The sequence below is a fragment of the Protopterus annectens genome, chromosome 13.part0 (genome assembly GCF_019279795.1).
Source record: "Protopterus annectens isolate FY-2018-M chromosome 13.part0, PAN1.0, whole genome shotgun sequence".
In the NCBI taxonomy this organism is placed as follows: domain Eukaryota; kingdom Metazoa; phylum Chordata; order Ceratodontiformes; family Protopteridae; genus Protopterus; species Protopterus annectens.
This window is the reverse complement of record NC_056747.1, coordinates 489,892,871-489,964,959: the sequence shown is the minus strand read 5'-3', so window position 1 is coordinate 489,964,959 and position 72,089 is coordinate 489,892,871.

The following is a 72,089-nucleotide window of genomic DNA, read 5'->3' as shown; positions in this document are numbered from 1 at the left end:
ATTGTCTCATGGAAACATGAGAACCAGATGTACAGGTGCCCCTACAAGCACTCATTTATTCACTACAGGAAAACCTTTTATTATATTCAGTGTTCTTTTTTTATTTTGTTGCTCTCCCTTAAAACATGTTACTAGATCAAGATAAGGGCCTTGATCCAGTCATTCACCTATGAAAGAGTAAGAAAAAGCACAAACATTTCTTGTATCATGCACTTTTGATCATACTTCTCATTTTTTCACACTGCAGTGCCTACATGTCTTAAAACTGAAGAAAGGAAAAAAAAAGAGGCACCTATTTATTTTAGTATCCCTATTACACTCAAAAATAACTGAGCAATCTTTACTTTATAGCATTACCACAATTAACTCTTTCCCTCCTCGTCCCCTTTCCTAAATGTTCTTCCAAACATTAAATGACATGAAGTAGGGCATGTTCTTTGGAGTCCCATACAAGTTTAACAAAGTTAAAAAAAGTCCAGTATTTCCAAGTTTTCTTGTTCTATCATGTTTCACAAATATAATTAATGCTCTGTAATCCCACATCCATTTGTCATTTTCCGAGTTGCTGGTTTTCTTCCTGTTGATCCCCATTCTCAGATATCTAGTCTCTGCTGCATTTCCAGTGAACTCGTGGTTCTTCTATTCATCTCTTATGCTTTTTTCTGTCTTTTAAACAACTTCCTCTGAAACACTGAAAAAAGTTTCACTGGCACAGTCTCCTTATTGGCTTTATTACCAGAGCATGAAGCAGAATCTCCATCTGTTTCATAGCTCACGTTTTGTTGGTCAAACATTTGTATTTCCTCCTCAGCATGTTCTGCATCAAAAAATGATTTTGACCCTCCAGGAAAGGGTAATCTGAAAATAGTAGGGGCCCCTGCTCCACCTTAGTAAAACATGCCAAACCCAACCCTGCCCCCTAACTGTAATGTGCATCTTAACTTAAAAGGCCCCTCCCATAACACTTCTACTAAACAAGACAACTCAGGCACTCACCATGCATGCACGTGTGCACACGCACTCACACACAATCTGTCCTCTAACTTAACACTAAACACACACAACCACACACACTCCAATACCTTATCTAACCCTAACCCACACACATTGACACTAAACCACACACACCTAATGTATGTCCCACTTATCTTTTTTGGCAAAGCAAATATTCAACGTACTGTCCATTCAATAAACTGGATGCTTGCACAAGGCGTAAGCCGTGGTACCAGATGCACCAGTAAAGAATTTTTCTTACTGTTCTGTTTTTTGTATGCTTGCACAATCAACCCTACACTTCTGGCTGTCAAAGAAAGCAATGGTCAACCAAGCACACGACACTCATATCTATGGCTACCTACATATTTATATTTATAATATATATATATATATATATATATATATATATATATATATATATATATATACACATATATATCTAGAGACACACACACACAGTGTCTATACTGATTCATCTATAATCACTCAATTTAAATTCAATTCATCTAAACTCATTTCATAGGTTCATAGGATCATACTAGGCTATCTGCCCAAGGGCATTTATAAGCGTTTGAAGAAAACTATGCCTATTATTTTGCTGTGCCTCTGTCAGAGTCTCTGTGATGAATCTGTCCCTCCAGCATGTTCTTTAAGTCTCCATCAAATCTGGGTTTGACATGGCCTTATATGTCAGGCACAGAAGCAGTATGAGACTGAATAGAGCTGGAGTTCTTTCAGTCGGGCAGCATACCAGCTGCTGCAGGTGTCGGGTCAGATATATCTAGATGTGAATCCCTTCATGATCAGGTGGGCAATGTAGAAGGTTTTCCTTTAGCAACATGAGTGTTACTGTCAACCTGGGTCCCTAGATCCCTGATGACTTCTTCTGTGCTCAGTGGATTGCCACCTATATGGTAGCTATGGGTAACTTTGTTTTTCCGAAGGGTATGACAATGCATTTCTTGGCATTTAACTTTAGGCCTGTGAGGCCCTTCTGAAGGATATCTGTGTCAGTTTGCAGTCATCTTTGTCATGTGGGATGTTCTGTCACTTAGCCAGTTTGCAACCCATCTTGTGATGTATGGCCAAACTTTATGATCCTCTCCATGGCTTCCTAGGTTTCGATGATTTTATGTCCACCAGACTGGACGCTTGCCTTTGGTACAAAGAGTCTTAGTTTCACTGTGGTCTTTTTAGATTAGTTTATGATCTGATCTCACCAAACTCAAATAAAAAAAAAAAACTTTCTTTTCCAGAGGCCAAGCCCCCCCCCCCCTTCCCATTGTATATTCCATCTCCAAGACTGCACAACAGAGGGGAAAATGGAAAACTCCCATAACCCATTCTGACATGTAACAAAGAAAACCCACATTTCAGCATACCTACTGCTGTGCGAGTCTAACACAACATTCACTTACGATATCAAAAAAAAGTACAATAGTGTAAATAAACATACCATAACAGTAGATATTTGAATGATCACTGCTGCAGTAACCTTAGATATAAGGGTTATATCATGCCAAGGATGTAACAGCTGGACTATTTTTAAAGCTTCAGGGCACCTTCCATGCACCCAAACTGTCAGGCAACTTAAGCTGAGCTGACTAAATGAAGAGTTTGAGCACAAAGCCCTTCAGAGATTTCCTGCCAACAGAAAGAGGGAGTCTGAACCCTGAAAGTACAAAGCTAGGAACAACAAAAAAATGCACACAAAAATACAAGGGGGTGGAAGGAGGGAGTGGCTACTGCAGCAATTATAACTTGAACATCTACTGTTATGGTAAGTTTACTTACACAACTGTACTATTTTCATCATACTGATCACTACTGCAGTAGCCTTAGCTATATGGGTAAGATCACCCTAGCCAACTACATTTGGGAAATGGAGGAAAAAGAGTACAGCAGACCCTGCAAAATGGTCCTAGCAAAGCTTGATTGATCCACACCTAGAGAAGGAATCAAGCTTATAGTGCTTTGTAAAAGTATGTACAGAGAACCAAGTAGTGGCTTCTATAATACTTATAGAATACAACCTTTTACAAAAGCTGTGGATGGAGTGGGCCTGGACTCTGCCTGGAACAGTTTTATTACGGCGAGTATAACAAAATGTAACAGCGTTAAACTAGCATTTGGAAACAGTCTGTTTTGACAAAGGTTGTCCCTTTGTCTTACCTTCACAAGAAATTAATTGCTCCGAAGTTCTGAAATATTTAGTTATGTCAAGATAGCACTGGAGTTGTCTGTGGACATCAAAAGGAATGGCATATCCTTTTTTTCTTCAGTTTTTAGGTTCAGGAAAGAAAAACAGAAATAAAAACATCAGCGAGCCGTACTCACAAAAAACATACACTTAACAAAAATGTACAAGTTAGAAATAAAATGAGTGGATAACTGTTTAGCGCTTTCATCTATACATTAATCATCAGATCTGTATAAAGCTAGGGAATCCTCATATAAAAAAAAAAAGAGCTACTGACAGTGTATACACCTCTAGAATCAACCAATTGCATTGGATTTACACTACAAACCCTGCAAAGTTCTTAAAGGTCCATTTGCCAAATAAAAACAAAACGCAATGCTTACAATCCTCTAGGCAAGTACAAAAAATATAATAAAAATTCAAATTGCATAAAGTAAGCAACCATGATATAATGCATTTAAAACTTAGGATCAGGAAAGAAAACAGGGAGATGGATAGTCTGGCTTATAGTAAACTTGGCTATCACTTGAAGCATAACAGAAAGATTAGGTCTAAATGAAACCCTGTCCCTGTGGAAAATGACATAGGGTTGACTCACCATAGGAGCTTGCAACTCAGATACACTTCTTGGACAGATCAGAGCAATAAATAAACCTGTTTTCCATGTTAAACTTCATGCCAACCAGTTTAGCTGGTTCAAATGAAGCAAATGTTAGCATCTGTAACACAAAATTAGGGTCCCAAGGAAAGGCCACCAGTTTTCCTGGAGGCCTCTTATGCAAAATACCTCTCAAACTTTTCAACATGAGACTGCACTGAAAGAGGAAGATCCATGGGTAGACACGCTGAAATGGCAGATAAATGAACCTTCACAGAGGAATAAGAAAGGCCACAGGATACTAACTCACACAAATATTGTAAACCACAGAAGAACTAGCCCTGAATGGGTGCTGGTTATATTGCTGGCACCAACTAGAAAATATTTTACATTTGCTAATACAGGTTCATAGGTGTATACTTGGTTAATGACCACTAGAGTCCTTAAAAGCCTAACTGTGCAACCCAAATGTAACCCACACATTTTATTTATATTTGATTTATAGAGGAGAGTTTACGTGACCGCCTTTGTTCAGATACACGGAAGCTAAACCAGGGGTGAATTTCCAATTACCCAGTAGCATGCTTTCTTGCTTTTATTATGTACTACAAGTCTTCAGTAAATAGGTGCCTAAAGGGAATTAATGCTCTTATCATCCTGGCAGTCAATTGAAGTCGATTGATGTTGGGGTGTACAAAATACCCCTGTTCTTGTGTGAGTAGATCCTTATCCAGGATGAGGAAGCTTCTGGTAATTGCCCCTGGCCATTCCAAAAGAAGGGAGAACTAAGTTTCCTGGGCCAGAAAGGAGTCACCACACTGATCTTGGGGAATTCTTTCTGAATCTTCATAAGTACCCTGGATATTAGTGGAAAGGGTACAAAAGCATACAGAAACCTTCTTGTCCAAGAAAAAGCATCTGTCTTGCCGGCTGATTGTTCAGAGAGGCAAATGGGTCTGCTTGACGAACTCCCCACAGATGCCTTAAATCTTGGAAAACCCCCAATCTAGTTTCCATTCATGAGAGTCTGCACTACACCTGCTCAGATTGTCTAACAATTTTCCTCTGACAGAATTTAGGATACTTGTACAGTGAAACTGTATTGTGAAGCTATATCCCTAGCTAACACGGCTAGTCTGCAAAGGGGTAAAACATGGTTCCCCTTTGCTTGTTGATGTACCCCAACTTTGGTATTGTCTGTAACTACTTAAAGAGGTCCCCGAGAATAAGGATAGTTCAGACAGTTAAGTGCCTTTATCAGGGCAAGCATCTCTGATATTTTTCTGTCTGTCCTTGATTTCCCACACACCCTGCACTTTTATCCCTCCTGAAATTGCTCCCCAAGCAAAGTCTGAGCAGTCTGTGGTGACTGACTGCTCTGCAGCAGAGAGGGAGAAGGGGAGACCCAGCTTTAAGGATATCTGTGGTCTCTATCAACTAATTTCTCTTCTGACAAACCCCAGTACTGGTATTTGGAAAGATAAAGGGTGTTGGTGCTGGAACCAAAGAAATTTCAGATGCCACTGTATCTTTCTCATGTGGAGTCTTGCCAGAGGTATCATGGGAATCACATATGTTATAAAACCCAAAATCCTGAGGTATGCTCCTCACAGTGACTGAATGGGAAACCTTAAAATAGGTCTATTTTTGTTATTGCTGAAGAAAAGGTCTTTGAACTGAGTTCTCTAGTTGACATCCCAGGAACACAATCCTGTGTAAAGTCAAGAAAGACTTTTGAATGCTCACTTGGAATCTCAGCTTGTGTTAGAGATCTCTCACCCAAAAAAGAGATACCTGACCACTTTGAAAAAAGACTCTGCAAAGATAAGCAAGTCTTCTAATAATGGATGGAAAATGTGGATTACCTAAGATCAGAAATCAGAGGAAAAAATATATAATCTGCCTCTGCATCTTCTTGTTCAGATTCAGAATCTTAAATCTCTTCAGGAAAACAGGTCTCTCTCTTTAACCAGAAACTACTTCACAAGAAGATTCAATAGTCTGAATTAAAACCTAAGCCAGATACAGTAAACTACTCCTATCCAAAGAAATTTGAGGAGAAATAACCACGTTTGGTTTTGTTTCATTTTGACAGGAAAAATGGGGCCCACCACATTAAATGGCAGCAGCAGTTTCCCCAGGAATGGGTACAGCATTCTAAGACAAGGAAACCTTCCCTGTTCACTTTCCAAGGACTGAGAAGAGTGGCACCCCTTGACCACTAAGGGGACCCCAACAGACGTCAAGGATGTGGCTAACCCCTGGTCCACATTGGCAGTAGGTGCTACACCAGAGGCATCCAGAGTAAAAGAAGAGTGGCCTGAGGTACAACAAATGGCCACAGCAGTGCCACCCACTTGTGGCTGAGGTGGTTTACTTAATTGTTTTTCTTTTTGTGGCTGGAAGAAAGACCAACCATGGGACTGGTAGTCTGTTCCATGTTCAAAATGAAAATGGTGCTACTTTCCCAGGGAAGACAAGTAGCAAATGCTGGTAAACACTACCAGTCTACAAAAGTCACTTTTTGACAGAAAAAAACAATAAAAGGCACTATATGTCACCCCATAAATGTAAAACACAATTTCCCTGCAGAAAAGAGTTTTCAGTTACACTGCACCACTGACATGAAAATGATTGCTCTGTTTAAAAGTACACAACAGTCTTGTGATAGGCGAACACAACACTCCTAGCTTTAAAATAAACTTTTGAAGAGGACAATGATAAAAACGGCAACAGAAAAAAGAAAACTGAAGTTTTTTTTTTCTCCAAAGGAACTTAGCCCAGCAAAGGAACAGCACAAGTAGACCAACAGATTCTCGAAAGCCTCAGAGGGGTGTACCCTTCACAGACAGCAAACCTCTAAAGGGTTTCATGACCAAACATGGCTTCTAGAATTAGGATCATAGGAGGTTAGTAGCCTAATGGCCCTGGGGCCCATACAAGCCTAGCTAAGTTCAGCCCCTGTTCCCAAGTATGTCTGGTTCAAACGGACACCAAAATCAGCACCTATTGCTCCTGTGCAGGAGGGACATAGGCAGAACCCCAGGATGAATTTCTGGTTACCCATCCATCATCATCATCCCTCTTTTTTCCATTTTTCTACATGGGGTTGGGGTATTATGTTAACTGTCGCCAACTCTCTCGATTCAGTGCCACACTCCTGCCTGACTGTCACAGATTTTCTTTCACACAATCCATCCACCTCTTTGCTGGACATCCTCGCTTCCTCTTACCTTCTTCCTGTCTGTCCCAAATCTTCACCAGATTGTCTTTTGAGGAAGATTTGGGACAGACAATGTGCTGTTCTGGTTACCCATCCAATCATCCAAATTATGCTTAAAAAGGGCCAATGAGGGTCTTTTTTTATCTTGAATAGGAAGCTTATTCCAAAGGTGGGACAACCTCTGATACAAATCCATCTCTCTAGCAAGTTCTGTTGATGTCACATACCAGGTTAAGGTCTTTTCAGCGAGTGACCAATGTGCCATTTGACTTGCAAATATGTAGCATTTCTATTAAAGCTTGGTCTGAGATTTCTTTATAATCAATGCACAGGTTGCAGTCTTTATGACACACAGTGAAGTGCCAATAACTTCAGTCTGTCCAGATAAGGCAGATCTTGAGGACTCAGAATTTTCATTGTAAGCAACCTTTGTGGTCTCTCCAATTGCTGCAGGTGTTTGTAAATGAACACACTAAAGCAAGCATTATAGTCTATTATTGGCCTGATGAGGGAAGAAAATAGGGGGGTAATAACCTCTTTTTCTGAGGGCGATGTGCTTACTTATTAGATGAGCAATATAAAATGCCATTCTTACCACTGTGGAGACATGGTGGTCTAAGTTAATGTTGCTGTCGACCTGTATACCAGATCTCTCACCAGTGATGGTGTGCTTAGGGTATTGCTGTTGATGTAGTAGTTTGCAGGAATATCACCCTTGCTGAAGAGGATGATAAACTTAATGCAAAAAAATGGATTAAGACAATGACTTTGGCACCAGTCATTAGTCTGCATATGACCTTACAGGATGGTGACATCACTAGGGGTTTCAATGATCGCTCCCAGTTTGCAGTCATCAACAAACCCGGTCAGCCATAGTCCTTTAGTTTTAGCCTATACATTTGTTAGAAAAATATGTACTTAAACATATATGAAGTGCTAGTTTAAAAGCAAATAGTATGTAATGCATTTTATTCTATTTTACAATATGGCAGTAAGAATGATCTTACATGTAATTGCTTGAAGCTTTGGAGCTGCAGTGTGATTGAACTCTGACCCTGGCAGTAGCCAGCTCAGCAAGCTTATACTTTTCACTAATGATTATCTGCTGGGTCAGGAAAAAGCATGCATCTTCCTTCCTCTGAGATAGTTGGCCTTGTGAATATTATCAGCACAGCTGCTAGAAGTTAATGTTGCAAGAAGGAACAAAGAAGTGTATTAAGAACCAAACTGACTATTGTATTCGAGCAGGACTGAAACCTTGAAAGAGCAACATTTACAGAAAGACATTATAACTGACCAGGTGCCTTGCAAGGCTGTATTATTCTCATGGGAAAACTTTTAAAAAGTATAACCTCAGCACTTTCTTATGAATAGAATATTGTAGACTATAGTGATGTAAGTGCCCTGTGACTGACCACGTCAGTAAGGTGGGCAAAGCTGATTGTAAATACTATAAAATGTTGAATACTTCCTGAATGTAATTAGTCAAAATTCTATACTTATATTGTATAGTCTTTTGCCGCCTGGTGTACACTAGTAAAACGTTTTGAATCTGAACCTCCTGTATTATTGACTGTTATTTGAGAAAAACCTAATGATTTTACAGTCTGTTTTTAATAATTTTACTGACATTTTGGTCCTTCTTAGCCGGAATTCCCTTGGTAAGCTACAGATCAGAATACAACGGTGGTAGAGAAGCTGCGCAGGAGAAGTTACCAAAGCACGGTTCTTCTTGAAGTGAAAAGACCTCCGACTAAATTGTCGTGTGTAAAGAGGCTGGCCACTTTCTGATCTGTGGCTGAAGAGCGAACTGGCCCCAAGAAGAAAAGCGTGCAGTCATAAATGGGAGGCTCAGGTAGGAAGAATTTCCCTCTTTGCTTTTGTTTTAGATCAGGGACCAGGCTACAGTATAATGTTACTAAGATTTATTTTTACAGATCAGGAACGAATTGCAGTACTGTATATTTGGTCATAGATCAGGAAAACAGAATAAAGTAGACAGTCATTCTAGACAGGACTGAACAGAGGGAAGAAGATACCACGTGGTAAGAAAAGGGTTACGTAACAGTCTTTTTTAAAGACATGGGAAATCAGTGCACTAAAAAATCGTGAGACCCGCCCCTAACTGATGACGCAAAATATATGCAATTGCAACGAGCAGATAATATAAGATACTATACAAAATGGGTTAACAAGTACGAATTTGACGGTAAATTGAACAAAATTTCGTTAGTTAAACTTTTAAAACAGTTAAAATCTGATGCAGAAGGTCAGGCAAAAAAACAACGACAGTTAGGCATTCCTCAGGCACATAGGTGGATTGAGGAAGTGAACCGAAGGGAACAGAAGATTAAAAATACAAAAGCATTATTTTTAGATAAAGAAGATAATAATACAGTAATAGCGATGGCCCCTCCGCCCCCTCCGATACCTTTTTCAGGATATGAAGCAGGAGGACAGGCCAGTCCTCCTCCACGTTATCCTGAGATTGCAGGGGCACTAAAACAACCATTTATAAGAGAACCTATTGAAACTAGATCCCGAACACGTAAAACACTTAGGGATACAGATTTATATCAAATAGGGAGAGATTCACTAGAAGAAAGTGAAGAAATCTGTCCACTAATCGAAGTACCGAACCCTCAGGCAGGACAGGAAGGACAGGACTCAACTCTCCTAGTGTATAGACCATGGACACCGGAAGATATCCGGAAAGCTACAGAGGGAATCCCTCATCCAAAAATTAATCATGAGAAGTTTATACAAGATTTACAAGGTATGAGATTAAGTTACCACTTAAATGGGGAAGAAGTAGAGAAGGTGGTTAGACAAATTATAGGTCCAGACTGGCACATGATTTGTGGCACCTGGAACGCTCATGACGGACAGCTCAAGCCACTCCTACATAGTGACGCAGAGCTAGATACCAGAGTGAAAGGTCTTACAGACCGAATCTCTGAGAAATGGAAACCTAGAGCATATTGGACTTGTATTAATCAATGCATACAACAAGATACTGAAACTGTAGATGGATACTATGGAAGATTATTGGAATGTTTTAATAACCACAGTGGTATGCCTATTCCTGAGAATCAGAAGAATGATAGTTCATATGAACAACAGTTGAAAAATGCATTTTTGAAAGGTTGTATTGCCCCTATTAGTAGCTTTATTACAAAACATATGATAGATCACCGAACGAGTAGGCTACAAGCCCTACTACAGTATGTTAGGCATGCTAAAAGACATTTTAATAGTAAAAAGAAGAAGAAAACGCAAGTCTTCACAGCTGAAGATGGAGCAGAAGTCTTTGTAGTACAGTCGAATAAAAAGGGTAAGAAAAATACTCAGGGTAATAAATACTCTGGCAAAACCTCAGAGGATTTAGAAGAAAGAAAAAGGAAAGGTGAGTGCTTTAAATGCGGCAAAAGAGGACATTTAGCAAGGGATTGCAGGTCAAATAAAAAGATGACTACCGAAGAAAAAGATAAAGGTGATGAGGATTGACTATATGATAGTGATAACAATCGGAACTCATCAGGAAAGGTTAATAGACAAAAAGAAAATGTAAATGTAGTGGAAGGGATAGAGGAATTCCAAACAGATGCAGAGGATGATGAAAGTGAAGTTTTAGACTTAGCATTATTGAGCTTGGAGCTCTATTTGGCAGACACAAAACCGGAAGTTACACTTCTAGTGGAAGGAAGGGAAGTGAAATTCTTGTGTGACTCAGGAGCGTCACGAACTTTGATACACCCTTCAAAGTTGCCAGAACACTCTGAATCACCTGACTATATATTAGTGAAAGCAGCAAATGGGCAGCTATATAGGGAACCACTTTCCCATGATATAGCAATAACTGACCCTATTTCAGGTATGACCCAGAAAAGTAAAATAGTGGTTTCTGAAATGTCCAGTAAACTTACTGGGGAGAGACCTTATGCAGATTTTTGGAATAGCAGTAGTTCCTACCATGCAGGGTATGGAGACACAGAGACAAATGGATACTTTTGTAGTGCGATCGGAGGGCGAAGCCTATTATTGGTACAGCCAGGACTTAGTTACGACTGGTCCAGGGGCAGTGACCGAAGAACTGATGAACGTAGCCATCAGTAAGGTATCCTCCCTTAACACTGATCAGCAGCATTTGTTACATTGTACTCTATACTACTGTAGCACACCAGGACCTGATAAGGAATATGAGCAAGAATTGTTCAGAAATTCGGCTAATAGATTAGTATTGCGAACCTTATATTGGGATACTGAGGGTAACAGTGTAGCAAGTTGTTCACTGCCTCAGGAATTCAAATCCAACAGACTGCCACATGTCAGTTTAACAAAACATAAAAACGTGAGGTGGGCAGATTTGGGTGAAAAAGTAACAAGATGGGAAAAACAAACTGATTTAGAATTATCAGAACAGGGTGTACAAAAACAGAAATTGAGTTGGTTAACACAAGCACGTCCAGCTGTACACTTACAACATAGTGAGGACAGCTGATTAGCATTTTTGCTAGAAGAAGAAGAAAAAGCCTTGTTTGGTGTACCAAGCATTCTTTGGTCAACAGGGAAATCAGATGTGGGACTTATTCGGACAGCAGGTCCAGTAACCATTACACCGAAATCAGCCTTTAGACCACAAAAGACAATACCCTTGAGGAAGGATGCAGAGCGGGAATTAAGCCTATAATAGCAGCATTACTCAAGGAAGGAATACTGGTAGAATCTTTGGATTCACCATGTAATACCCCTCTATTCCTTGTTAAATTAGCATTCGTGGAATGGCGGATGGTACAGGATTTACAAGCTGTAAATGATGCAATAATACCTAGAGCACCTACGGTGCCAGACCCACACACTTTATTAAACGACTTAAAGCCACAACAAAAATATTTTACTGTAGTAGATATAAGTAACGCCTTCTTTTCAATACCTATACATCCTGATAGCCAGTATTGGTTTGCCTTTACATTTCAGGGTAAAAGATATACTTATACTCGACTACCACAGGGATATTGTGAAAGTCCAACGATATTTGCACAAGAGATGGCTAGCAACCTGGCGGGATTTACTCCACCAGAGGGCAGTCAGATTCTACTTTACGTAGATGACATCCTGTTAGCAGCCCCTACCCAGCAGCAGTGTAGGGAAGATACAATCGCATTGTTGAAATTTTTAGCACAACAGGGACATAAAGTAAACAAAAACAAGTTACAACTTTGGAGAAAACAGGTTAGATACCTGGGATATGTAATATCCAAGGAAGGTAGAATACTAGATGAGGATAGAAAAACAGCAATTTTACAGGCACCCAAACCAACTACCAAGAAGGAAATGATGTCCTTCTTGGGAACGACTAATTTTTGTCGAAGTTGGATACCGAATTATGCCTTGGAATCGGCTCCATTGGCTGATTTAATATTTAAAAAAACAATGGCAGCACAAGATGTATCGCAATGGACACCTGAAGCAGAAACAGCTTTTTGTAGACTAAAACAATTGATAGCTTCATCATTAGTTTTAGGACTCCCTAATTACCACAAAAGATTTTTTCAAACTGTGGATTGCAAACAGGGATATATGACGTCAGTTTTGATGCAACAGCATGGAAGTAAGCAACGCCCCATAGCTTACTATTCATCACAGTTAGACCCAGTGGCACGGTCTTTGCCACATTGTGTACAAGCAGTAGTCGCAGCTGCAATGGCAGTACAGGCTTCAGCCTCAGTGGTGTTATTCCACCCTCTCACTTTGAGAGTGCCTCATGCAGTCGCGATAATTTTACTACAAGAAAAAATAGCATACCTGTCTCCTGCTAGGCACCTTTCTTGTATGACCATATTGCTGAGCCAACCTCATATGGCAATTGAACGTTGTACAACATTAAATCCATCAACATTACTTCCGACTCCTGTGGATGGCACACCACACAGTTGCCTGCAGAAAATTGAGCAAATAACTTTGCCTAGACAAGATCTTACTGATATACCTCTGAATGATGCTGAAGTAACATTTTATGTGGACGGCTCATGCAGAAAGGGTCCTACAGGGAAGAATCTAGTAGGGTATGCAGTAGTCACAGATACAAAAATTTTAGAAGCACAACCCCTGCAGCACAACTTGTCTGCTCAAGCAGCAGAATTGATAGCCTTGACACGAGCTTGCACTCTAGCAAGAAACAAATGTGTGAACATATATACTGATAGTCAGTATGCCTTTTCTACAGTGCATGTTTTTGCACAGCAATGGAAGAACAGGGAAATGATAACATCCACTGAAAAACCAATTAATCATGCGCAACTTATTTTGAATTTATTGGATTCCATCCAATTGCCTACCAAAGTAGCTATTTGTAAATGTGTAGCTCACACGAAACAACAGGATCCGATTTCAAAAGGTAATGCACGAGCTGATGCAGCTGCCAAGCAAGCAGCTTCAGACTCGGAAACTTTACTTTTGAACGAGGAATTACAACCATCTGAGATTTTAGATTTAGAAATGTTAAAAACAATGCAGACATTAACTACGAAAGCAGAAAAACAAAAATGGGAAAGACGAGGTGCAATCCTCGAAAACGGACTGTACATCTCCAAAGAAAAAAAGCCAATATTGCCATCTAACTTATTTAGATATGCAGCTTTGTTGAGGCATGGGCAGAGCCATGTCTCAACAGGGGGGATGGTACGGTTAGTAAATAGAATATTCCAAACATACGGGTTTACGAATTACACACAAAAATTTTGTGCAGCATGTCCCATTTGTAATAAACATCATGCACAAGGAGCATTCAAACCCAAGCAAGGGAGTTTTCCTACACCACCATATCCGTTCCATACTATTTGTATGGATTTCATAGAATTGAATAAATGTGAAGGGAAAAAATACTGTTTAGTGATTATAGATATGTTTTCAAAATGGGTGGAAGCTTTTCCAACTAGAAATCCGGATGCAGCAACAGTGGCAAAGGCCCTGGTAAAAGAAATAATTCCTAGATTTGGCATACCGGAAAGAATCTATAGTGACAATGGGACACACTTTGTCAACCAGACAATCCAACAACTTGGGAAATTCTTTGGGATCTCCTTAAAAAATCATTGTGCTTACCACTCCCAGTCTGCAGGACTGGTGGAGAGATATAATGGGATTTTGAAAAATAAGTTAAGGAAGTTGATAAGTGAGACTCAGAAGAATTGGATTTGCTGTTTGCCTTTAGCATTGCTGAGCATGAGAACAGTTCCAAATGTGAAGGGCTTGACCCCCTTTGAAATAATATTTGGAAGGGTATATTATGTGCCACAATGGAAAGCTCTCATGCCTGCGGAGCTGGAGGCTGACAGCTCATTAGCTAGTCACATGAAGAAATTGTTAACCAATAAGACTGTTTTGCAGTTGAACTCTTTTTCAGATAAAGAACAAACGAAACTGGAAGCAGTGCTGACCCCGGGGTCCTGGGTTTGGTTGAAGGTTATCAAAAAGAAAAATTGGACAAGTCCTAAGTGGGAAGGTCCATACCAGGTACTGTTGGCGACGTCTACTGCAGTAAAGATTGCTGAGAGGTTGTCCTGGGTTCACCTGACACACTGTAAACCGGTAAAGAACTTTCAGCTTGATAAACATTTTGTAGCTGATGCACCACAAAAGCAAGATGGCCAGGAGCAAAGTGTATAAGAATGCAAATCAACCCCAAAGAAATTGTTTAACTATCTTGCTAATTATACACCTATTGACTATGATTGTGGTGACTTGCCTTTTGTTGTGGTTTTTCTTGCATATAACCACACAAATGAAATTGACAAAACGTGATGAACTGTCTATAGACTGGCATCCAAACTTTAACACATACTTGGCCATGAAGCGTGTATATGTAGAGACTATGAATGTTTCGAACTGCTGGGTTTGTACTGCTATACCGACAGCATATGGAGGACTTTTGATGTCCGCTGTCCCTTTGGGGATAAATGAAACTTGGGAAAATTTACTTTTTGACACAGGTTCTGTGAGATCACAGGACAAAGTTGCATTGTATTTACCCATTACACAGAAAGGAATTGTTTGTTTCTATAAAAATGATACACTCCAAGTTGGTTGGAGTAACTGTAACATAACTGTATCTTACAAATGCTATATTAAGGCCAAAGATAAAAGTACTAGTTGTAGCACAAATTATGATTCATATTTGAGCTTAATGAAAACAACGATAAAAGATGTGCAGAAAAATCCTGAATTGCATAAACAATTATCTGTTATAGACAAGAAAATGTTTCATTCAGAGTTAACCCGCATCAGTACTAAGGTAGAAAATTGTTATTTTGTTTGTGGGAAAAAGGCATGTAAATGGTTACCTGAGAATTGGTCCGGCAGTTGTTTTTTGGGTTATCTGGTTCCAGCTATAAGGCATACTGCTGAATTACCTCTGGGTAAGATATGAAACGTAAGAGATGTAGCCCAAAGGACTGGGAATTCAGTCGGAAAACCTGCTAATCCAGTGGGTAAGATCGAGGCGGGCTGGAAAGACCATTCATCCGTGAAAGATAAAGAAAAATTGACTCATATGGACTTAAGTGACAGTGTTATATCCTGGGCTGGAATATTCCCAGCCTATGGAGCAGTCAAATCAATCTGGGAGCTGAGGAAATTGTCAAAACTTCTCGAAGTAATGAGTAATGCAACCTTTTCCGCTCTCGAACTTGTGACTGATGAACTGAATGCAATGAGAACTGTTGTGCTACAAAACCGAATGGCTCTTGACTTCACCCTAGCGGCGAGAGGTGGTAATGCGTCTTGGCTTATCAAAGAAGAATGCTGTGCGTACATACCAGATAATAAACACGAAATTAACTATCACCTAGAAGTAATACAGCAGGTATCGGCCATGACTGAACCAGGCCCAAACCCACTGACGAACTTTTTCCAGAGTCTGTTTGGTGGGTGGGGTTCAATCCTAATGAATATTTTGATCGCCATTTGTGTTGTTTTGCTCATACTAGGAGCATGTGTCTGTTGCGGGATACCCTGTATGAAAAGATTAGTTAGAGAATTTGTTGACATAACTGTAACTGAGACTATGTACCAAGACATTGAATTGGATTTATTAGTTCCAAATGAAATTCTTTCTGAAATGTAAAACAAATGACTTGCCTAGTTAAAAATCTCTGAGAGGAGAAGGCTAGGTGACGAAATGATGTTGTTTATGTTTCTGAATAGAATAAAAAGTATTAAAAGGAGGGAGAATGTTAGAAAAATATGTACTTAAACATATATGAAGTGCTAGTTTAAAAGCAAATAGTATGTAATGCATTTTATTCTATTTTACAATATGGCAGTAAGAATGATCTTACATGTAATTGCTTGAAGCTTTGGAGCTGCAGTGTGATTGAACTCTGACCCTGGCAGTAGCCAGCTCAGCAAGCTTATGTTTTTCACTAATGATTATCTGCTGGGTCAGGAAAAAGCATGTATCTTCCTTCCTCTGAGATAGTTGGCCTTGTGAATATTATCAGCACAGCTGCTAGAAGTTAATGTTGCAAGAAGGAACAAAGAAGCGTATTAAGAACCAAACTGACTATTGTATTCGAGCAGGACTGAAACCTTGAAAGAGCAACATTTACAGAAAGACATTATAACTGACCAGGTGCCTTGCAAGGCTGTATTATTCTCATGGCAAAACTTTTAAAAAGTATAACCTCAGCACTTTCTTATGAATAGAATATTGTAGACTATAGTGATGTAAGTGCCCTGTGACTGACCACGTCAGTAAGGTGGGCAAAGCTGATTGTAAATACTATAAAATGTTGAATACTTCCTGAATGTAATTAGTCAAAATTCTATACTTGTATTGTATAGTCTTTTGCCTCCTGGTGTACACTAGTAAAACGTTTTGAATCTGAACCTCCTGTATTATTGACTGTTATTTGAGAAAAACCTAATGATTTTACAGTCTGTTTTTAATAATTTTACTGACAACATTGGAGAAGTAGATTCTTAACAGTAGAAGTCTCAGATTAATCCCTGTGGAACACCACTGGTTATGGGTTTGCTGGAGGGGGTGGAGACCCCTATTTTGACTGTATGAGTTCTATCAGTGAGCAAGTTTGCAATTCACCTAACAGTATATGAGTTGATACCCAGCTGGGTGAGTTTATTAATGATGCCTGAGTGGGGGATTGTGTCAATGGCCTCTTCTAAGTCTAGGTATGTCGTATGCATACATTTGCCCTTGTCTAGAGCTTTGGTGACTGTCTTGAAGGTCACAAAGTTTAACAGGCATGCTGTCCCCTTGACAAAGCCAAACTGGGTGGGGTTGAGTGCTTGCAGATTTCCTATATCTTTAAGGTCCATAATGATTCATTCCATGGTCTTGCAGATAAAGCTGGTCAGCCTAATGGGTCTATAGTTCCCGGGGTCCGTGGATGCACCCCTTTTGTGCAAAGGGATGATGATAGCTTTTTTCTATTCTGCTGGAACACAGCAAGTACTTAGGTTGAGATTGAAAAGCATGCCCAATGGTGATGCTAATTCCTCGAGCTGCCTGAGAGTTTGGGTGTGTGGAAGGTACTCTGAAGCTTGAACGCTGGAAGGTTGTTATATCCTTGGCAGGATATAAATGATATGTCTAAGGCTACTGCAGCAGTGATCAATATGATGAAAATCTAAATCTTCATAATTAAAAAAACACATTGCTCTATGAAACAAACATCAGTGATATACTTAAAATCCAAACTTAAAGGAAATACATTTAGACAAAATGAGATTGGACCAAATTTACTTACACTAAATGAATAAACTCTAAGTTTAGACCAAATGACATTAGTTGAAATAAATGGAACCCTTCACACACCCACATATATACATACAGGGATGTCCCATACGGTAAGTCCAGGGTTTGCCTCCTGGTATGGGAAATGAACCACTCTTTTGGAGAGTAGGGATAATATAATTGTCACAGTCTCGTCACTTTGCAATCACAAGGTATAGGCTTTAATTCTGACATTTGGTTGCTGGCTAGGCTTGTACAGTCTGCATATTGCCTAGTATTTACCTATGAATCCAGGAATCTACCCATATAGATATTTAAATAAAATAATTTATCAGTGTATATGTATTTTAGTTACTTTGTGTAAAAGCAGCTTTTGTGTGGATGCTACTGCTGCACCATAAACAGCTTTCATAATTCATGTTCAGTTGAAAAGTAGTGGCTTCTGTCCATTTAGCAGACCTCTGTAGTGGTTATGATGCAGTTCCGTTAACTGTAGTACACAGAGTTGTCTCTGAACTGTGTTATTGCTGCTCATTTGTGTATTTACTTTTCACCAGTTGACAGCCTAATACACAATAACATATCTCCAACAGTGTACGAACTGTGTGTAGGCATCATCTATAATTTTTGGCACATTAGCCTTATGCAGTTCTTAAAATTCTATGCATCTCATCCATAATCCATAACAGAATAAGCTGAACCCAAACAGCTTCTACATAACTCATTATGTTACAGCTAAAATCGTCATTTCACCATCAGTAATCCCAATCGACTGGACTTTTCTTTGCAGCATCTTCCAATCAAAGCCTGATAAAAAAGCAATGTAATATTAAAAAGGAATAAATTGTACCTGGATATTTTAACTGATGAGGGTGCACTTTATTGTGACCTAATACATCAGACCCAGGAGATCAGTCAGCTTTGTTTCATTATTAATTTGTATTTGTTACCCTACAGCTGAACTATAATAAGAAGTTATGTACCTACCATAACGTTCCATGTTAGTTGTCTTCTCTCGCCTTCTTTCTTGCTTGATGGGTTCAGAGCCGATCCCTCGGCTCCGACTCGGCACTTGCTAAGCTCGAGAGTCACTTTTACCAGCTCGAGGCAGCCCCATATCCCATGATGCAAGGCGGTAAGTACCCAGATCTCGTTTGATGACAAAGGGCAACAGCACCAAGCATAAAATACTTCCAAAAGGAAGAAAGAAAACTTACAGATGGAATAAGGACCAGGTCTGAATGGTCTTCAGCATAACAGTTTCTTATAACAAGGTCTGTCCAGGCCAGGGGGAAGGAGGGAGGGTCAAGAAAGAAGGCGAGAAGACAACTAACATGGAGCGTTATGGTAGGTACATAACTTCTTAATGTTAAGTTGTCAATCTCGCCTTCATTCTTGCTTGATGGGACAGCGTCCTAGCACCTCTATCCTGGGTGGCTCAATGGAACAAACTCTTGAGGACTGTAGAGCCAAAACTGGCTCTGTCCCTGGAGGCCAAGTCCAATTTGTAATGGGAAACAAAAGTGTGAGGAGTGGCCCAAGTGGCCGCTGCACAAATAGTGTCCAAAGGAAGTCTAGCTTGAAAAGCTGTAGAAGTAGCTAAGCTCCTAGTTGAATGTGCTTTAGGTTTTGAGCACAGCTGTTTTCCCCTGAGCGTATAAATTTCAGAGATGACCGAAGAAAGCCATCTGGACAAGGTCACTTTAGAAACAGGAAGGCCTTTTTTATTATCCGCATAGGAAACAAAAAGTTGATCAGATTTTCTAATTTTTTTGTTCTGTCCAAATAATATCTAAGTTGACGGTGGACATCAAGATAATGTAGCTTTTGTTCAGCTCTATCTGAATAGTTAGGGAAAAATACAGGAGATCAATGGATTGATTCAAATTGTTCTTTGAAGCGACCTTAGGCAAAAAAGGTTGGGTTAGTTCTCAAAGATACTCTGTCTTTGTGAAAACCAAATAGGGGGTCGAACCGAAGAGCATGAAGTTCAGACACCCTCCTGGCAGATGTAATAGCCACTAGGAATAAAGTTTTCCAAGAAAGATATTTCAGGGAACAAGAAACAGCTGGCTCGAAGGGGAAGAATCAAGGATGTCAGCACTAAATTTAGATCCCACTGAGGAGGAGGATTCCTGATTGGAGGCTTTAGTAGGAAAATTCCTTTCAAGAAGGCCCTGCAGAGCCTATGGGACATAATATTATGATCTGCGACCCGACATGAAAGTTGGAGATAGCAGCCAATTGAACTCTGACTGTGGAAGAAGAAGAGCCTGCATGAAAAATCTCTGCTAAGAAGTCCAGGACTGCCTGAACAGGGGCAGTAAAAGGATCAATATTCTTGGCCTTAGCCCAATAAGAGAAACGTTTCCATTTGCTTGTATAAATCCTCCTGGTAGAGGATTTTAGTGAAGCTACTATGATGTCTCTAACTGGGTTAGAGATCAAAGGAAGCCTGGCTAAGGAAGGAAGTGGAGCAACCATGCTGTGAGGTTGAGAGAAGGGATTGACCGGTGCAGCTGACCCGATTGGTGAATCAGAAGATCTGGCACTGGGTCCAGATGCCACGGCTGCACCAAAAGGTGATGATGGAGGAGCGGAAACCAAACTTGTCGTGGCCAGTAAGGGGCAATGAGAATCAATTTGGCTCTCAAAGCGGTAGCTTTCTGGATAACCTGAGGGATCAGAGGAAATGGAGGGAAGGCATAAAGAAGTCCCTGGGGCCAATCCTGGGTCAGAGCGTCTCTGGGGATGGCCTGATGGAGGAAGAGGCAGAAGAAGTCTGGACATTTGCTGTTTTGGGAGTAGCAAAAGATCGCAGCATGGGCGACCCCATTCCAGAAAAATCTCTTCCGCTATAGATTGCTTGAGAGACCACTCGTGAGGCATGAGAATAGCTCTGCTCAATCTGTCCGCTACAATGTTGGTTTTCCCAGGGATATCGTTGCTACCAGAAACCGATGAGAGGAGATCGCCCATTGCCATAGTCTGAGCGCTTCTCGACACAAGGGGTAGGACTTGGTTCCGCCCTGTTTGTTGATATACCAAACTACAGACATGTTGTCTGTGTGGACTGCAATTGTCCCACGGGAAGAAAGTCGTTGAGGGCTTGCAACGTTAAAAGCACTGCTCTCATCTCCAGGACATTTATGTGCAGATGGTACTCAAGCGGCTGCCACGTCCCATGAACCATCCTGCCCTGATAATGACCCCCACCCGATCAGGGAGGCATCCGTGGTGACAGTGGCTATCGGGGATGGGGTACAAAGTACCTGCCTTGGTGAACCTGAGGAGATGTGATCCACCAAGCAAGATGCTCTTTGCATGTCTGTGTCACCAGAATCTGGTGACGCATTGGAAGTTGCTGGTATGACCATTGTGTGAGCAGCATCCACTGAAGAAGGCGCATGTAGAATCGAGCCAGGGGAAGAAGAGTAATGGCCGCAGCCATGAGACCTAATACCATTAGAACCATTCTGGCCTGAACTTTCTTGTTGGCCAGAATGATCCTGACATGACTCTGAATGTCTGAAACTCTTTGATCTGTAAGGGTAGCTGACATCCGAACAGTGTTTAAGTTTGTGCCTATGAAGGTAATAGACTGGCAGGGCGATAAGGATGACTTTTCGAAGTTGATTGAGATGCCCAGATGAGAACAAAGGTCTATTGTGTAATCCCTGACTTGTATAAGCTGATGCCTGGTGGTGGCTGACAGGAGCCAGTCATCGAGATACGGAAACACCTGGAATCCTTGACGTCTCAGGTGAGCCGTGACCACAGCCATGCATTTGGTGAACACTCTGGGGGCTGTAGTGAGACCAAAGGGCAGGGCTCTGAACTGGAAATGACTGGACCCCAGCCGAAAGCGGAGAAATCTCCTGGAGCGTCTGTGAATTTTGATGTGATAGTACGCATCCTGAAGATCTATTGAGCACATCCAGTTGTCCTTCTGTAAGAAGGGTAGAATTGACTGAAGAGTGACCATTCGGAATCTTGTCTTCCTGACAGACTTGTTGAGTCTGCTGAGATCCAATATTGGTCTCCAGTCTCCCGTCTTTTGGGGACCAAAAGAACCTTGAGTAGATTCGGGCTCTGAATGGTCTATTGTAACTGGCTGAATGGCTCTTTTGCAGTAGTTTTGAGACTTCTAACTCTGCAATTTCCTTAGACCGGGTGGTACATCTGGAAGGGAATTTGAGGGAAGGGACTTTCCGCGAAAGGAATTATGTAACCCTTGGATATGATCGACTGTACCCATCTGTCTTGAGTGAGGGAATGCCAGGCTTCTGGGTACAGTGATAATCTTCCCGACTGCCTCCAAGGAGGGACAGCCGGGCAACATCTCAGGGATGCTGAAAGGGCTTATCAGAGAGAGGCTCTCTGTTTCCCTGGTTTTTCGGACCCCTCTGCCTCTAGGCGGGCGTCTGTTGTTGTTACCCCTCTGCCTCTAGGGGTAAACTGACCACGTGAATCCGGCGTGACTCCTTGGGATTTACGGAACCACATCTTTCCACCTTTCTGTCCTTTAGGATAAGGTCTAGAAGGGGTGGAAAAACGGACTCCAACAGCAGAAAGAGTCTTGCCGTCCTGTTGGCACCTGGTCAAGGTTTCCTTCACCTGAGGGCCAAACAAAGCTGACCCATCAAAGGGAGAATTTGTGAAGGACGCCTTAAAGGGATCCGCAAAATCACATAGCCGCATCCAGGCTTGGCGTCTAAGAGCCACACCTGTACCTGCGGCTCTACTCGCTCCATCCGCAGCATAAGATATTAGCCGCATGGAGGAGTTTGCAATGGAATTGAGGGTTCCTAGCTGCGAAGCAATTTTTTCTTGAGCCCCTGCAGCTGTAGGATCCTGAACTACTTCACCCAGCTCCTTAAGGATATCCCTCTGGAGTCTGGTGAAGTGACATAGGTAATTCAGCGAGCATAGCAAAGGTCGCTGAGGAAAACATCCGCTTACCGTACCTATCCATGGTCCTAGAGTCCTTATTAGGAGGATGGACGGGCATGGAAGGATCTGCAAGTTCCTTTTTGGTGGCCGCAGCCACCACCATGGCATCAGCGGGACACCCTTAGTGAGGAATTGCTTGTCACACGGGCAGTGATAAATTTTGAAGGCCTCCTAGGGACTGGCTCTACAGAGTCAGGAGCTGCCCACGCCTTCGTGCAGTAACCTGCATAAGGGGGTCGAAAGGCGGAGACACCCAGGAGGTGGAGGCCGAGATCCAAACGCCTCTAGGTATACTGACTCATCCTCAGAGGGATTGTTGGTGGGCCAGTTTCCCCTCTGTTTCAGGAGTTCTAGGATGTCTGAGAAGGAGACATCCTCAGAGGGGGATCTAGGGGATCCCTCTGACTCATCAAAGTCAGTATCCGAAGTGACAGACTCGAGGGAGTCTACATGCTTCCTCTTACAAGTCCTCTTCCTAGGAGGATCTCCCGAAACATCAGGAGAATCCTCGGAAGAGGGGGAAATTCCCAATGGGGAAACCTGAGGCGGAGGATCTCTGGGTCCTGTAGCAAGAGAAGTGGCAGAGATGTCAACAGGTACTATAGAGGGAGGAGCTACGGGAACAGACTGCTGACTGATACCAGTGGCCAGCACACTCTTCATCACCTCGAATGCTCCCCTCCCAGGCAGGTCCGAGAGAACCCGTTCCGAAGAGCTAGGAACTCCAGGGACCACCGAAGGGAAGTCTCGAGGCAGATGTCGGAGCCGAGCTCACCAAGGCCGAGGCTCCAAGGGGAAGAGCGGGCTCGGACAAGGGTCCCCTCGGAGGAGACCATGGAAGCCCGACCACCGAATCCCTCTAAGGAAGGTCTCGAAGAGGAGATAAGAGTAGAGGCTGAAGGAACAGAAGGGGGTATCCGTCCTCCAGCCGTAGCAGTAACCATTCCCGAAGACTCCAACTCCAAGCTCTGGGGTAGAGTTGAAGGAGGAACTGTAACGGGGTGTGGACCAACAGTCGTCTGTTGAGACGGACTATGTAACATTTGGGCCAGTACCTGTGACTTAAGTAATCTACTGACCACTCTCTAGGTCATGATCTGACAGTCTGGATGACCTTGAAGATCGGCTCCGATGGCTCCGTTCGAAGAAGAGGTGAAGCCGGGCCGAAAGTAGCGGCACCAAGGAAGGAGACCTCGCCCTCTCCCTGGAATGAGCCATCGGACCCGATACCATAGATCCTGTCGGAGCCGACTTCTCGGAGCCGACAGGAAGCCTCGATGTATCGGCTCCAGCCGGAGCAGATACAGCCACCAAAGTAACGGTGCCGGAGCCGATCGGGCCGACACCGATGCCTGTAGCACATGGGTGTCGGAACCGATCGGAGCCGACACCGAAGTGGTCGATGCAGATCGGCACTGATAGCCATCGGTGCCGAAGGCTTTTAGCCAGAATCGGCTCCAGCGGAGCGATCTCGACTGAACGAGTCGGGCCGAGGCCGCAGGCTTAGAAACAGAAGCCTGGGCCTTGGAAGATTTAGCTGATTTTGGAGCCGACTTAGCGGAGAGCCCTCCGGCTTAAGAAGGCCCCTAAGTATCAGCTTGTTGCGTCTTTCCTGCAGGACTCTCTGGCTGAAGGAATGACAAATAGCACAGGAGTCCTGCAGGTGAAGAGGCCCCAGGCAATACAGGCAAGAAGTGTGACCGTCTGTCAGAGACATCTTCTGACAGCACGAGTCACACTTCTTAAAACCTGAGACCCTCTCCTTTGACATGGTGCTTAAAACACACACACACCAGTCAAAAATTTAAATTAAAGAAAATACCAAAAGGTATTCGTAAAACAAACACACACACACCCTAACAGGAGGGATGGGATGGGTAAAGTTTGACTAAAAATATTAAAAGAGACAGGGATTTTCTGTCAGGAAATCTAAATAATTAACTTATAACTAACAATAAAGGGTTTTTAACAAAAAGGGCTTTAATATCAATAAAGTGAATCACTTACCAGGAGCTGGTAAAGGAGGACCTCATAAGCGGCAAAGCGAGATCTGGGTACTTACCGCCTTGCATCATGGGATATGGGGCTGCCTCGAGCTGGTAAAAGTGACTCTCGAGCTTAGCAAGTGCCGAGTCGGAGCCGAGGGATCGGCTCCGAACCCATCAAGCAAGAATGAAGGCGAGATTGACAACTTAACATTATACATATTTGCAAACTTGCATCTGCACTCCTTTAGGTTATTCTGTGCATGCTAAAGTAGTGTTGGTACTACGGTTGCCAACTGTCCAGAAAATATTTCTGGACAGTCCAGAATTAAGAGACTTTCACTGACATTGAACACAGGAATATGTTTGAGCACAGTAATAATGTACGCCAATCCCCTCGAGGGGAGGTTAATGCACACTTCTCTTCTGTATGTATTTTGCTTTCATGTACATGTCCAGAATTGTTGACATGAAAAGTTGGCCTGGAACATGGACAAACTGGGCCATAGGCAGGGTAATATACTGCACTCTCAACCCCTCAAAACCATATATATTTTTGTTTTCTTACTTTTACAGTTACCACAGATTTATATTTCAAACTTGTATTTCATATTTTACAGCAAAAACATGGACAAAAAATTGCTAAAAAAAGTTTCACACTGAAAACAGACTTAGCACGAGCACCAGTAAACTTCTCTTCCCCTAAAACTCTAATTTATTGAAAATGCATCTGGCAGCCCATTAGACTAAAACAGACTTGCTGGGAATCACTGCCAAACAGCATATACTGAAGCACTAATTAGTGGCTATGTGAAGGGTGCAAAAAGATATAAGACAAACATGTAATGTATTTGTTAACAGCTTGGGCCAGCCCACTGGATGCAAGTATTCCTTTTCAGGGGCAGCCAAGGACCACTGTCTGGTGGAGTTTCTTAGCAAGAGTCGCACAGTAGACAAACGAAGGCTGGAGGAATCAAAACATGCACCAAGAATCAGCTCATAACCTTACTCATCTGAACTAAGTACCAGGCATACCTGTTGTAGCCTAGCACAGTGTATTTCACACTGGTGTGCCTAAAAAAAGAAGCTAAACTATAAATGTATTCATAGTTAATATATTAAGATTAAACCCACAGACTCTGTGCTGACTGATGATTTTATTCACAGCCAAATAATAAACACACAGTCAACAAAACAACACTAGGGATTCTACCCAAATAACATAAATCATATGATTAAGCTAATTTTACACCATAAATCCTGGGGGATCAGTGGTAGATTAAGCGTACCCTGGGGCCCAGGCTGTTTTCAAACCATGGACACCATACATTTTTAGGTCCATTTCAGAGCATTTCAGCTAAAAAAAGACCACTCATTTTGCTGTTATTATAATCCACCAATATATGTACTAAACAGTTATGGCCACTTTATTGTGTATATACACAACATATCTGATTGTGATAAAAATGGTCACAGTAAAGTAATCAAATTTGCTTTACACAAAGGCACTCTAGTACTGCAAAGATGGACTAATGACTTTTTAATGTTATCAACACAGAAGGATCAGTCATTTTTATTCAAAGACATTCCCCAAACCCAACAATTATAGCTACATTGCTGACTGCATCTTTCTCAGATGTCTGTGTAAACATTTAACAATAATGACCAACGTCACACATTTCAAATTTATTTCACACAAACACTAGCCAAAGAATTCCAACTTAGTTCACATAGACACACTGGACCTGACCTAGAAAGCTAGATTAAAGTTGGTTTAAAAATGACAAGATGATAAAAGCATAAGATACTTTTATCTACAGATAGCCTTCCATCCCACCAGTAGTTACAGTCACTTAGTTGATTGTATGTACATCCCTGATTGTAGAATAAATAAATTACATGTACTTTATTATCAGCACTGGCTGAACGATATGAAATTGTATAAAGTTCACTAGCATCATACTATAAGACTCAGCCAAGAGTAGCACACAGTTTAAACAGAAAAGTATTTATGACAGTATAAGAAATATTAACCACCTGATAACATAAGCTAAGTCAATATGCACATTCTCTGAAGTAGCAAAAGTCATTTGAATAATTCCACATGAAAAATATATGTATATTACTCACGCAGAGGTTGCTGTTGGCAAACAACTCTGAATTTCGGGGCTTCATTTACAAATGCAGCATCTTTTACCCTTGAAGAAATTGCCTATGTTACATTAAAAAAAAAACTGGTATGCTACTGATATTGCTAAAAACACTTCCTGAATTAGATCAGCTATGCAATAGGGAATGGCTAAACAAATAACAAGGTCATAGCTATTAGGCATGCAGTCTAGGAGACTTGCCTAAAATACCAATTGCTCCAGAGCCCTCACTGGTTAAGTGACTTGCTCAATATCTCACAGTGAATAAATGAAGGTAGAAAGATTCCAACCCTGCAACAGGCAGCAGACCAAGTCCTCTGTGCTAACTACCAGAGTAACACTTCTTAACTAAATGCAGAAATCATTTACAATCCGATCTTGTAGAGAAGACTGTATCATGGTAATGTGCAACAGCTACATAATGGATGCTAAAGATCAGATGGTTCCGATTACTCCAAATAATGCAGGCTATATGACCCGACAAATGTCAACTTCATAGCAGTTGCTAAAGGCTGTAAAGAAAGTAATGCAAAAATATATTCCTAAAATCCAACATGTCTAGAATATATTACACATTCATGGCTTATTAATGAATTTATCCATTCTTTAGTGAAATGAATAAAGAAAAACAGTTGAAGATAATATAAATGCTGCAGCAGCGTTTGTTCAACAACCCACACATTCAAAAATTGGAAATCTTACTGCATACATCAGACTGTCTTGTGGAGGGGTGTTACATGCTTTGAATCCCAAAGGCGAACCTCTGTGAAAACAAAAATAAAACTAGCTTTTATTGGGCGTTACATTCTTGCAAGACACCTACATCTCATTTTTGATCTCCCTATGTCTTCTCTATCATCATGAACAGCTAGTCCCTTTTACATCACTCAGTATAGATCTGACCTACTTGAAGGGCTGATATAATGCTGTACTGTTGCAGCATATACTTTCTGAATCAGAGCCATATCGTGGCTAAATGGGACTCTACGCAGGGCAAAGAATCAGGTCCCTGCCAGTGATACCAAGATCTTGTTCGCTCCCCCAAGCTACCCTAAACACTGTTCAAACCTGTCAGTGCACATACTATTTTCTTCTTTACTTTTACAGTTGTCACAGATATTTAGATTTCATTCAAAACCTTTATTCCAATTTTTACTGAAGGAAACTGACAGTCATTTTCTAAACAAAAACAAAGCACTCTCAAATAGGACAGATGTAGCATAAGAAACAGTAAACTCTTCTCTTAAAACGCATTTAGTGAAAATCTATCTGGCAACTCATTGCACTACAAGATGTGGGCTATAATTCATACTCAAATAATATACAGGGAAGTACTAATAAGTAGCTATGTGAAAGGTGTACAAATTCAAAAGACAAATGTGTAACAAATTTGCTAACAGCCTGGGATAGTCCAATAGACACAAGCATTCCTTTTCAGAACCCAGGAATACTGTAATGGTTAGTCATGAATACCACAAATGAAAGCTGAGGGACTCAAACACTATACTACAGGAAGCATCTCTTTAGCAGCTCATAGCCTAACTCATCTGCACTAAGTATAAGAGAAAGTGATGTAGCACAGAGAGTGCATTTCATACCTGTCTGTCTGCAAAAAAAAAAAAAAAAACGAAATTAAAAACGTTTTTATTTAAAAATATGTAATTGCTGTCCAATTTATTCACAGCAAAGTAATAAACACACTGCCAATATTCAGCAGAACAAGGAAACCAATGATCATACCAAAGAACACTGCTTATATGATGATGCTCCTCTTTACTAAAAACTTCCTTCCTTTACACCCTAACTAGCTTGAAGTCCAGGGGACCATTGAGGAGACTAGCCCAGATTTCCAGTTGCCCCAAAGCCCTGTCTAGTTAAATGACTTGCTCAAGTACAAGGCATAAATATGAAGGAAAAACAGAGATATTACACAGACTAGTAGTTGGTGAGTAGGAGCAAGTCTACTGCTTCCTATAGCCATGATACAGTGTTTGACTCTGTCAAGTCACTTAAGACAGGGGCAATACCCACACACACACAATCCTACTGCACCTTTCAGTAAATGACTAGTTTGCAATCCTGTTCCTTTCAAATAATAAATGTCTGCAAGCACAAGCTATTCACATTGCAATAAAAGGCAGAAAATAATACACTACCTATTGCATTCTCTTACTTCTCTTCCATTCCTGTAGTAAAAATATACATAAAAAAACAGGTTTTCTGCAGAAATGTCCAACTACTTCTCCCCAGTTCACTTCAATATAAAGGCAAAAGATACTATCAACTGCTGTAATCTGCTTCGGCTGTAAACATGCCTCATTCTCTTAAAAGAAAGAAATCTGTACAAAGCAACAGATAATGGGGGACAACGCCCCAAAAATAGGGTCGCATTTTAATTATTGCTCTTATAAACCTAGAAAGTTGATAGAACAGGAGCATTTGCATGAATTTTCTGAAGGATATAAAGTCAAACTCAAACATCTGCCATTATTTTCTGACTTTGGTCCTGAATGATTTGCCAGTGATTTACCAGAAACGAATAAAAGACCAAAAATATTTAGCAAAAATCTGGACATTCTGGGAAAATATGGACAGTTGAAAGGTGTGGTTGCAACCAAGCAGCAAAAAACAAGTTTCTCTAATTTTAGCTTCAGGGGCAATCTCACTGGTTCAGATTTTGAGACAGACTACAAGACCAGAGATTATGTTGCTCACATTTTATAGTGAGAAGCAAAGCAGCAAGTTATAAGGATAGCAGCTGCCTAGGTAGACTTGTGCTGAATCCAGCACTGCTCTAAAGAAAATAAAGTTGTGTAAGTAAACTTACCATAACAGAAAATGTTCTAACAGATCATTCTTGTAAGGATACAACTGACCCAGCCAGCTCTTCAAGCTTAAGGGTACCTTCCATGAGCTTTAACTGCCAGGAAAATGTGCAGAGTTCAATATAAAAGGTAGTTAGAGCACCATAAGGTTCAGAGCTTTCTTGTCCCAAGCAGGAAGGCAGGGGCCCTGAAAAGAAAAATACTAGGAAATGTAAAACAAGAGGAAGTATACACACAAAGTATACACAACCTCACCCTGGCAATACTACACAGCAGCTACAAAAAGGGGCTGGAGGGTAGTGATGGCTAGTGCAACAGTAATATTTTAGAACATCTACTGTTATGGCAAGCTTATTTGCACAACTATACTATGTTCAACATTAGCTTAGTCTAACAAAATAATCTATTAGGGCCGATTACCACAGCTTAGATACAAAAAAAGGAGGATGCAATTAAGAATTCAGGAACCCCTGAATAATAGTCCTATCAAAGACTAAGACCTGGAAAAGGAATAAAATTTGTTGTACTTTGTGAAGGAGTGAACAGAGGACCACACTCCTGCCTCTAGAATGCTTCCAGAGTCCACCCCTTTCCAGAAAGCCACAAAAGAAACCAAAGCCCTGGTGGAATTGGCCCTAACTCTGCCTGGAAGTAGCATGTTATGGTAAGACTAGCAAAATGAAATGGCAAGAGACAACCATTTAGAAATTGTTTGCTTTGACATAGATTGCCTTTTCCTCTTGCCTTCACAGGAGATAAACAGCTAATGGTTTTCCTGAAGGACTGAGTTCATAGGTGTTTACTAGGTCACAAGAGTCTTTTTTAAGCCATGCATCCCAAATCTCTGATAAGTTCTGGTACCCTTGATAAGTGTAAGCAGTGGCTTGGGAGAGGAGACATTTACAAGCAGGGGCATGGAGATGAACCATTTGTTTCTAATATCTGAGCTGCCTGTGGACATCCAGAGCATGAATAATTCTTTCTCCCTTGTTTCTAGGTACTTGAAAAAAGACAGGGACATTAATGGGCTGTCTCAAAGTAAATTCTGTGATTACCTTAGGCATAAAAGAAGGATTAAGTTCTCAAGTAAATCTTGCCTTTATGAAAAATGAGGTAGAGTTACTCACCATAAGATCTTGTAAATCAAATATTCTAGCAGACGCCAGAGCAATAAGTAAAATGGTCTTCCATGTTAAGATCCTCAAATCAACCAGATCAAATGGAAAAAGAGTAAGCTTGTCATACACAACATTAATTTGGATTCCCAAGGAGGAGCCACCTGTTTTCTACATGAAGGATATATAAAACTCCATTCAAGAACTGCTTGAGTTGAGAACAGAAAGAAAGGGAAGATCCCAAAAGCAGACAAGTAGAAAAGTCCTAAAGATGAATCTTCATAGGAGTATGAAAAGGCAGAGGACAAAAACTCACACAAATAATCAATGAACAGTGGAAGCCTGGTTTTAAAATGGTCCTGCTCCTTGGAATGATGCTAACTAGAACATATTTTCCGCTTAATATACCTGCTGCACCTCCTCAGTAAAAAGATGCCTAAAGGTTATCAACATTCTATCATACCGAGAATCTTTTGAAGAGATTTCAGTTGCCAGAGTCCTATCAAAAATGTATTGCATGAGTAAATCCAGTCTGTGGGGAAAGCTTGTGATAACTGCTTTGTTCAGTTTCAAAAGTAGAGGTAACCACTGTTGCCCTGGTGACAAGGGAGTTACCACCACCATCTCTGAAGAATCCTTCTGAACCTCAAGAAAAACCTTCATTGTTAGTGGAAAGGAATGGAAAAGCATGAAGGAGCATTCCCATCCATGGAAAAAAAACATCTGACCTCCAGGCCTGTTTGCAAGGAATCTTGGAGCAGAATGTCTGTCTATTCTGAGAGGCAAACAGATGATCTTAAGGTGTTCCCCACAGCTAGGCAAATTCCTGGAAGACCCCAGGAGGCAGGTTCCATTTGTGAGGATCTGGTCTGGTCTTGCTCAGCTTGTCTGCTACAACATTTTGCTCTGACAGGATGTATTAAGCCTGAAGAGTCAAACTGAGCTAAGTTGGTACCCTCTCCCAGGCTATCACAGCAAATCTGCAAAGGTTGTGGGATCTAGTATTCCCCATTTATTTCTGTACATCATCTCCGCGGTGTTACTTGTGAAAACTTGCAGAGGTCCAGGAGACCAGAGATGATTTAGGGCTAACAAAGCATTTATTACTGTCATCATCCTTTTAACATTTTATGTGCTTTTGTCTCTCCTGTTTGTTCCACAGACCTTGCACTTTCACCTCTTTGGACACAGCTCCCAATGCCAAGTCTGAAACATCCATTGGGACCTACTGAACAGGAAGTGGGAGGAAAAATGGGAGTCCTGGATTCCGAGAGAACTACTATACCCACCACAGAATATTCCTCCTTAGAAATCCCAAAATTGGGATATGAAAAGATAAAGGTTGAATATATGGATTTCAGACTAATATGAGTTACCATTTATTTTTTATCATGTGATATCTGGCCAACAGAATCATAAAAATCACTGAAGCTATATACCCCAGAATCCTGAGAAATTCCTGGCAAACATCTTTTTTTTAATTGAAAAACACTCAGGAAGAATGTTTGGAACACCTCTACTTTGTCTGGAGGAAGAATGGCTCTTCCCAGGGCAAACTGTAACAGACATCCAAGGAAAACTATTCTGCGAGAAGGGATGAGAAGATACTTGAAACCACAGACTAAGCAGAAAATTCCTTGACAACTGGACAGTCTTGCAAGTAGTGGACAAACCTCCACATACGGAAAACGTTAATGTTCTGAAGTCTGCGATAAGGAATTACTAGAGTCAGACATTTTGTAAATACCCTTGGAACAGTAGATACTCCAGTGGGTAAGAGGAGAATTAATAATGTAAGCCAGATACATAAAATATTAACTATCTGAAATGTTTACTAATGGAAATGTAATGGTAGGCATTTTATTTTTAAGTCTAGCTTTACCATGAAAGCTAGTAAAGGAACAAGAGGTAACTTGTCTCTTTTGTATTCCTTAACCATGATGTCATAGCTTTTCTCCAATTTTCTAATGTTGTAATTTTCCCCCCTCCTTTTCATTCTCTATTTCAGCTCTTTTATTGCTTCACTTAACATAGTTATTTTCATCTCACACACAGTACTTTCTCCAAGACCCTTCCACTTCTCAATTTGCTGCTTTATAGCTCTTTATTCTTCCTGCCATAAGTAACACTGTTTTTCTTTTATTTCTGTTTGTTCTTTGGTTGTTATCCAGACCAGAGTTCCCATCTCTTTTCATATGTTTTTGCTCTAGATCTCATCTCATTCTTCTACTGCTAGTTCCCATATCTTTATCAGCTCAGATTTTGACATCATGTGTACTAGTACTGCACCCTCTCAGTCTCATTTACAACACCTGATATTACCACTTTTCCATAATCTATCTGGAACAATTTGTGAAAGGTCTTCAACTGTTGATTGCAGGACAGCTATAGTATCTTTATTAATATGCCATCTTTCTTCATTCTTCACGATCACTCGTTATTCCTTGGCCACCTTTCATCTCTGTCCCAGCTCTCTGTCTCTTCCTTTCTCAGATTTTGCATTTGCTCCACCTCTTCTCTTTCTGATATGTCCTAGATTCATAGTTTAGGGCACTACATTATTGTCTGAATAATTTAAGGATGCAGACTGCCTTTCCCACACATGAATTTCCTAATAGACAGACAGATATCCTTATTTTGAAACTGGAAATGATTTCAGTAGTATGGATGGGGGTGGATAATTTATTCAATAACAGTATGAGCCTGAGAGAGATAGGAATTTGTTTTAGCTGTTCTGATTAACAGAGCTTTGGGTACCAGGTCCCTTGGTTGATTATTTGGGTGTCAGTTTACCAACTACATATGCTAGGTCATTTCCTACATCTTCACTTTAGAGGTTTATAAGCAAAACAATTTCCCCCTCAGCAATCTACAAACAATACTGAACAGACCAAGCTGTATCAAGCAAGTCTCTAATATTATGCTAGATGCTTTACATTCCTTAGTTTCTTTCTGAAACTGCTCTCTATGTGTACTAATTCAGACTGATCGTCACGTCAGTTGACAAAAAAAAAAATTCATACTTCATTATAGGCCTAACCACAGACCTACATAGTGCATAAACAGTACCAAATCTCTTGCCTCTATAACCCTAAGTAATCCCATCTGTCTCATAGCCCTTAATTTAAGAAATATTGTTATTTAAATGGCACACTGTGTCCTACAGTTATCTACAAGTCTTAAGTATCTGTAACAGTTTTGAGATATTAATTACAAAGCATAATTCTTATGTTGCTCAATTTTCCATATAACTCTACATTACTCTTTACACCATTAAATCTTAATCCAGTGCCAGCTGCCCATGTAGCAATACTCTTAATTATTCAGTTTCACAATATCCTCAGTATTTTCTTATTTTAGCTATTTTACAGTTATCTCCATAGTTTACTTTGCCTCATAATTTTGTTAAGCAGACTTCAGATGTTCTCAAGTCAGAAGCAACTAATTTAAACAAAATAAGTCCAGATATAGATCCCTGAGGCACTTTAGATGAAACGTTTGCCATGCTGATGCTGTACCTTATATTACAACCCACAGTTTCTTGCCTTTTAACTGTAATGACAGCCAGTAAACATATGGATTAACTTTTCCTTGACAGAACTGATTCAAACTTGCATTATGAGATACCATACCAAATACTTTGTAAACATCCATTTTGTTTAGTACAGGGTCAAGGTTTGCAGCATCACAGAAGCCTATCAGATGTGAAAGTTGTTCAGCCTTTAATTAATCTATATGTATGGTATCCAGATTTCGCCAATATTTATTAGATCTTAACAGGTGTTGTAGCAAACAATACTCAAAACATTTGCTAACTATTTTATGGGCCTACAGTTGGGTTTGATTCTTCCTTTAAACATTGGGACAACAAGTGATCTCTCCCAGTCATAACGAACAAACCCTTCCTGGTGGATCCCATTAAACATTAGGGTGAGGGGACTTACTATTTTACTTTTATTTATTTATTTACATTTGTTGACTGGGAGTGTTCGACTGGACATAGGTCCATTTTCACCGGAGGCCCGGGGAGAAAAGCTCCACAGTTAAAATAAACAGACAGTAGTTACATTGGATTAAATAGCAATTAACAATTTAACGTAGCAATTAATTACAAACATATTTACAGATGAAGAACATAGTACATCAGTAAATAACTAGAATCTTTATCTGCGAAGTACATAACAGACATTAACAAATGTTACAATAAGAAGTCCCTGCTGTATAATAATTACTAGGCTTATGAGCATCTGAGCTTGCTAAAATCAAGGTAGTTAGTGGGGTGCAAAGAAAGGTAGTGGTTGGATGGGGTGGGTGATATTAGAGTGGGAGTTGCAAGGGCATAACCAGCATGTTTTTAGGTGTGCTTTTAGTAAAGTTTTGAAGTGGGTGCATGATGGTACGGAGGTAATTGTGGGTGGGAGTGAGCTCCATAATTTGGCTATGGCACAAGAGAATAGTGCTGCACCAGCAGAGTTATTGGCTTTAGTGATCTGCAAGTGATTTTTGTTGCTGGATCTTAGTGGTCTGGTGGTGCGATAGGGATGGAGTAGATTCTGGAGGGATGGGACATTTAGTGGATGGTTTACTAGTTTGTGGGCAAGTGATAGTTGATACCATTGAAGGAGGTGAGGGGAGTTCAAGCCAGCCCAGTTCAGCAAGTGAGAGACAATGGTGACTACGGTAGGATGCCCCTGTGGCGAATTTGGCAATTTTGTTGTATCAGGTCTCTAGCTTGTTTAGATCTCATTGCCTTAGGTTGGTATATATTGGAGAGGCATAAAGTAGGGTGGAGATAAGGTGGGAATTTGCTACTGAAATCTTTGCAGCTTTGGTGAGAAGTTGCTTATTTCTGTATAAAGCTCCTAGTTTTTGTGGACTTTTTTATGGTCATGGATATGTGAATGTCATATTTTTGTTTAATGTCCATTTCCACTCCTAGCAATTTGGTGTGTTCAGTTGGGTATATAGTGGTGTTGTCTTTTGCGGTGATGTTAAAGTGAGAGTTGTTTAGAGTATGTTTGGTGGGTTGGAAGATGAGTAGTTTAGTTTTGTTTGGGTTGAGTATTAATTGGGCATCGAATAACCAAGTTTCAGCAGAGGAAAAGGCTTCCTGTGTGACTTTTTGCAGTTTGGGTAGGGGACTGGGCTGAGCAGATGATTGATTGAGTCATCTGCGTATTGTATGAGTGTGCCATGTTTGGTGGCAGAGGCTAGATTATTGGTGAAAACAGAGAAGAGTAGGGGTCCAAGGATGGATCCTTGGGGAAACCCTATGGAGACAGGTAGTTGGGGAGAGATGTCATTCTGCCATACAGCGGATTGTTGGCGGTGACAGGTAACTCTGAAACCAGTTGGTGACCGATTGAGAGAAGGATAGGTTATTAAGGACAGAGATAAGTTGTTTGTGTGGGACCATGTCAAATGCTTTAGACAGGTCTAGGAAAGTAGCAGAGGAGAGATAGCCATTGTTTTTATGCTGAAGGATAGTGTTAGTAAAGGAGAGTAAGGCAGTGGTGGTGCTATGGTTTGGTTGGAAGCCATGCTGAGTATTGGAAAGGTGGTTGTTAGTAAGGAAGTAATCTGAGACCTGAGAACGTATGCATCTCTCTAGTATTTTGGAGAGTGGAGAGAGAATAGCTATGGGGCGGTAATTGGTTAGTTCTGTGGAAGGGCCACCTTTGTGGAGGGGAATTATATGTGATACTTTCCACAGTGTGGGAACGTAACTTTCTGACAGAGATCGGTTAATCAAGATGGACACTGGGTAGGCCAGAGCATCAGCTGCGATTTGTAGGTATTCACTTGGGAGGTTGTCTGCTGCTAATTTGGTGGGCTTAAGTTTAGTTAAGAGTTTTTTTATGTTAGAGGTAGGTACAGGAGAAAAAGAGAAGGCAGTGGGGAGATTACTAGTTGAAGGGGTGGGTTGGAGGGGAGGGGGGTTGTGTTGTTTAGCTAGTGATAGTATGGTTTGTGTGACGTGTGTGTTGAATGAGGTAGCAATATTTTTGGAAGAGTGAGGGATGTTAGGAGGAGGGTTACTGACTTTACCTGGGTGGAGGATGGAGTTTTATGGAGTACCAGAATTGTTTGGGGCTGTGTTGGGAGGAGTCTAGGCAGACTGGTGGTATTGGAATTTGTCCTGTTTTATTAGCTTTTTAACTCCATTGCGTAGTTCTAGGAATTTCTGTCTAGTTGAGGGGTTTTTGGTTTTGTGCCAGTGCTCCCAGGCTTCATCCCTGTTTTTCATTTCTGACTTAGTGGTTTTCTGTAGCCATGGGGAGGGTTGTGCTTTCATTCTGGAAAGTTTTATGGGGGCATGGTAATTAAGGATGCTCAGGAAGGTAGTATTAAAAAGTTCAACTGCGTCATCAAGACTGAGGTACTTTAGGGGATGCCAGTTACATTCTTTGAGGGATGAGATGAATGTGAGTGACTTGACAGTAGCTTAATTAATTGACCACTAATCTCTTCAGGACCCATACATACAGTGTGTGCTTTTGTTAACATTGTGCATCAGAATAACTGGACACCGTGTGCTGATTTCAGAAGACTGTGTGAAACTGATTATTCTATCAGCCTGAATAGTGGGAGTAGTGAAGCAGTCACCAACAATCCCCATGACTAAGACATTATACAAAGGATCTTATACAGTTCCCTATAATATTAAATGGCCCATGGTATACAGCAACCTTGCAAAAACCATTAACATTATTTATAAAACATTTTATCATCAACTTTCACATTGGCTAAAGTGAATTCAAAAATTCCTTTTGGCCGCAGAAATTTCATTTAAACAGTTTTTATTTATATTTCTAGGGTTTTTTTCATATACTTTGTAAGACTTTTTTGTTTAAAGTTCTTACTTTTTATACCATCAAGACACTATGCGCCTCCCCTGTATCCTCCCTCCCCTCCCTACGACCCATTGTCTCAGGTGATAGATGGGTAACTGAAAACATTTCTATTTTCCTTGAGAAGACTCTCAAACCACTTCTACAGAAAGTGCCCACTGTATTGAAAGATACCTATCAGCTATTGGACTTCTTAGATGGCCTAGATATTGAATTTTGTAAAGGTACGCACCTTATGGTGACCTTAGATGTCCAAAATCTCTTCACCTCCATCCCGAATGATGAGGGCATCCAGGCTATACGAGAATTGCTACATTGTTTTCCAAGTATTAGCCGTAACAAAGATATTCTTATCTGTCAACTGCTGGAATTAGTATTGTCCTATAATGTATTTTCGTTTAAAGGACTGTTATATTTACAAAAGTGGGGTGTAGCCATGGGCACACCCTGCGCTAATACATATGCAAACTTGGTGGTTTACCATTGGGAAAAAGAGTTTCTTTTTACCCATGAACTGTTCAATAAGGTGCTAGTCTATAAGAGATTTGTGGACGATATCCTGGTCATTTGGGATGGAACTATAGATGAGTTTAGCTCTTTCTTATGTTATTTAGAAAGCACTACTAACTTCCTGAGGTTTACTATGGAAACCTCTTATGAGTAAGTTAATTTTTTGGATGTAACTTTATCTATTAAAAATGGTAAGATGTTTTCTACTCTCCATAGAAAATCATGTTGGAAGAATGCTATCCTCACTTATGACAGTATGCATCCCCGGCATGTTTTCCAAGGAATAGTCAGAAGCCAATTTATAAGACTCTCCAGAATTTGCAGTGATGACTCTAGTTTACTACACGAATTTGATGAAATGGAAAGATTATTCATTGAGAGAGGCTATGACAATAGATTGGTTCGAACTATTAAGATGCAACTACTAGGTAAATAACAAGTTTCCATCACATCTAAGATCTCTCATATACATGTTAATACACATGCACACTATCCACCATCTGCAGATAGGTTACGCTTTACAACAACTTATACTAATGACAGTATGGCTATTAGAAACATTATTAGTAGCAACTGGAATGTACTGACCGTTGATAATCAGACAGCTAGCATAGTGGGCCCTACTCCTAGTTTTGCATATAGGAATAACAAGAACTTGAAGAGGCTGCTATGTTTGGACTTAAGAAATGGTAATGAGCCAACTACTAGCACTTTACATAATTTGGGAACTTTTCCCTGTAAACGATGCAATTTTTGCAGTCATATCACGGTCCAACAAGATTTCATCCATCCAGTATTACATTACTCTTTTAAACCGAGGTTTTATGCTACGTGTGATACGTCAGGCTTGATATATCTAGCAACCTGTCAAGCGTATTCTGCCTACTATGTAGGCTTAACGAAAAGGAAACTTAAAAATAGAATTTATAACCATCTATATGATATAAAATGGGGAAATGAGCTTAATGCCCTGGCAAAACATGTTTCTTTATATAATGACCATACGTTTACATTCAGGGTCCTACAGATAGTTCAATGTAACCAGAGAGGGGGTAACTACATGAATTTTTTAGAACAGAGAGAGCTTCACTGGATTCTTCAGTTGAGAGCACATTACCCCCCCGGTTTGAATTCCTGTATCTCTCTCCAACCTATTTTAAAATCCAGGAAGTGAGAGAGTTCTGTTATTTATCTTTCATCTATTCATTAATGTTTTTTTTATTTATGTTATCTTGTTTCTGAGCATTATGATTTTGATTTTGAGTTTGGCAATGTTTTTAGTTATGTCTATGTATATATTTGTACAGTTGTATATATTCATATTTTATCATTTGTGTTTTTAGGCCTTGGTTTAATTAGTTTTTTTGCAGATTCCTCTCTGCTTTTTCTGACACACCTTTCTATTGGAAATGTGAGTTGGCTGCAGAGTTTGTATATGGCAAGTTGCCTATTAACTAATTGGATTTTTCTAGTAAATTGATTAATTGCATAATTGTTTGATGCATCATTTTAGATTTATTAGCTTGTGTATATAAAGCAGTTAAGTTTTGTTCTAGTTTGAGATCTGAAGAAGCATATGTTTTATATGCGAAAGCGCTCATCTTGTACTTGTCTTTTAAGGAATAAAAGTTTCGCTACTGGACTTTATTTGGTACATGCCTCCTTTTTCCGTGGTGAGCCTGTACGTGTTGTTTGTAATATATTAAATGGTCCATGGTATACAGCAACCTTGCAAAAACCATTAACATTATTTATAAAACATTTTATCATCAACTTTCACATTGGCTAAAGTGAATTCAAAAATTCCTTTTGGCCGCAGAAATTTCATTTAAACAGTTTTTATTTATATTTCTAGGGTTTCTTTCATATACTTTGTAAGACTTTTTTGTTTAAAATTCTTACTTTTTATACCATCAAGACACTATGCGCCTCCCCTGTAGTTCTAAGTCTATTAGTATAACTTAACTATTGCTTACACTTGTTTTAAGAAAATTCCATATGCAGTCAGGTATGATGTTCTAAAGCTGCTCTTCACTGACAGTAATTTCTTTCCTTAACAAGGTTACTATTATTCAATTTATTTAGATTGTATAATGATACTGGGATGGCACAGAGGTGTAGCGGTTAGCGTTGTCACCTCACAGCAAGAAGATTTCTGTTCGATTCTCAGCTGGGATGCCTTCTGTGTGGAGTTTGCATGCCCTCCCTGCATTTGTGTGGGTTTCCTCTGGGTGCTCTGGTTTCCTCCCACATTCCAAAGACCTGCAGGAGGTGGATTGGACACACTAAACTGACCCTAGATGAGTCTATGTGAATGCAAGTGTGTGGTGTTCCCTATGAGGGGCTTGGGCTTTGAGCCAGCAACTCTATCCTGTAAAACCTGTACCTGCTATGGAAATAACGAGTGCTGAATTGTGTTCGTTGCCCAATGTGCTGAATGCACAGAAGCAAATCCAGGCTCCAGGATATACTGATACTAACCTTTTGTTTGCTACAACACTACGAAATTCAAATACAGTAGAGTTATGACCTGACTTTTCCAGCAGGGGGTGGGGTGGTTAAGTTTAAGTCCCTCTGTGCTGACAAATACAAGATGGAGTATTCTCTGATCTCTAGTAGGCTTTCTTATTAGTTAAGAGTTTAATAAATTCAAGAAATATTATGCATAGTGAGCACTTATGTACCACAGTTACCAAAGTGTTCTCGGATTATAGTATGATTGTGCAGTGAAATATTTTCTAGGCATAGTAAAATGTAGTGATTCTGTCTTTGAACTTGGACTCCTGTATGACAACACAATTCTGAATGTTCTCCAAAGACAGATGTCATTTAATAATACAAGTAGCATTTCTGTATTATTTATTTTATGTATTTTATTTTTGATTTGTTTACTGGGTTTTTCCAACTGGGTTTAGTCAAAAAAAGAAAAAAGGAAAAATCTTTTCAGAGGAGGACCCAAAAGAACAGTTCCAATATTTTGCAAACATTTTAAAACAGACAGTAACATGCAAGAATTACACAGTCATTTGCAAATGAGATTATGTTCATATGAAATAAAGGCAAACTACTATAGTATACAAGACAGTTACTCATTTGCAGATGTTCAGCATTGAGCATATGAATAGGTGTATTAGTGCATTTGTCAAAAAATAATAAATTATGTGATTAGTGCTTAGAAATTCAAAGAAGTGGAGGTGAAGGAAGGAACTAGCTAGGGGAGAAAATGCTATACCATTAAGAGGTGGTGTATAAAGCAGGTTCACAGACAGCGCTCTCTCTCTCTGTGTATATATATATATATATATATATATATATATATATATATATGGGTCTACTTCATTGAAATAAAAGTAAGTTTAAACGAATTTGACTTACATGAGCTGAATCCACCGAAGCTGCATTAAAATGAATGCAGAGATTGCCGAATTCATTTCCCTGTGAAAGAAACCACTTGGCCACCATGGTAAGGAATTGAAACGATGGAAAAGTAAGCTCAAAGTGGAGGGCTTCATACCCCACACCCCCCTACTTAATTATACCAACTCCAAGACTGCACTAAATGGAAGAGAGGGCACAGTTCACCATGGTGGCCAAGTGGTTCCTTTCACAGGGAAGGGAATTTGTCGGTCTGTGCTTTTGTTGTAATGCAACTTCGGTGGATTCAGCTTGGGTAAGTCAAATTAGTTTAAACGTATTTTTGTTTAAATGAAGTAGACCCATATACACACACACACACACACACACACACATATATATATATATATATATATATATATATATATATATATATGCACACACACACACACACACACACACACACACACACACACACACACACACACACACACACACAGAACTATCATGTTACATCATAAGTGTGGAGTGAGAAACGTCACAATGTATACGGCTGGGAGATGTTAGTAAAACTATTCAAGCATTGATGACTACAGAGGCATTTATCCTGGCGATATATGGGAGCAAATGCACTGATTTAACAGGTAAAGTATTAGTTGCCTTTTAAATGAGTTTGAATTTGGAATGGATTTTTGTGGTAGTGGGATATGGTGCTACAGTTTGGCCACACTATTTGAATACAGGGGACACCTGCAGTATTAGATCATTTTGTTATAGTGATTAGTGATTTTTCTCTACGGTGCAAAATTCTATTCAGGGTGTAGTGTTGTATAGAGTTAAGGGCTGGGCAATTTTCTGGCTGATAGAAAAGTGTGTGTACTGTAGTCATCACAGAGAGCAAGGTGATGTGATGGTTCTAATCAGTTTAATTCTCCAAGGGCTAGGCAGTGGTGCATTCCATTGTTATAGTTTACTGCAAATTTGGCTATTTTAACATAACATTGCTCAGGTTTGGACAGCTCTGAGAAATGAATGAGAGTGAAGATTAGGGCATCATAGAGAAGAAATGTCAGTAAAATAATGGGCTACGCATCTTCAGTTAATGTCAGTGAGGTAGGTTTTTACTCTGTATAATGTACCTAGTTTTTGATAATTTTTTTAACCAGGTGTGATAGACGGTGATTGCACTGCAACTGGTCATGTATGATTACACCAAGTAATGTTGTATGGTTTACTTGTTCTATCATGGTATTGTTGGCAGAGATGATGGTTACTACTGTTGTTTTGGTAGATATGTGTTATGGAGATAAATAGCAGTTAATTACGCTTTTGGGGTTTAACAGCAATTGTGAATTATTTAGCCATGTTTCAGTCGATAAAAAGAATAAAGGACAAAGAAAGCTTAAATATTTGTTGCAGCCAGTGGCCTTAACTGTTGTTTAACATGCAAGTGTTAAAGGAAGGTCATGCCTATTAAATCCGGTGGACTTTTCTGAGAGGGTCACCAAAGCAATGGATGACGGCAAGACCGTGCGCACAGTTTACTTCAACCTGGCCAAGACTCTTGATACAATACCCCATTCAGGCATTACAGAGAAGCTCACCAATTTAGGTATAAACCTTTTTATCACCCACTGGATAGCCAACTAGGTCACTGATAGCCTCATCTATTTTGACCTCCTGGTTCCTATCTCCACCAAGAAGGCAGTCAGTAGTGGAGTCCCCAGGACTCAGTACTGGACCTGCTACTTTCTGGCATCTACTTCTCTGAAATGGAAGCAAATGTTTAAGGTTTATGGCTGACTAAGTTTGTAGATGATTGCAAGCTGGAGGTTATCAACTCCCCTGCACACTAGCATTCTTCAAGAAGGCCAACCTCTAACTAACAAATGGTGCCAAAGCCAAGGTCTTAAACTCAATGCTAAGAAATGCATACTTGTACCCTTCAGGAAGTCAACTATCCTGGCTAATTACCCTGTAGATAATATGTCACTAAGAGTTAACCCAGTGGTTAGGGATCTGGGTACGCATGTAGACAGTAGCCATACCTTCAACCACCACATGACCACAGTAGTGAGGAAATCCTTCTATGTTGCACAACTTATAAGTAAAGGCATGACATCTAGGTTCAAAGAGATCATTATCCCACTGTACTCTGCTCTTATCAGACCAATCAGTGTACAATGCTCACTTCTGTATGTAACTGACCAGGCATATGCAGCAACTAGAGTGACCTCAGATTTTCTTTACAAGAAGAATACAAGGTATAACAAACATGCCGTATGCAGAGCACCTTAAAGCCCTTTCCCTCTACTCAGTGTCCTATAGATTGCTGAGGGGTGATCTTTGCCTGGCTTACAAGACATCAGCAAATCCCACACTTACAAATCTGCATATTCTAAGTCAAACATTACCATACATTCATGATCTAGGGACCTGAATTTTGTCTGTGACAAACAGAACATGCTGGAGTGGCAGAGATGTGTTCCAGAGACTGCCCTGCCTATGGAACAGGCTTTCCATCCATGTGTAGCTGCGTTTGTCTACTACCCAAGTTTAAGTGCAATGTAGACCAGTGGGGGGGTAGGATATTTGCATCAGGACTGACTCATGTCCCTTATGGACAGAGGTAGCTTATAAATGCTTGGCCATCAATGTCCTCCTTGGATACAGGACATCATTATTCTATCAGGAAAACTTGGCAAGGCTTTTGAAAGGCCCCCTGGGCTGTCAGCCTAGTAATATTATGAATGCAAGTCACCAAGAGCTATTTACTCTTGTTGTTCTTTACCAATCTATTGCTGTTCTGTGCATTGCCCTTTGAAAGAATACTTATCACCTTGCTTCCCATTAACATAGATTTCCGTAGACCGAGCAGTGTTTTTCACCTTTCTACTTTTTTGTTTCTGAGGATTCATCTACTTCAAAAAGATTTTCTAGATAAACTGATTTGTCCAAGTATATATTTATAAATATATTAACAGTATGGTTTCTCTGGACTCATAATTCCATCTTTAATCTTACCCTGTGACCTAATCCTTTTTTGATTCTTAGTTCCTCTCTGTTTTCTTAATTTTGGCTACACTTTGTCAAAGTAAGACTATTTAGGCCAATTACATTATTCCGTTGCTCTGCAGAAAGCCTCCATTAGTTGTTCTACTAACTCCTCGTGATTACTATTTATGTAGTGCATAGAGTGTAAAGATTACCTACAGATTTCAGGAAAAAGATAATCTTAAGTGCTTCCTTAGTATGAGAATCTATTATAATAGTAGTTAGGGGTGCTTAATGAAAGGTTTTTAAGCACCCCTAAGCACTGTTACAATTGGGTCTTATAGTATGGACATTGCTGGCCTGAAAACAACAGTGGGAAAAGGTGAAACAGCTTTTAAAAGTTGTTAGAGCTTCATTCTACCACATGTATAAACAAAAAGTGGTGATGCATATCAGCGTGCCTAGCAGCTTTTAAAGCTCTTTGCTCTTCAGGACGATACTTAATTTCTGTTTCCTATCTCTAACATTGTCAAAGTGTTTTATCAGGTTTGAAAGGCTTTGAAATTTGGTAGAATACTTTGTCCTCTAACACTATTTTCTTTCTTTTGTAACAGGTTGCGGACAAAGTTCCCTGTACTACAAAAATTATGATTAGGTCTCTGATCATATTCAGCTGTGTTCCCAAAATGGACGCCAAGTTTCACTTCTTACAAACTTTGTTCTTGAGGCAAATTTCTTGGCATCCATGTCTTGAACACAACACTCTGGTTATTATTGCAGACCCAATCATAATCCTTTACATTAGTTATACTTTGCCCTGCTTACCTTGTTTTTCAGACATAGCTGTAGTAGTGCGTAGGCTATGTTATAAGGTCATAAAATCGACTACAGTGTTTGGTCATTATGGTCAACAAGAAACGCTGATTCCGTAATATAAGGTTCAAATTTCAATCTCTTGCCCAAGTATCAAATTTTTTTGTTTGTAAACATCTAAAGTAGTAGACTGATGAATTTTAACTGGAATATTATTTCATAATACAGCCACGTAATTTGATACAAATAAATATCATAACTTAATTTTACATAATATATTGGCAAACAGATTCAGTACTAACTTTACCCCCCCCCCAAAAGGACCAATCACAATACCAGTAGATTGCCAGGCACCCAGTATTACTGCTGCACAGGTTAAAGCAGCACTGTCCAAGAGCCAAGAATACAGCTTCTATGGGACCTGACAGTATCCCTGGCTGTGTTCTACATGAACTACAGAGTGAACTGGCACCTTACCTGTGTGCCCTGTTCAATCACAGCCTCACCTCAGGCTTTGTCCCCACTGAATGGCGCACTGCTACAGTCATCCCTCTCCACAAAGAAGGAGCGACTACAGACCTCAGGAACTATCGCCCCATTAGCCTGACAAGTGATATGTAAAGCTATGGCATGCATCATCATGGACCTAATAAACAAGGATATAGGGAATCTCCAAACTCTGGATCCTACACAGTTTGGTTTTGTGAAGGGTAGACCATGCCTGCTCAACTTGGTTGACTTCTTTGAGTCAGTCACCAGAGCTGTGGATGAAGGTAAGGTGGTTCATACAGCCTACCTTGATCTGGCCAAGGCCTTTGATACCATTCCCCACTCAGGAATCATAGAAAAACTTACTAAGCTTGGCATCAACCCCTATATCACTAGGTGGGTTGCAAACTGGCTCACAGAACCCAACGTGTAAAAGTAGCTGACTCCAAGTCAGACTGCCAACCAGTCACAAGTGGAGTCCCACAGGGTTCGGTCCTGGGTCCCTCCTGTTTGGTATCTACTTCTCTGAAGTCCAGGCCAACATGAAGGGACTCTGGCTGACAAAGTTTGCAGATGATTGCAAGTTGGGAGCTATTATTAACTCCCCAAGTGATGCTAACATCCTACAGAAAGGCCTCAATGAGACCGACTGGTGTCAGAACCATGGCCTTAAGCTCAATGCTAAAAAATCTGTCTTCGTGGTGCTGCGGTTATGTTGTCACCTCAGAGCAAGACGTTGTCCCATTCAATTCTCAGCTAGAGCGTCTTTTGTGTGGAGGCATACGTGAATGGGGTGTTGAAGGTTGTGCGTCAGGGCTGGTAACCCGGTATGTAAAAATCCACTACCAATCATTAGCGGACCGGAGTTCCGCTGTGGCGACCCCTAACCAGGAAAAGCCGAAAGACACAAACATCCCTTTGGGAAAAAACAAGTTCCCTTGAATTACCACATTGATGGCAGTCCACTGAACACAGAAGGCGTTATGAGAGATCTGGGAGCACAGGTTAACAGCAACTTCTCTTTTGACCACCACGTTGTCACTGTGGTCAGTAAGTCCTTCTATGTGGCACATCTCATTATTAAGGGTTTTGCATCCAGGAAGAAAGAGGTCATTGTCTCCCTCTACTCTTCCCTCATTAGCCCAATCATCGAGTACAATGCCCCATTTGACAGGTACCTCACTAGACACCTGCAACAACTGGAGAAGCCACAAAAGTACCTCACAAAGAGGATCCTAGGCCTTAAACACTTGTCCTATAGGGACAGACTCAAAAAAACTCAACTATTCTCTGTCTCATATTGCCTACTTAGAGGCGATCTCTGCTTTACTTACAAAGCCATGTCTGACCCAGCTCTGTTAGAAATGCTACATCTAAAGAAATCACAATCCCTCCGCACCACACGCTTCAGAGACCTCAACCTCACTACCACAATCAACAGAACATGCTGGAGGGACAGGCTCATAACACAGAGACTGCCCATGCTATGGAATAGACTTCCCATACATGTCAAGTAGAGCACCTCACTGGCCCTCTATGAGAAATCTTGAGGAGTGGATGGGAAATAGAAAATTCATCCTGGGGATACTCCAGTGGCTCTACTCAGAGGCACAAGGAACTAAGGTTGGGTAGCACGATGCCAGGGTAATCCTATGGGCTAGGCTTGTAAAGGCTCCAGGGCCATTAGCCTAGTACACACACACACACACACACACACACACACACACACACACACACACACCTATGAACCTATAAATATGTCTGAAATTTCATACTGTTATGCTGCAGAGCTTTTTCATTTTTATAAATGTCCATATTAAAAAAAATCTGTAGTACAATATCATGAAAGTTTTTATATGGTAAAATTAATTTTCCTCTTATGTACCTGTAATTTACAAAGTAAAGATTTAGGTGTTTACATCTGTTCCTGTAATTATAATCTTTTACAGCAGTTAACTTTTTTTAGTAAAAGTATGTTAAGCACCCTCAAGAACATTCATCTGGTTCTTAATATATATATAGAACATACTATTACATTCAACAGTGATTCTAATATAAATAAGTTTTAAAAAAGTAATTAAACAGTCCTTTTCGCTAGTAGTTAAATTCTTCAGTAAGTAGCCCACCACTTTCATAGCTTTTATACTAACCTAATTTGCATGAGTTTGGAATGATTATAGTGTCCACATTAAGTTCGATATCTAAGTAAGCTACGTTCCTTTATATTTTCTGATTAAAATACCCAATATTACATTTATCTAAACTAAAATTGAAACCTGTGGCAGAAGCCCAATCTCATAATGATTTCATATAGATAATTAATTCTTTGAAGTCTTTCCTTTATATAACAAATCTTATTTTGCAATCATCCGCATATTTATGAATTTTGACAAACCTCTATTTCTTTTCAAAGTTGAGGAAACTGAGATAAATAGCATTGGTCCAACACAGATCCTTGTAGAACTTCAGCATATACAGGCAAACATCCAGAAAATATATTCTGAAACTTAACACACTGCTTCCTAATCTTTAACCATTTCATTATCCATCTAGCAATGTAACAATAAGTATTCAGTATAATGAAACTTTTATGAATAATACAAAATGGTAAACAAAGGCTTTAGCTAAGCATAGGTATATCACACCAGGAACTAGACCCAAATCCAGGGCTTCTAAGATGTGATCACAAAAACTAATCAGGTTACTTAAAGCATATCTTCCCTTTACGAAGCCATGCTGTTCAATATCAGTAGCCCCACTACAGGTGTTTGTTTCACTCATTAGCTCAACCACACATCTTTCAAAGCATTTACCAGTGACTGACATGCAAATAATAGGTCTATAATGTTTTAAGTCATTTTTCTCTTTCTTTCTATATATCAAAGTAATACATGAGTTTCCATAATCTAGGAAGAGTTCCATTTCCTAAAAGTCTGATATTATGCAGTAATGGCACAATAATTGTCTTAGCATTACAGAGTAGAGACCCAGGGATCATATTCTGGCCCATAGATGTTCACCTAATTTTCTTCAAAGTTTCAATAACCATATTAGTAGTAAAATTAGGACACTGTCCACCTACCAAAATATAAATAGTAGAATCAATGTTATTACTGAAAATATTAACAAAATAATTGTTAAATGTATTAGTTATAATCTATTTTTGTACAAGTATATAACATTAAATGAATTAGCATATTTGTAAAAAGTTTTAAATGAAGAATCATTTAACAGAAAACTCATAGGTAGGTACTAGGCTATCAGCCCAAGGGCCTATGTAAGCCTAGCCAGCAAGGTTCCATAGCTTATGCCACCCAAGAAAGTTATTTTCCTATGCCACTGTCCAGCAGAGACACAGAAGTGATCCCTGGGGTGTATTTCCTATTTCCCATCCACTCATCAAGATTTTTCATGAAGAGTGCTAATGAAGAACTTTGCTTGACATAGATGGGTAGCTTGTTCCAGAGTATAGGAAGTCTCTGGGACAGGAATCTATCCCTCCAGTGTGTCTCAAAACTAACTTTAGCCTCCCTAATTTTGCTCTTAAGTTACTTGATCACACTATTAAAAATTCTTTTGTTCATACTCATAGGGCTTTCTTACAAAGATTATACCTCCTTTCAGTCTTTAAGCATTTTTGTTAATTTCTATTCCAACACATGTGGTAATGAAACCCTCCTCTCATTTCATGTTCTGTGGCTAACATATTGGTGGCAAGGTGTCTTCAAATATCTTATAACTTTAATCTAAGATGTCAAATATGATGGCCAGTTTATTTCATTTACTTTTCTGTTAAGGAACCATAATCAAGACTACTTAAACTTTCTGAATCATGTTTGTGCCTCTAACTGATGATAATTTCAGATCAAATATTAGAGAATGGTGGTCTGAACATCCAAGCAAAAGCCCGGTCTTTACATCACTTATTCTTTCAGGTATTGTGCTTAAAACTAAATCAAATATATTTCTACCTCTAGACCCTTCCAAAACCTATTGAGTCACACTTACAAATATTATATCAATAAATTCCCTTTCACATTCAGAATTTGCTAAGTGATCCTTCCATGAAATACTTGGGTAATTAAAATCACCCAGAAGTATAAAATACCTGCATCCAGATACTTTTCAAGCTCATCTAAAAAGTCTCAGTGTGCTAGACTATCCTTAGGTGCTCAATAACATACTACACCACCTAGTGTTCTACCACCAAAAGTGTCTTATCTGCATAGAAACAGTTTCTATATAATTCAGTTGCTTAATAAGTACAGAAGAAATTGTGTTATGAACCCAAAGAGGTTCAAGAGACAAAAATACTATTTGTCTTGAGATTTTCAGTCAAATTACTGTTATTTTGACCATGCTTTTCAATAATTACTACTTGGAAGGTATGTGGGCTTAAGTATAGAAACCATTAGCTCTAAATCTAATCACCTGTAGGCTGATCTGTCCCATTAAACAGCCCTTTATCATTTGCATTATTCACATTCTTATTTTCAAAGTCATAGTTTGTTTCATCCTGGTAATCAATATTTACTGACTTGATCTCATGTTATGTTAAGGAGTTTTCAGTTGTATACCATCTCCTTAGTCAATACATTAAGCCTTTTTATGCATGTATTTTTTCTGTATTCGTTCCCCTTTCTTCTTCTGAAGCATTGTGGAACTCATCAAAACAATAAAGGGAACTGTACTAAGGCATGTGTGGAGTTACTAAAAGATAAGCCATAGTATTTGCTCTTCTATTAATCTTGCTCTTACCATCCTACAGGTTAGTCCCCCTGTTCATGTTCACTCCAGTATCATTAACAGGTATCCAGTTCCACCAAATTAAATCCTTTTTAATATCACATCCATTTTCCTTTGCCTGTCTTTTTTGTACCTCTTTGTGAATGTTAGTAACAAACATCAGCAGTCAACTGATTAACTCTCTGACAAATTATCGATTTTGTGAATGTTAGCTGTCAGAACATAATCCTGACCAGAATTGTTGCATTCATATTACTGGAAGGGGTCTAAACTATCCTGATTCTCACACCTCTGTATTTCTTTGGAAATAACAGTGGCGGATCCAGGAATCAGCAAAGAGGGGGGGGGGGGGCAGTCTGGTTAGTTGACTACTGGAGTGAGATTCAGAAAGTGGGACAGGGGGTTTGACTTCTCACTCCATGAAACAGCAGAATTGTCTACTGAGTCATCCTGGTTGATTATTGTGCCCAGAACACCATCTGCAATCCCTCCTGATTCTGTTATCTGCACCAGTTCAACAGATTCTCTTAATTCATTCTCCACTGAGACAGCTAAACTCTTCTCATTTGTATCATCCACAACACAGGAATCAACACAGCATACTCCATATCGAACAAATGTTTCTCCAACTTCTTATTGTCCACCTCCAAACTCTAACTTTTCTTTCCTTCTCCATGCTGCTGCTTCCTTTAGGTATCTTCCTCGCATGCGCACACACACACACACACACACACACACACACACACACACGTATACACATGTAATAACCTCATCTGCATGGAATGTGGAAAAAGGGTACTGTGTCTATATCTCTGTATTGATCTTTCATACATGTATTTTCCATAGACAGATAGCTATAAGAAATGCTTACAGCTTCAGAATGCTTACAGCTTCAGATAGATATAAGAAATGCTTGCATCTTCAGAGCAATCAAACTGTTCTACTGCAAAATTGTCTTTTGACATAATATATGAATATCTTAACAGACATGGCTCAACACAAATCCCTGCACAGCACCACTGGCAGTCTTTCATGTAGGTCATGCTGATCCTTGGAAGACCAGCACATCCCTATGTGTATATTCACTGATATTGGTGGATTGTAATGACAGAAGTTTGAGTGGCCTTTATGGTTGAAATTTTCTAAAATTGGTAGTGTTGTCATTATTGGTTCACACTTGTTGTTTCATTGCTTACTGGAAGAATATTCAAAACTATAAATTTAAAACACATTCTGACAACTGCTGCTGTATTCTACAACTAATATAACTGAATACAATCAGAAAGGTAACTCAAAGAACACATACACATATGCATGACCCTAAAAATGTGTGCAAAGAGCCTATGTTTTGAAAACTGCCCAAATGTAAACTTAATCCTCCACTGGTCAGATGCATTTTCTTTGAATGTGGGATTTAATGCTGTTTCAATGAATGTGGGTTTTAAGGGCAGTGAATTTTACTGTTTATGCTAAGTCTGTTTTCTTTGTGTGACTGTGTTTTGTTTAGCAAATGGCTATTGATTCCTGTGCTATAAATTTTTCATTTAACACCAATTTCGAAATCTGTAATCATTGCAGAAGTAAATAAGAAAACAATATGCACACTGAAAGGTCTGAGCAGTGTTTTTTGATAACTGGAGAGAAATAGCCAAGTATCAGAGCAGTGGAATGGCTGGGGAAGGAGCTGCTGCTGCGGGGGGGGGGGGGGCTGCTTTGGGAGGACCCTTATCTAGTATTCTGCCTAGGACCCCATTTGACCATGATCTGTCTCTTGTTGTTACTGTCTGCTTGAGCAGTTGGTGAGAATGGAAAACCTGGATTCTGAGAGATCTGGTATCTCCACCACATACAGTATCTTTTCACAAAATCCTAGAATTAAAATTTGAGAGGTCAATGGATGTTGGTGCTGGGACCAAAGAGATTTCAGGTACCATTGAGACAGGAGAATACACATTGTCTTTTGTCTCTTTTTGAGAGGAATTCAAGAAGAAACAGACCCAGAACTGCCAGCAATCCCCTCCCCTAGGTTAGCTAAGAAGAAAGGGATTCCCACCCTGTCTCAATGAATAGACAAAGGTGCCTTTTCCCTGCCAAACAAGGGTAGACCAGCAGCCACAAAGAACATGTCTAAAGCCTGGCCCATGGTGGTTGTAAGGACTACACAAGTGGTACCTAAGAAAAAAAGATAAGCTGTCTGAGGAACCAGCTTTGGCAACAGCAGTCACCCCCACCCCAAATGCAGATGAGGCAATATATCACCTTGGTATTCTGGCAAAGGCTGATTCATAATATTTTTCTTTATGTGGCTGGAAGAAGGTACCATCAGGGGACTAGAAGGCTGTTCCATGGCTAAGCTAAAAAAATTGCCCGAATAGCTGATAAAATGGGTAAGTTGTAAAAAAGTAGCTTTCCCCAAAAAATACAGTAAAAAGTACTTTAAACACATACCCCAACACCAAAAAAGTAAAATTACATATGTTTCTGCATAGAAAATGTAGTTTTAAATGTGTTAACAACTTTTTACCAAAAAAATAAAGAAGTACTGCTAATGGGATTATGTTATTAAATGTTCAATTTCTTTGTCATTTTTCTCCCTATTTACAGTCAATGCTATGAATGAACAATACAAAATTTAAGATATTTTAAATTGACTTTCTCTCCACTAGAACAGTAGCTTACTGTACTGTGGTGGTTTAACTTTAAAAAAAAAAACTACTGTGGAGGTTTCACTTTCAAAAAAAAACTTTTATCCCACCATGGAAAAGCTTGCTGCAATCTCACATTCATTGATGTCATCAAGGCCAATTAATATAGGTAGTTTTCTGGCCAATTCCCTCCCCAAACTGACATCACCACGACAGTCCTAAAAATCTACCCATGCTCTCTGGTCCTTCTCTACCCATACAGAAAGTAAAGGCTAGAACAAGAAGTACATGAGTCAAGTCTCTTGCTGTGAGCTGTCAATTACAGCACTAGCTGCGGTGGTGGAGCTGCGGTAGCGTTGTCGCCTCACAGTAAGACGTTGTCCTGTTCGATTCTCAGCTATAGCGTCTCCTATGTGGAGACAAGCGTGAATGGGCGTACCTTCTTTGAAAGTTGTGCGTCAGGCCTGGCATGTCAGTACGTAAAAATCTACTGCCAATCATTAGCCGACCGGAGTTCCGCTGTGGCGACCCCTAACCAGGAAAAGCTGAAAGATACAACAACAGATCAAATTACCCTTAACACTTTGACAGCTAGTGAAGTTAGGTGTGAAGGGGGATGGTAGATGAGACGAAGTAGTACAATTCAAGATTCACAAAAGACTGCAATTTAGCCACTCTAAGAAGAAGCAGCAGTAAACAGAACTTTGAAAATCTGTTCTGTGGCATTTGTACTGTTTGTGTTTTAAGGAGTCATTACTTAAATTATGGGTCTCCAGTTTTAATTTCTTTCTCTCCACTTTTCCATATAAAATGTAATACTCCACTACACAGTTCCTTATATTTACATCCTTCATTTAACCATTTATTGAATACACATATTAAATAGTTTTTCTGCCATCTTTCTACATTTTTATACATTTCAAACCCAATACTATCGATCCTGATACTGCTTTAATAACTGTTTAAATGTTTTTTATAATTCATATAATGTGATCTCTTTTCCAAGTTATTTTTTTTCAGAAAATGTTTTGCTTCCAATTTCTTGGGTCTCTTTTTTTCACTAAACGTTTCTTCCACATAACTTACAATTTCCATAATTAGTTGCTGACTTTTCTTTTTATTACCTTCTTTATCATGCATCTCTCACATCATGGTACTATCTGCATTCACTATCTTGCTAAATAAAGTGAAACTTTCTCTTTCTTTCTCATTTGTTTATACAAATAATTATGTATTTTTTTCATAATTTTTCTTATCAATTTCTTTTTCCTTTTCATAATAGTCTCTATTATTTTCTAACTTATTCATTACATCTTCTTATATTTTAGAATATTTCTGCTTTTCTTTTATTTCTCCAAAATCTATAACCATCTTTATATTTCCTTTTAAAGGCAATCCACCATTCCAACCATCATAAAATGCTTTCATATTAATGAGATACTTCCATAATTGCTTAATACCTTTCTTTACATTTTCATTCCATTCCTTTTCATTTATTCTTTTTATATGTTTTCCTATCTTTATATACTCTTTATTGTGATACATTTCCCAAACATATTGCCAAATGATCTGAAAAGCCTGTTGCAATAGTTTCTTCTTCCATTATAACCTATTCCTTCTGATACCAAAAATTCTATTTCAGATTTTAAAGTACCTCTCCTGTAAGTCCATATTTTTTACTCCATAAAACTAATTTGTCTACTTTCATCTTTTTGTAGCTTTTCGTCTTTTCTTTTATTTCCCCTTAAGTTGCAGTTAAAATCTCTTGTAATTATTATGGACAGCGCAGTGGTGCAGCAGTAGCATTGTTGCCTCACAGCAAGAGGTTCTCCAGTTCGATTCTCTGCTGGAAAGCCTTCTGTGTGGAGTCTGCATGTCCTCCCTGCATTCATGTGGATTTCCTCTAGGTGCTCTGGTTTCCTCCCATGGACAAAGACATACATCTGGAGCATTTCTACCCGAGCCTCTGCTGAAAACTGGCTTCATTCTAAGTCGGACTTTCACGGTAAACAAATAATAAATAAAATATTAAGTCCATGTTTATAAATACATAATCCAATATTTTCTGAAATAGATTCTCCCTTTTTTTACTAGTCGAATATACATATATATATATATATATATAGTAATAATTCTATACAGTTTTTCTTACTATCTTACATCTATAATAGTTTTTCCAATTTTAACTAATATCCAGAATTTTTACTTCTCTTCTACATAGAACTGCTATTCCTAAACACTCCATTTTCAATATTATTTCCCCATTCTATAGTTTTGTTTCTGTATTCTTTCTTCACGTGTCAGAATTTCAAGTCAACATCACAATTGTTACACCATTCTAAAATTGCTATCCTTTTAGTACTATTTTCATACTAACAACATTCATAGAAGAATTTTAAATTATTCCTTTCCCTGTTTTTTAGTTTAGGGGATACCATCCTATACTAATTTCTTATAAGAAAAGCTTTATTCATTTACTTTCTTCTTTTCCTTTATATTAATGGCTTTAATTTTTCTTTTTCTAGCCTTAACTCTTCTACCAAAGGAATTATTTTCCCTGTTGCCATTTTCCAACTTGTATCTCTGATTCTATCTCTAATTCATCTCCATTATTTTTTCAGTATCTCACTTCTTTTCTAAAGTTTCCTCTGTTTATACCGAATCTTCAATCCTTTCTTGTTCTTTTTTACAATACCTAGTTCATTCTCTTTTTCTTTACAATCCATCCATAAATGTCACTTTTTTAAATTTGTAACACTCAAGTTTACACTGTTTTGCTGCATGCCAGCTGAGAATCAAACTGGGGAACCTCTTTTTGTGAGGTGACATCACCAGTAAAATCTGCTGCTTCATCACAAACTCATCTCCTTTGGAGCACCATCCCATCACTGACTCACTCGTATTAAACCCAAATGGCTTCTTTTAAATTTAAACATAGCTGAATTCTTACATGGAGCTCGGCTCTTTAAACTATTACTCTGCAAAACATTCTCCCTTCTAGCAGTCAGACTACACCTTCCTGAACATTCCCTCTCTGCTGTGACTCCTGCACTTTTGTAATCCCACCCCATGCATGAAAAATAACTTTCCTCTTATCCTAACTTCAGACTTCAACTAAAAACATCTCCTAAAGGCAGAACCATAACTAGGGTGGGTGAAGGTGGTGGCTACCCCAAAAGCAAGCTGTCATGAGGGCTTGACTGTCAGCCATATAACATTCTATCCACCATTTCATACCATACCTCTCAACCTCTTAGCACAAAAAATCTGTACAAAGAAAAATAATGGGGAAGTCAAAGACCCAAAAATGGGGACAAATTTAAAATATTGCTTATATAAACTTAGAACGCTGTTAGAATAAATGGTTTTGCATTGGCATGCATTTTCTAATGAAAATGAAGTCTGAAACTGAAATACTTGTCATTATTTTTGGACTTCAAACCACTTCATGCTTCAATGATTTGCCAAAAAACTACACATTTTATGAGGAACAAATGATATCAGTCAAAAATGTAGATATTCTGTGAAAATCTGGACAGTTGAGAGGTACGTTTCATACTAATGTTGGGGGTTGTTAATGCAATTAAAGAGGAAGTCAGGGGACACCTCCTTCTGGAGCCTTTATAAAGCTTTCAGGTTTTTTTTTTTTTGCTTCGGTTTTGCTCTGCCTTTCATCATTTACTTACTTGGAGTTTGTTCCTGCTTTACAGGACTACAAGCCACTTAAAGCCATGTACAGCAGAAGTTGGCAGCGTGCACTAGTCCCCTGCAGGATCTGAGTAGTTACCTTTTTAAATGATCGTCAAGTTCACATCTGTGGAAAAAAATAAACATACACACACACACACACACACACACACACACACACACACACACACACACACACACTGATATTTACAAAACTATCCCAAATTTAGGTCCTTTGACCCCAACTCCCAGTTGAGACAGAAAGGGGTAACCTTCAAACCAAAGCCACCATCAAGATGTCAAATCAAGTCAGCACCAGCCATGCTTGCACAAGCTAGAACTGTGCTCCTAATATGAGCAAACACTTTCTTTTTATTGATTTGCCATGTTAATAGTAAAGCAGAAAACAAACAAGAATAAGCAGCTGTTGAACATCTGTAAAGATGGGGAGTATTAAAGTATTGTGGAATAGATTGCGATTCTTATCCTCCATACAGTTGTAAAACAAATGCGTGCATAGTGTACTGTCATAATATGAATAACTAGCATAGATGAATAATAAGACAAGAGTAATCTGCTCCCATTAAACTTAGTGGGGTTTTTTTGTGCATTTGTAGTTCCACTTTTCTTCGGGAGGTTGGAGTTGGGTGAATGTAAATGTAGTTAATTCTGCCAACAGGAGTATGTCACTTTGAATTTGTATTGCTACAGAAATCAAAATGGAGGAGTAATTTTACCAGGGTATTATTCCCAAGTCCCCAGTGCAACCTACTTAAGAATTATATCGCACAAGTATACCTCAATGACAGGAACCTTAGGTTCCTGAAGTTCCACCTTGAAGCATCTGCCACACACTCAATATTATACTTTAACTGGCATCCATGATAAATAGAACTCTTTTTAACTGATCTCTATGATCTATCACCCACGGCTTTACTCAATTACACTGGACATGCGATTGGAGAAGCAGCTCAGGATCGTTGTACAGATCACCTGACTGCAACATCCAATCCCATCTCTGATGCTTTTTTTCAAAAGAAACAAAATGTTGGTAAGTTGAAATGGAAGAATGTACATTTTCCAGTTTCAACAAAATAACAGTGCAATGCATTTTTTAATGATCAGGGAGTCTTAACTTCAAAAAGGGGGAGGCGTGCACCCCTGCACCCATGCCTAAATCTGCCAGTAAATAAGACTACCTTTGCTTTAGTTTTTGTACCAGCCACCCTCCCCTCCCTCCTAACTCATCAGGACAGCAGTTTTTTTTTTTTTTAATTTCCTGCCCTGTTTTATAATCCTCTGAGTCTGTCACTTAATCTTGTAGCTTTCACCCATTCTGGTTTGGTATAGTCTTGCTCACCTCTTCTATTATCTGTACGTAGCATCTTTTTCTCTATAGCAGTCAAGTTCTCCCTCTTACTTATTCTTTCAGCTTATATTTTATTTTATTTTATTTATTTTATTTTACATTTGTTGACCGAGCTAGTCTAGCTGGATATATGTCCATTTTCAGTAGAGGCCCGGAGAGAAAACTCCAAACATTTCAAATAAAGTTCACATCTACAGAAGTACATATTTAGAATGTGAATACATTCACTGTAAAAAGAACAGAAATTTTAAGTGGTCACACATTTAAAAAGTATAAAAAAACTACAAAATATTTGACTAGACTTAGTACAATTACTAATGAAGTTGCAATTAAATGTTGAGAAAGAATAATAGATTTAAAGGTAACAGGTCCAAAATGTGCTACTGGGGTATGGCTCCAGAGTTAAAGAAAACGAAGTATATAGAAGCTGTCCACAGTACTGCCTTTATTCAAGCACAAGCGCTTTCACACATAGCTTCATCAGGTGCATACAATACAATAGAAAACACACCCTTAAATACCAACAAAGCAAAACACATGACCTTAGCTTATACGTGTTTAAAGACATAACACTCTTATTAAATACAATTCGCTATCTAGTAAAACATTTATTAAAAATACAGTAAATATTCTAATGTATACTATAATATATAAAAAATATATATAAAAAATAAAAATAAAAGCAACTAAAACTACCTATTAAAACCTCTCTTAGACAATATTGGTTTCATGGGAACAAATTAATTTAGCCCATGACCAAAATTCGCTCTCAATGACACTATCCATCTAGCCTCTACCTCTTCAGTCCTAGCTCTGATGTCTCCACCCCTAATAGTCTCATATAACCTAGACAAGACCTTAAAACAAAAATAATGTTCATTCCCCATATTACTAACATGCTTCGCTAGGGCATTGGTACCAGTGCCTTTCTTAATATGGTAGATATGCTCCCTCATTCTTTCTTTCAAGGTGCGGTCTGTCTTTCCAACGTAGAAATTATTGCAAACAACGCAGTTAGCCAAATACACCACATGGAGGCTCTCACAAGTGGCTTGCACCTTAATGTCAAATAACTTGCCAGTATCTGGGTGTTTAAAAAACAGACTATCATCTATAAACTTACAATATCCACATTTCCCACAAGGTTTTGTTACATAAGTGGTTATGCCACTAGAGGGCTCTCTCAACTTACATAGTCTCCTTTTCAAGTTCTTTTTATTCCTAAAAGTAAACTGGGGCCTTGAACCTACAATACCTGAAATAGTTGGATCTGATACTAAAATTTCCCAATGTCTGTTAATATCAGTGTAAGCCTTAACATCTCTAGAATAAGGAATACAGACTTTCAATTTATTATCACTTTTCTTAGGGGATCTAGCATTGCTCACAGAAAAATAGGGTTTAGCCTTCGTACACCTTAACTGTCTAACAATTTTTTCATTCTTAAAAATCATATTAGAATCATAACCCCTTTGAAATAGTTCAAAACCAGTCATATTCATTCTCCTTTCATATTCTACTTCCTCTGCACTCAACCTGGAAGCTCTATAGAACTGATTCTGCACCACATTATTAAAGACATAGTGAGGGTGCATGCTGTCCCTAGACAAGTTGTTAACCCTACAGTCTTTTCTATACATCTTAGTTGAAATATTCCCTACACTATCCTTGGTGACTGTCACATCAAGAAAATGAACTTCAAAATCTGTGTAACTCAAAGTAAACTTTAAAAACTGTGTGGATTTATTCTAGTCCACAAACTCTACTAACTGTGTAGAAGTACCAAATTAAAAATAAATAAATAAAAATAAAAATAAAAGCAACTAAAACTACCTATTAAAACCTCTCTTAGACAATATTGGTTTCATGGGAACAAATTCGTTTAGCCCATGACCACAATTCGCTCTCAATGACACTATCCATCTAGCCTCTACCTCCAGTTCTAGCTCTGATGTCTCCTCCTCTAATAGTCTAAGAGAGGTTTTAATAAGTAGTTTTAGTTCTTTTATTTTTATTTTGTATATATATTTTTTATATATTATAGTATACATTAGAATATTTACTGTATTTTTAATAAATGTTTTACTAGATAGCGAATTGTATTTAATAAGAGTGTTATGTCTTTATACACGTATAAGCTAAGGTCATGTGTTTTGCTTTGTTGGTATTTAAGGGTGTGTTTTCTATTGTATTGTATGCACGTGATGAAGCTATGTGTGAAAGCGCTTGTGCTTGAATAAAGGCAGTACTGTGGAGAGCTTCTATATACTTCGTTTTCTTTGACTCTGGAGCCATACCCCAGTAGCACATTTTGGACCTGTTTGTCGTTTGCTTTTTTCTGCTGGGGTGTCTGCAGTTTGATGGGTTTTGCTTTTGAATTTATTGACTTTTGTATTTCACCCATGAACGCTGACTCTATGGCTGATAATATAGAGCAAGTTGAAGAGGTTGAGTTGGATTATACACCACAGGTGAATACAATTCCATCACTTAATGGCAATGGCCATGTAGACTCTTTTCTGGCGAAAGTAAGTGAGAACACTAACCCTTTGTTGGAGAAGGACTTTGCTGTTAATGCAGATGATGGTATAGACTTGGACTATTCAACGTTAAGATCAGATTTATTGTTGCTGGAAAGGGATATGTGTAAACTAGCGTGCACTCAGTATGAGAAGTTCCATCTAAAGGTATGCTTGGCAGAAAAGTTAATACCGAGAGGTTTGAGAATTTTGAAGATGCCGGCACAAACAGACTGTGAACTGGAGTTACTGAGTGAATGGCAAAAATTGAATATTGCTACAAGTTTGAACTATTTAAAATTGCTATTATCTGCAGCAGAGAGAAGAGCATTGGCATTGACATCCGTTATCAAAGATAAGTATATCAAGTTGTGTTGTGTTTACAATGGACAGACTTTTTCTAAAGTTTTGGCTGACACTATTGATAATGTTGCTGCATACAAACGCAAACTGTTGCAGATTAAGTTAAAGAAGCTTAAAAGAGACCGCAATGATTTTTCATTGGGTCAAGTCTTCTCTTGGCCACGTGATAACTTAGATACTGAGGCTAATGATGCAGTACGTAGTTCTATTCAACATGAAGACGTGACGCCAGGAGTACTTTCACAAGTTCCTAGTACTTGTCTGCGATGTGATACCAAGATGCAAGAGAGTCTCTTTTGATTAATACAGGCACGCAAAAAGATACTGAAGAGCTGGCCGTCCCTTTAGAGAGAGCGAATGACATTTCTACTACACCTTTTCAAGTGGTTTGGATACAGGGGCGAGGAGGAAAGTTATTTCAACTACTGCTCAAGTCCATAGAGCCGACGAAACAAATTCGATAGTGACATTACCTAATGTGGGCAATGGAATTAATTCAGGACTTGAATATGGTTTAAATTTTCCTTTACCCGTAGGGGACCCCTCTGTGAATCCGACAGAGAGACAGAGGTATGTGAATCAAACCAGAGGCAGAGGCAGGAGCACTACCAGATACAAAAGGAAGCATGAAGAGGACATCAGCAATGTTTATACCATAAAGAAAGCTTTCCAGAAAGTAAATCATTAGTTTTTAATTTATCTGAACGTTCTTTATCTGATGTAGAGATGAATGTTTTAATGAGAGGGTTGTCTTTCATACCATCCACTGATATGTGTTTGACTGATGTGATTTTTGACTTGAAAATGTTCACCAGAAATTTAACGCTTATGTATATGTTTCATGGTATGCAAAATGAAAGTACTTTTTCTTTTAGGAAACCAAGTAATTTTGTTCCCAAACACAATGCACTGGTTAATGCTTTTGAACAAGTTTGTATTTCAGATATGTATGATACATTTAATAATAGGAAGTACAGAAATAAATGGTACAACCTCAGTAAAGATGAGAATAAAGCGCTACAAAATTTAGAAAATGATGAGAGTATAGTTATAAGACCAGCGGACAAGGGTGGTCAATTAGTAGCAATGGATAGATGTCAATATGTAACATTAATGTATGAAATGTTGAGGGATGGAGAGTTTTATGAGAAAATCACCAATGGGTGCGTTGACTTTATGATTAAATCTATACATGAACAGATTGTAGGTTTGCAGACATCAGGCCTCATTGATGAAGATTTGAAGAGATATTTTTTGGTATCTAAACCATTGATACCGATCATTCAAGGGTTGCCGAAATTGCACAAGAACTCTAATAGACCGCCCATGAGACCTATAGTCGCAGGTAAAGGGTGGTGTACTGAGTCAATTTCTGTTTTCCTTGAGAAAAAATTGAGACCCATGATAGATATGTTCAAACATGTACTGAGAGATACAGAACATTTTTTACCTGATCTGTTTGTCTTTGTGGAAGAAACAGGAATACATGAGTGTGTGACATTAGTCACCCTAGACGTTGTTTCTCTGTTTACAGTGATCCCTAATGATAAAGGGATAGATTTTTTGAGAGAACTACTTGTCAAAGTAGGTCTTTATAAAGCAGATGAAATATCTACCTTGCAGATGTTAATGAGGCTTGTACTATATAATAGTGTATTTTTATTCGATGGCCACATTTTTTGGCAGAAAAATGGTATAGCAATGGGGAGCTCATGCTCCAATAGCTATGCCAATGCAGTGATGTTGGTTTGGGAGAATAAATACTTATTAAATGGACCTTATAGTGTCCATATATCCTTCTATAGAAGGTTTGTGGATGATTGTTTTTTAATTTGGAAAGGTACTTCTACACAGTTAGTAGAGTTTGTGGACTACTTGAATAAATCCACACAGTTTTTAAAGTTTACTTTGAGTTACTCAGATTTTGAAGTTCATTTTCTTGATGTGACAGTCACTAAGGATAGTGTAGGGAATATTTCAACTAAGATGTATAGAAAAGACTGTAGGGTTAACAACTTGTTGTCTAGGGACAGCATGCACCCTCACTATGTCTTTAACAATGTGGTGCAGAATCAGTTCTATAGAGCTTCCAGGTTGAGTGCAGAGGAAGTAGAATATGAAAGGAGAATGAATATGACTGGTTTTGAACTATTTCAAAGGGGTTATGATTCTAATATGATTTTTAAGAATGAAAAAATTGTTAGACAGTTAAGGTGTACGAAGGCTAAACCCTATTTTTCTGTGCAATGCTAGATCCCCTAAGAAAAGTGATAATAAATTGAAAGTCTGTATTCCTTATTCTAGAGATGTTAAGGCTTACACTGATATTATTAACAGACATTGGGAAATTTTAGTATCAGATCCAACTATTTCAGGTATTGTAGGTTCAAGGCCCCAGTTTACTTTTAGGAATAAAAAGAACTTGAAAGGAGACTATGTAAGTTGAGAGAGCCCTCTAGTGGCATAACCACTTATGGAACAAAACCTTGTGGTAAATGTGGATATTGTAAGTTTATAGATGATAGTCTGTTTTTTAAACACCCAGATACTGGCAAGTTATTTGACATTAAGGTGCAAGCCAATTGTGAGAGCCCCCATGTGGTGTATTTGGCTAACTGCGTTGTTTGCAATCATTTCTACGTTGGAAAGACAGACCGCACCTTGAAAGAAAGAATGAGGGAGCATGTCCACCATATTAAGAAAGGCACTGGTACCAATGCCCTAGCGAAGCATGTTAGTAATATGGGGAATGAACATTATTTTTGTTTTAAGGTCTTGTCTAGTTTATATGAGACTATTAGGGGAGGAGACATCAGAGCTAGAACTGAAGAGGTAGAGGCTAGATGGATAGTGTCATTGAGAGCGAATTTTGGTCATGGGCTAAATGAATTTGTTCCCATGAAACCAATATGTTCCCATGAAACCAATATTGTCTAAGAGAGGTTTTAATAGGTAGTTTTAGTTGCTTTTATTTTTATTTTTTATATATATTTTTATATATATTATAGTATACATTAGAATATTTACTGCATTTTTAATAAATGTTTTACTAGATAGCGAATTGTATTTAATAAGAGTGTTATGTCTTTAAACACGTATAAGCTAAGGTCATGTGTTTTGCTTTGTTGGTATTTAAGGACATGTTTTCTATTGTATTGTATGCACCTGATGAAGCTATGTGTGAAAGCGCTTGTGCTTGAATAATGGCAGTACTGTGGAGAGCTTCTATATACTTCATTTTCTTTGACTCTGGAGCCATACCCCAGTAGCACATTTTGGACCTGTTTGTCGTTTGCTTTATTCCTGCTGGGGTGTCTGCAGTTTCGTGGGTTTTGCTTTTGAATTTATAGTATAAATGTAGACAAGAAAGGTAGATAAAAGGGAAGTGAAATGGCGAAGCAGTTGAGTAATACATCTAGTAGTAATATATGTCACTATACAGTAATAAGTAAGACTATGATGGAGAGGTAGAATAGTAGTTGTTGAGATGAAATTATTTCAGAGATGAGAAGGTAAGGTTGAATCAAGTAATAAGAGTAAGTTGGTTAGTCAGGTTTAGTACAGGGGCACATCCAATGTGTTTTGAGGAAGAGCTTAAGTTTATTTTTAAACAGAGTAATAGAGGGAAGTGTGGAAAGTTCAGAGGGAAGTAGGTTCCAGGTTTTTCCAACAGTATTAAAGAGAGAGTCTCCAGCTCTATTGTTTGATTTATTGATATATACAAGAGGTTTTTGTGAAGATCTTAGGGACTTCAGGTTATAATAGGGGTGAATAAGGTTAGATAGGATGGGTGTTTTGGCAGGTTGATAAAGTATTTTATGGGCAATGGCCAATTGATTAAATTTCAGCTGCTGCTGTAATTTAAGCCACCCTAAATGCTTTGGATTAATACAGTGGTGTGTTCTGAAAAGGTTACCTGTGGCAAACCTGGCTATACTATTGTAGGAGTTTTCTAGTTTCTTAAGGTTATTTTTTGACAGATTAGTAAATATGGGTGATGCATAAAGAAGGGTAGAGATTAGATGGGTGTGGGCAATAGTTATTCTAGTTGCAGGAGTGAGGAAGGGTTTGATCCTATAAAGAGAGCCAATTTTTTTATTAGTAGTTTTCAAAATGATGTTGATATGGGTGTCAAAGTTAAGGTTATTGTCTATGGTGATACCTAGCAGTTTGGTAGTAAGATCTTGGGATATAAGTGTACCATTATTGGATGCTACAGTGAAGTCAATTGGGGGAGATTTACTGGTAGGTGTAAAAAAGAGAAGTTTAGTTTTTTTAGGGTTTAATAGGAGACAGCGTTTTGAAAACCATAGTTCTACAGAGTTAAATACATCTTGAGAAAGGGAGTGAAGTTCTGATACAGATGTGGCTGAGCATATAAGTGTGGAGTCATCAGCGTATTGTATACATGTAGCTTGGGTAACTACTTGGTAAAGGTCATTGATGAGTATAGAGAACAGGAGAGGGCCAAGTATGGACCCTTGAGGGACACCAATATTAACAGGTAGGTGAGTAGAAAGAATGGTGCTCCAAAGCACAGCTTGATGTCTGTTATTTAAGTAGGACTGGAACCATTTTTAAGCTAGTGGGTTGAGAGACAGAGATTTGAGAATGTTTAAGAGTATAGTGTGATTTACCATGTCGAAAGCCTTGGACAGGTCAATGAAAAGTGCAGAGGAAAGAATGTTAAGGTTACGTTTTTTGTTGATGGTATCAATAAAGGAAAGAAGGGCAGTAGTTGTGCTATGGGAAGGTCTGAAGCCATGTTGGGAGTTAGAAAGCCGGTTATTATGGAGAAGTTGGTCTAGCAATTGCCTGTGGATACATCTTTCCATGATCTTAGATAAAGGAGAAAGTAGGGCTATGGGACGATAGCTGGAGAGTTCAGTGGAGTCTCCCCCCTTATGAAGGGGAATAATATGAGAGACTTTCCAAAGTTTGGGGATATATCCTTCAGTGATGGTTCGATTGATGAGAATGGATATGGGGTAAGCAATAGATTTAGCTGCTAACTGTAAGTATTTTGCGGGTAGTTGGTCAGCAGAAGGAGTGCATGGTTTCAGTTTTTTGATAAGGGTGAGAATAAATGTTGTTGGGACAGGTTGGAAGAGAAATGGACGTGGTGGGATGGAGTCAGAATTAGATATAGGTACATTTTGAGGAGAGAGCTGACTGGTAAGAGTTTGAATTGCTTTGGTGAAGAAGGTATTAAATGCATTAGCAATTTGTTTAGGAGTGTCCTTGTCAGTGCCTTGAGGGTTAGGTGTGATAGATTGACCAAGATGTAATAACTGATTAATACTTGACCAGAACTTTTGTGGTTTATTATGGTGGATCTGCTGAGATTGTAGGTAATAGTTTTTTTTATCGGACACTATAGCTTTTTTTGTTACATTTCTCAGTTGTTTGTTGTTTTGGAGGTCACCAGGGTTTTTAGTTAGGCGTGATTTATTCCAGTATTTATTTCTGAGATGGATTTTTTGTTTGGTTTCCTTAGAAAGCCAAGGAGCAGATTGAGTTCTTATCCTTATAGAGCGGGTAGGAGCATGGTGGTTGAATATGGCTAGAAAATTAGCATTAAAGTAATCAACAGCTTCATCTAGAGAAAGGTGTTTTAAGGAGGACCAATTACATGCTCTAAGTTCACTTAGGAATAGATCCAAGTTAAAGTTTTTCTTGGTTCTTATTGCCCTAAATATGGGTTGAATGGGTGGATTGGTTTTGAGCCTGATAATGTAGGTTAGTGAGTGGTCACTTATGTCGTCAGGGAGGGTTCCAGAGTCATAAATCTCGGGTTGATTATTAATGAGTATCCAATCTAAGGTGCTTTTTTTCTTATTAGTCTTGTTTATTCTAGTAGGGGAGGTAATAGTTTGGGTAAACCAATAGAGATTAATATGGCAAGTAGGATAGTTTTTGTTGCAACATTTCCAATCAATGTTAAAATCACCTAGGATTATGGTTTCCTGGGGAAGGTTTTGAGATAACCAACAAAGGATATTTTCAATGGTAGTAATGTTATTGACTGGAGGAACATAGATGCAGATAATATAGATAGATTTGACTGGGTTTAGCTGAAGCCTGGTAATAAGTATTTCAGCATTAGAGTCTAGAGAAGGTTTTTGGTTGAAGATGGTTATTTGAAAATCAGATTTGAATAGAACTGCTACTCCACCACCTTTCTTGGGTACACGGTCAAGACGTAAGATGTTGTAACCTGGTGGTATAATTTCATTGTCTTTAGTTACTGGTTTTAACCAAGTTTCTGTTAGACAAATAATATCAAATGAGTAGAGTTCCAAGAGAGCATGGAGTTGTGTTATTTTGTTATTAATGCTACGTGTGTTGAGGTGAACTATTAAGAGTGAGTTGGGAGGTTTTTTAAGTAGGTGAATGGCAGAGGGGTTAGGGTTGACAAGTTGAGTGGTGGTGGAGGTGTTAGGACCAGGGTTTGGGTGAATATCTCCATCCTTTAGGGAGAGGAGTAGTGTTAGATATCTAGTATTAGTATATTTACCGAGAAGAAATGGATATCTTCTGGTATTAGGGAAGTTATACCTAATGTGTGCTGTCCTATGGTATTTAGGTAGTAGATAGCTGGATGTGGATGTAATGTTGAAATGGTCAGTGTAAGAGGCTAATGAAGAAGAGGAAGATTGCTTAATAGGGTATAGAAAGTTTGAATATGCTGGTTGTTCATAGGAGGTTAGCAGGTATGCTAGAGTTAAAGGAGGTAGAAGTGTGAGTATGTTATATATTGAAACTCAATAAAACTAATAGCGATAGCACTGTTGAGACCAGGAAACTGAGAGGCAGTAGTTCTCATTTGCCATCTGAGTTTCTTTAATTCCAAATAATCAATCAAGGGTCCCCATCTCTCCCCCTAAAGTAACCTGGTCTATGATGGTAAACCTGAAACTGTGTCCTGAGAGAGAGAGAGGCAATATGAGCAGCTAAAGCATTTTTAGTTCATTTTTACTGATATCATGATTATGTTGGTAAATTCTAGTTCTTAATGCATTAATAGTTTTTCCTGCATAGAAACAAGAACACATGGAGCACATTGCTAAATATATAACTCCCTTTGCTGCTACAAGTGTACTTATTCTGTAGAAAATACCTCCCATGGTTGGGTATATGTACCTCTTTGCCCTCCAAGATATATTTACATTGCAGATAAAATCCATACCCCCCATTTTTGTGTTCACCTTCTTGTGTGTCTCAATCATATTCTTAAGGCTGGTATCCTTCTTGTATACTATCTTGGGAGATGCACCCACTAGATCTAAATGATCCTGGTTGACACTAGATATGTTCCAATTATGTGTTAATATACTCCTAATGTCATAGAAGTGATTAAATCTGAAAATGCCTGATTTTTTATGACAGTTCTCATCTTTTCGTGTAACAACTTCTTCAATTCCATGTCCTCTCCGTAACAAAGGAATAAAGTGTCCATTCTCTCTTTTAAACACCACTTCCTCCAATATACTGTCCATGAATGTTCCAGGATATCCTCTTTTAATCAACATATTTTTTAAGATGTTAAGCTGACATAGAAATTCCTCATTTTCTGACACCATTCTGGCTATCCTTACTGCCTTTCCTTTTATTAGGAATTTCTTTTGAGAAAGGGGGTGGCAGCTATCAAAGTGAAGGAGAGTGTTGGAATACATAGATTTTCTGAAAATGTTGGACATAAATTGCTTCGTACCCACATTTTTTGTATGGTACTATCCAAATAATGAGTGATATCACTTGTTATAGTGCTTGTAAATTCTAAAAAAGTCAGTACTCTTATCTATAAATTCCAGGAAGTTGTTTAATTCCTCCTCACTTTCTTTCCATAAGATAATTATGTCGTCCAAAAAACGACAGTAAAATGTCCAATATTCCCTAAATATACTTTTGAAAACCATCTCCCATTCCATTAATGTTCTGATAGGATATGCTCAACATGTCTCAAATGTATTGACAAAGAAGAAAAAAAAAAACAAACTCAATCCCACATCATTGTAGAAAAAAAAAAAAAAAAAAATAGCTAATAGCAAAAAAAAAATTTAATCAATATTTTGTTCATTAGTGATTTTTTAAAACAATCCCATGAAGCAACATCCAAGAATACCTATAATTTCAAAAGAAATCCCTAATAAAAGGGCAGGGAGTAAGAAAAGCCTGAATGGTGTCAGAAAATGAGGAATTTCTATGTCAGCTTAACATCTTAAAAAATATGTTGATTAAAAGAGGATATCCTGGAACATTCGTGGACAGTATATTGGAGGAAGTGGTGTTGAAAAGTGAGAATGGACACTTTATTCCTTTGTTAGGGAAGACATGGAATTGAAGTTGTTACACAAAAACATGAGAACTGTCAAGAAAATCAGGCATTTTCAGATTTGATAATAAACACATAATTGGAACATATTCAGCATTAATCAGGATCATTTAGATCTAGTGGGTGCATCTCCCAAGATAGTATACAAGAAGGATACCAGACTTAAAAAATATGATTGACAAACACAAGAAGGTGAACAAAAAATGGGGGTTATGGTAAAATGTGGATTTTATCTGCAATGCAAATATACCTTGGAGGGCAAAGAGGTATGCATACCCAACTACAGAAGGTATTTCTACGGAATAAGTTCACTTGGAGCAGCAAGGGAGTTATATATTTAGCAGTGTGCTCCATGTGTTCTTGTTTCTATATAGGAAAAACTATTAATGCATTAAGAACTAGAATTTATCAACATAATTATGATATCAGTAAGAATGAACTAAAACATGCTTTAGCTGCTCATATTGCCTCTCAGCTCAGGACACAGTTTCAGGTTCACCATCATAGACCAGGTTACTTTAGGGGGAGAGAGGAGGACCCTTGAATGATTATTTGAAATTAAAGGAACTCAGATGGCAAATGAGAACTAATGTATTTGGGTTTCCTGGTCTCAGCAGTGCTATCGATATTAGTTCTATTTTGAAATTAAAAGTAGAATTTTTTATGTAATAATTTTTTGTGCGCACAGACATCAATTTGCTTTTATAAGTATTTGGATTTTATGTAAAGCAAACATAGTAATAATGTATTGTAATTGTTTTAACAACATGGTATAAGTATTTAATATTATGATACATTTATTATGGTGCAATAAGGAATTGATGTCATTAATGTGTAATCAAGGGAATGTATAAAGGGTGGGGTTGCTTGTCATGTGTTATTCTGATGACGTTTCTAATATGAGACAAAAGCGCTCAAAAGAATAAAATGTTTGTGTGGATTCCTGACTTGGTTCTGGATTTGTAATAGTTGTTCATTATAAAAAATGCTGAGTTATTTTCCTAAGTGTCTTTTATCCTCATGTGTGTCCATTTTCCTCTTAATTTTCTCAACCATTAACTTTTCTCTTCTTTTGGCCTCCATGCCAAGAACCATCTTGCCTTTTCTCCCCACCAGAATCCTTTAAACCTTATTATTTTCTTATTTACTGATTTACTTTTCATGCATGCATTTTGCCTTGCTTCCTCCTAACCATCAAATCCTTTACTGGTCTATTAGCTCATTTGTCTCCCTCACTCGGTGAAAAACAACTAAGAGGAGTCCTCATCCAAGCAGCCATCACAGATTTTTCCATTTTCAATCAAGCCCTAGCACTTAATGCACTCAGCAAGGTACTGGAGAGGAACATGTAATAGAACAGTGGTGAATATCCCTCACTTCCAAAAAGGGCATCTCCTCCAAACAGCTTTGCTGCTACCCTTGCAGCATGAGCAGAGGTCTCTCCCATTTCTGCCAGGGAGATTACACTATCCTACACATCTCTGAGTGCACAAAAGCCCTCCTCCTCTCTCAGAAGAGGCAAAGGGGGCCATGTCCTTTATTTTTCGCCCCCTCAGTGCATAGCTCCTCTGGTGCCAGGGCTGTTAATTGAACTCTGGTAACATTGGTCACATTAAAGGCTCCATCCCTCTACCATGGAGCCTGGGTTTCTTAACCTTATTATTTCTGCCTTTCCATGGTCTCTCTCACATACCTACTCCCCACTTCAATCTGCTTTTTCTCATTCAACTTCAATGTCTCCCCATCATTCATTTCCTGGTATATCTTTAGCTCCTCCACCTCGATGTTGATCTTCTTTCTCCTGTGCCTCCCTATTTTGTGTATTACCTTATCCCCTCCATGTGGCCTTTATTCCATCCTATAAGTTCACTATTTATTGCTTCTCCTTCTGGTTTTCTTTAGTTATTCTTTTGACTTCTTCTCTCAACTGTCTCTTGATCTCTTCTGACCTCTGTTTTGATTCATCTTTCCTCCACTGTCCACTTTGACATCCTCCTCCTCCTGATCACTACAGTATCACCAGCACATGGACCAACACTGCTCTTTCTCCCATGTCTATAACCCTGGCCTACTTTCTACCTCCTCATCAGAAACCAGTGCATTCTACTATTTTGTCTTCTTTCTTAGAGGTGTACTGTGTCTTCCATGCAGGTCTGTCAACTCCTCCTCTTCCATTTAACACAACTCCTGCTACTTCTATTTTTTCTCCCCATCATTCTATTTTCTCCTTTAATGTCACAATGAAAACATTTCTCTTTTGTACTTTTAGTCCTGTCTCCATTTTTTCAACACCTCTAAACTTTTTTCTTTAACAACACCTTTATTGAGTTATCACTTGTGACACAGGCACATTTATCTACATTTAAATAAAAGTAATTAAATTGTATTAAGTTAAAATTAAACATTATGCTTCACATATACTGCTATACATCATATAACCTAAGCAGCATTACATAAATTATTCAATTCTTGCCCCTTTTTTAAACAATAAACATCTTTATTAAACTATCACTTATGACACAAGCAATCATACATCTATACAAATTAAAACAAACCACAGTGACACAATCTTAGCTGCAAGCATTCTATATCACAAACCACACTGACACACTC